The sequence below is a fragment of the Haliotis rubra genome, unplaced genomic scaffold (assembly GCF_003918875.1).
Source record: "Haliotis rubra isolate DU_JTF1 unplaced genomic scaffold, ASM391887v1 Scf283, whole genome shotgun sequence".
Classification (NCBI taxonomy): Eukaryota; Metazoa; Mollusca; class Gastropoda; order Lepetellida; family Haliotidae; genus Haliotis; species Haliotis rubra.
In genome coordinates this window covers 266,099-328,051 of record NW_025766925.1, presented here as the reverse complement: position 1 = coordinate 328,051, position 61,953 = coordinate 266,099, and the positions used below count along the sequence as shown (strand labels likewise).

Below are 61,953 nucleotides of genomic sequence, written 5' to 3'. Positions count from 1 at the left end.
GCTTGCCCAACCTTTTTAGCAACAATCATGTGTAAGGCCTGGCCTTTTTATATAATGGTAGCTACGCCCCTTTCTTCAGCAACTCATCTTTGTAACAGGGTCGGGTGGTCAGGCTCGCTGACTAGCTTGATACATGTCGTGACTTGTCGTATCTGATGTACTCATGATGTCAATCACTGGGTTGTGTGGTTCAAACGTGATCATTTACAGACTGCCTTCATGCAGTTGGAGAGTTTCCGAGTGTGGCGTTTAGGAAACAGATACCCCCCTCAGCAACGCATTACCTATAATGACAATTTATCATCTTTTTCTAAAACAAGAATATCATACACATCTAAACATTGATTAAAAAAGATTCATTGAAATATGTAGCAGCATTCTGTTTGTGTCTTCGTGGAGGGTTGTGTGAATATATGTTTAATGTATTAATCAGGAGAACACCGGGAAATGTGAAGAATTTCAAGAAACAGTTTGTAGAACGCCATGTGGTGAACAATGCTGGCGTGTTTTTGTCGTGAGATCTGTCGCTGAAGTCGATTTAGATAAAAATCATCCAAGTTTGCCATCGGCCACAGTGCCTGGGATAGAGTTATCACAAGAAAACAATGACACGATTGTTTTAACAATCAGAACTGAAATACCGATCCGTGGAGGGCACCCTGGATGTGACGATGGCCCGTCTATTCGCTGACTTCACTTGCCGCCATGGAAGTCAGTTTTTGTCAGGTCATGGAGAAGTGCATGCAGGTGCTTCCGTGCACACACATTATGTGCACGTGAGGAAGGTGCTGTAAGACAGCGGTTTACCTAATCTGTTTTGGGGCATTAGATGTTGAATTCCCGGGTATCGAAAACCATTGATGCGCTGTGATGTTCGTTTTTCGGAACATTGTGCTTACATTTTCATGATGTTTGCCTCGTTGAACAGTTGTAACAAATACACATGTGAACTGACTGTCTGAAAATAATATCCCAGTATTATTATTAATTTTGTTATATTTGTAAACTATTTCTTTGTATTCGACGTGATCAGAATTATGAACATTAATACATAACGCCGAACTTGACGGGTTGTGTCGATGTTGATGTGGCGATCTACAGTCAAAGGGAGATAACTTTCAAAACACGAAGTGCAAGGATTTCCCTTCGCTCAGGGCTATAATAATTGCGTGCGAGCACCATTTGATGGAAACAGTAATCCACACCCCTCTCAGTAAAACTGTTTACACGAGAAAGATTGAACCATCCCCTCATGGACAAAGCATTTTAGGCCTGAGATATTATTATCTACAACTTATGTACCGGTAGGAGAGTATGCGAGTGTAAACGTGTTATTTATCGCTGATGCATTTAGTCGCCTGTTTACGCCCGACTTAGGTTATGAGGGACCTATTCTTACCAGGTCTACCCGTAGGTGAATTGACCAGATACGTCAAACAACACATCTCCATGGAGAGAGGTTGTGGACAAAGGGGCACTTGGGACCTATCCTGGTCCGGGCTCCCGATGGTTGGATGGTTTGTTGTTTCTGTTGCCGCTCTCAGCAATATTCAGTGGTCTGTAAATAATCGAGTCTGGATCAGGCAATCCAGAGATCAACAGCATGACCATCGATCTACGCAATTGGGAACCGATGACATGTGTCAACCAAGTCAGCGAGCCTGACCACCCGATCCCGTTAGTTGCCTTTCACGACAAGCATGAGTTACTGAAGATCAATTCTAACCCGTATCTTCATCGGTATCCGGAGTCCCGAGGAAATAGAATCATGATCCGCGGCCTGACTGCAGATCTTATAAACTTCCCACAGGTTTCAACACATGAGTGGTTAACCTGTCAATTGGCGATACCATATTTTAGAATTGCGTATAAATCTATTCGTAACAGTAATTTGAAGCGCTCCTAAAATCACTTAATGTGCTCACTTCAGACTGATTAACTAATCCAGCCAAACATGACCGAAGGAGGATAATCTTCACTGCTTTTTTGCCTGTCACGACAAATGGTGTCCTTATCGGCGAATAACCGGGACTGGTGTTTCTCTTGTGTTGATTAACAGACAGCGAGGGGGACGAAGGTTGTGTCGGTTTGACTGTGTATCTAATGCTGAGGAACATATTTGTTATACTAGCGTTTTACTTTCACATACTTCAATACATACTGAAGATGTAGGATGATCGCGTTCAACAAAACGTACATTCAGGAGGCATTCAGATGTAATATTCGAGCGCACAATTTGTGGCTTCGGGACCCGGATGTATAAGGGACCGCAATGTTTTGTACGTGTGATAGGATCCGCTGATTGTGGGTTCGAATCCGACGTTAACCCTGCCCAGGCAGCTTTGTCGTCATTATAACCTGTGTTGATTCAGTTTAAGTGGAAACGTGCGTCACATTGGGACTATAGCTTAGCGTGGTCATGAACAACAACAACAACAACAACAACAACAACAACAACCCCCCAAAAAAAAACACACACAAAAAAACAACCCCCAATGCTTGAGAATATTTCGCTCATATGACGACGTGCATGCGTGTGTATGTGTATGTGCGGCTGCTTGTACTAGCCCAGACTTAAGCTGGTTTTATAGTGCTAGCCCACTGAGATACCATGCCGCAGTGAAGCATGAATACACCACTCAGACACAGTATACTGACTCCGAGCCCACCAGTCCTTGTTGTACCCATTAATGCCGAGCGCCAGGCAGGGACCAACAAGTACCATTTTTTAACGGGGATCGAACCGCGACCTTCCGCTATCCGGGCGGACTCTCTAACCACTACACCACGGAGGCGGTCTGTAATCGACCAGTAATTAGCTCTGTCGGGCAGAAGTTTCTAAGACATCCAAGAAAGTAGGGCGGAGGAAGAATGCATTTGCAAATACACACATATGCAATGGAACTGTATTTACAATCAAATCGTGGAAACACTATGTTTGGCATGGTGCCTAGTTAATGTGTCGCCAAAACATGACGCTGGTGGACAGTAAAGGTCTCTGAAGTGCCATGTATATAGTGTCTCAGCTTCCGTCGGATCTACTTGTAAGGAAACAGCTACACAGATACAGATCTGGATCTATCACTGTCACCCTCAGGTCAGAATGACCATATGCTTGAGTGCACCAACAAACTGCTCCTAAATGTTCTGACACCAACACTCAGGTTCATCATTCCGAGGTTCAAATATTGACGGCAAACGTACATTTCAACAATACATTGCAGTATCGTTACATATATCTGAGCCAGGATTACATTGAAGTATTGTTACAGATATATGAGCCAGAATTTCATTGCAGTATTACTATGGCCATGTGTGATGAGTGAGTGAGTGAAATTTGTTTTAAGCCTTACTCAGCAATATCCTTGCTGTATGGCGGCGGTTTGTAAGTCATCGAGTTAGGATCCAGACAATCCAGTGATCAACATCATGCGTATCGATCTACGCAATTGGGATACGATGACATGTGTCAACCAAGGGTGACCACCCGATGTCGTTGGTCGCCTCTTACGACAAGCATGGGTTACTGAAGATCAATTCTAACCCGGATCTTCCAGATGGGATGAGATGGAGTGACGATTTATGATAGGTGACATCACAGAAGTTGTGAAAGAGCTAATAAAACGGTGCTTTCATGGTTCCAGTCAGGAGGAGCTCAGGATAGGATAGTTATGGATATGAAAAGACTGATCTCAGCTATTGCCTTGTGTTTCATTCACTATTAGAATCTACTGCCTTGTGTTTCATTCACTATTAGAGTCTACTGTTTCGTTCACTATTAGAATCTACTGCCTTGTGTTTCATTCACTATTAGAATCTACTGCCTTGTGTTTCATTCACTATTAGAATCTACTGCCGTCTGTTTCATTCACTATTAGAGTCTACTGTCATGTGTGTTCATTCACTATTAGAATCTACTGTTTCATTCACTATTTGAATCTACTGTTTCATTCACTATTAGAATCTACTGCCTTGTGTTTCATTCACTATTAGAATCTACTGCCTTGTGTTTCATTCACTATTAGAGTCTACTGTTTCATTCACTATTAGAATCTACTGCCTTGTGTTTCATTCACTATTAGAATCTACTGCCTTGTGTTTCATTCACTATTAGAATCTACTGCCTTGTGTTTCATTCACTATTAGAATCTACTGCTTTGTGTTTCATTCACTATTAGAATCTACTGCCTTGTGTTTCATTCACTATTAGAGTCTACTGTTTCATTCACTATTAGAATCTACTGTTTCTTGTATTAGTTTCCTTGTGTTTCATTCACTATTAGAATCTACTGCCTTGTGTTTCATTCACTATTAGAATCTACTGCCTTGTGTTTCATTCACTATTAGAGTCTACTGTTTCATTCACTATTAGAATCTACTGCCTTGTGTTTCATTCACTATTAGAATCTACTGCCTTGTGTTTCATTCACTATTAGAGTCTACTGTTTTTCAATCTATTAGAATCTACTGCCTTGTGTTTCATTCACTATTAGAATCTCTGCCTGTTTTCATTCACTATTAGAATCTACTGCCTAGTGTTTCATACTATTAGAATCTACTGTTGTGTTTCATTCACTATTAGAATCTACTGCCTTGTGTTTCATTCACTATTAGAATCTACTGCCTTGTGTTTCATTCACTATTAGAATCTACTGCCTTGTGTTTCATTCACTATTAGAGTCTACTGTTTCGTTCACTATTAGAATCTACTGCCTTGTGTTTCATTCACTATTAGAATCTACTGCCTTGTGTTTCATTCACTATTAGAGTCTACTGTTTCATTCACTATTAGAATCTACTGCCTTGTGTTTCATTCACTATTAGAATCTACTGCCTTGTGTTTCATTCACTATTAGAATCTACTGCCTTGTTTCATTCACTATTAGAGTCTACTGTTTCATTCACTATTAGAATCTACTGCCTTGTGTTTCATTCACTATTAGAATCTACTGCCTTGTGTTTCATTCACTATTAGAATCTACTGCCTTGTTTTCATTCACTATTAGAATCTACTGCCTTTCTGTTTCATTCACTATTAGAATCTACTGCCTTGTGTTTCATTCACTATTAGAATCTACTGCCTTGTTTCATTCACTATTAGAATCTACTGCCTTGTGTTTCATTCACTATTAGAGTCTGCTGTGTTTCATTCACTATTAGAATCTACATTCACTATTAGAATCTACTGCCTTGTGTTTCATTCACTATTAGAATCTACTGCCTTGTGTTTCATTCACTATTAGAATCTACTGTTTCATTCACTATTAGAATCTACTGCCTTGTGTTTCATTCACTATTAGAATCTACTGCCTTTGTGTTTCATTCACTATTAGAATCTACTGTTTCATTCACTATTAGAATCTACTGCCTTGTGTTTCATTCACTATTAGAATCTACTGCCTTGTGTTTCATTCACTATTAGAATCTACTGCCTTGTGTTTCATTCACTATTAGAATCTACTGCCTTGTGTTTCATTCACTATTAGAATCTACTGTTTCATTCACTATTAGAATCTACTGCCTTGTGTTTCATTCACTATTAGAATCTACTGCCTTGTGTTTCATTCACTATTAGAGTCTACTGTTTCATTCACTATTAGAATCTACTGCCTTGTGTTTCATTCACTATTAGAATCTACTGCCTTGTGTTTCATTCACTATTAGAATCTACTGCCTTGTGTTTCATTCACTATTAGAGTCTACTGCCTTGTGTTTCATTCACTATTAGAATCTACTGCCTTGTGTTTCATTCACTATTAGAGTCTACTGTTTCATTCACTATTAGAATCTACTGCCTTGTGTTTCATTCACTATTAGAATCTACTGCCTTGTGTTTCATTCACTATTAGAATCTACTGCCTTGTGTTTCATTCACTATTAGAGTCTACTGTTTCATTCACAATTAGAATCTACTGCTTTGTGTTTCATTCACTATTTGAATCTACTACCTTGTGTTTCATTCACTATTAGAGTCTACTGTTTCATTCACTATTAGAATCTACTACCTTGTGTTTCATTCACTATTAGAATCTACTGCCTTGTGTTTCATTCATTATTAGAGTCTACTGTTTCATTTACTGTTAGAATCTACTGCCTTGTGTTTCATTCACTATTAGAGCCTACTGTCATGTGTTTCATTCACTATTAGAATCTACTGTTTCATTCACTATTAGAATCTACTGCCTTGTGTTTCATTCACTATTAGAATCTACTGCCTTGTGTTTCATTCACTATTAGAATCTACTGCCTTGTGTTTCATTCACTATTAGAATCTACTGCCTTGTGTTTCATTCACTATTAGAATCTATTGCCTTATGTTTCAATCACTATTAGAATCTACTGCCGTCTGTTTCATTCACTATTAGAGTCTACTGTTTCATTCACTATTAGAATCTACTGCCTTGTGTTTCATTCACTATTAGAATCTACTGCCTTGTGTTTCATTCACTATTAGAGTCTACTGTTTCATTCACTATTAGAATCTACTGCCTTGTGTTTCATTCACTATTAGAATCTACTGCCTTGTGTTTCATTCACTATTAGAGTCTACTGTTTCATTCACTATTAGAATCTACTGCCTTGTGTTTCATTCACTATTAGAATCTACTGCCTTGTGTTTCATTCACTATTAGAATCTACTGCCTTGTGTTTCATTCACTATTAGAATCTACTGCCTTGTGTTTCATTCACTATTAGAATCTACTATTTCATTCACTATTAGAATCTACTGCCTTGTGTTTCATTCACTATTAGAATCTACTGCCTTGTGTTTCATTCACTATTAGAATCTACTGCCTTGTGTTTCATTCACTGTTAGAATCTACTGCCGTGTTTTTCATTCACTATTAGAGTCTACTGCCGTTTGTTTCATTCATTATTAGAATCTACTGTGTTTCATTCACTATTAGAGCCTACTGTCATGTGTTTCATTCACTATTAGAGTCTATTGTCATGTGTTTCATTCACTATTAGAGTCTATTGTCATGTGTTTCATTCACTATTAGGGTCTATTGTCATGTGTTTAACTGACTGACACTCTACTGTCATGTGTTTCATTCACTACTAGGGTCATGCGTGGAACTAATTGCTGCACATTACTGCCATGTGTTGGACTGTTGCATTTTACTGCAATGTGTTGAACTGTTGCACATTACTGTCATGTGTTGAACTAACTGTTGAACATTACTGTCATGTGTTGGACTAATTGTTGCACATTACTGTCATGTATTGGACTGACTGGTATATTTTGATGCCTTTCGTTCAATTTTCTCTACTATTAAGTGTTGCAGTAATATAGTTCAGTGTTATGCGTTGCACTTTCTGTTACACTGTTATGTGTTGGATACTGATGAGGTCGTTGCACATGGGTCATAATCTGCGTGCCTACCTCTGACGCACAGCCTGTCTGAGAATATCGGTGTCAATCTGTGCGTGCTTATTCCCACGATTCAGAAACCGGTCGAGTGTAGTAGCTAAGTCGACACAACAGGAATGTGGAAGTTACGGTGGCTGAGCGGGTTAGGCGGCTGACTTTGTGTGCTAGCGATAAGGTGCCTGACTCTGAGGTTGTGGGTTCCAATCCCGGATAGGACCCAACCCAACAAAAGTACAAGAATTTGTACTTTACTAAGAAAGTGTAATCCCAAATATAACATATGTTAACAGGAATGTCTGTCAACAACATTTTTCCTGACCTTCCTCAAAGATAAAAGACTACGTCTCCATGTTCTTGTGAATACATATTACAGCTTGTTGAATTTGTGGGTTCACATCATGGGGATTCTGTGTTAGAACTAGACCCCAGTAACCTATGTTTGTGGTCCGAGAGGACTTCAAGTGGATCGGGTCAGTAGGCCATGCAATTATTATAAGGATTTTGTGTTTCAGCGGTGTACAAGTAAGTTGAATGAAATTCTTTGCCTTCTTGGAATTTCGTATTGTTTTACGACGCACTCAACACCTTTCAACCCCAGTCAAGTCAACTTGTACACAATTAGGAACAAACAAACCTCACAACTTCACCCCCCTCTCTCTCCCTCTTTGTATGAATAGATGCATGTATGATAGATCAAACATAACCATACCCAAAACCTCCATAACTGCAATAATCAATAAAACAGGGTCCACGTCACCCTAACGCAATACACATACACAATAACACTGTATAGTAACACTGCGTTTGTGTCATGAATATTCACTGACTTACATTTCTACCATATAACGTCCTGCATAACCAAACATTTCTCAACTTAATACCCATGCTTCATAATCCGAACAAAAAAGGAACCTTTTCTTGAATAATTCAGTTGCTACGATTGGCAATAACAACCCCATACGTATGTCAACGTTTGTAATTACGACATTAAGTGTCACTCAGTTTCGATTCGAAAATGTAAATACCTCCTAACCATTACCAGCCTTTAAATAGACATTAAATATGATATTACAAAAGTGGAGAAAATATTGTCAAGTCCGGACGTGATTGCTTGACTTAATAATTACGAGTGACCCATCCACATATCTGCAGGATTCTTATCAATTCCCCTTTCACTTCACCGAGCAATAGTTGTGTATATACACTTACACTAATACATATTTATCATTTCCTAAGTAGGAGATATTAAGGAGATATTAATTATAAGTCCTACGTAGGAGATCGTGAGTTTTTTCACCTTGTCCCTATTACGCTTCCGTAGTCAGGGGCTTAGAACTTTCATGACATCGTTATGACCTTCAGTCTGATGCTTCTAGGAGTGCCTTTAGGTATTACATTAGCGCCTGAGATATTCAGAGGCAAATGTCAGAAGTGCTGTCGAACCATCAGGGTACAGAAGAAATTATTTTCTTATTCATGGAAAGGATCAGGAGGTCCATGGTGAGCATCTCAAATGAGGATCCTAGAACCTCTCAGAAAATAGGGACTAAAGTTGACTAAAAAGCATGAAAGTGTTGCAGGAAGAAACTCCCTATTTCAGAAACAAAACTTCTGAAAAATAGTAGGAGTCCTGACCCTGCCAAGGTGGCAGGCATATTCATTCTTTGAACGACAACATGCGTGGTGAACAATCCAGGCACTTTCTCACCAGATATAGTAACGGCGATGAAGCCACTGAGAGACAGGTTTACTTCGTTTGCCCAGAATGAATCAGCCATCACAGGTACACCCGATTTTGTTTTCTTTGATACCTTTATTGCCAACGACAGTTGCCCCAGCAGCTATTGAATCGGCGCTTCACTACGCCTGAGGCGCGAGATGCTGCTCTCATTTAATTATGAGTATGATATCTTGTAGTTTCGTCCCACTGGGTTTGCCATTTTTGGGGCCGTGGAAACTTTGATTTAACTATTTTTCACTAGTTTGGTGAGGGACTAGCCTGTATCTTAGCAATGTCTTTGAAACTGCAGAGCCAGTGTGTCTGCCCTTATGTTTCAGTGAACGTCTTTGTAAAATGGGATCCAACAAAACTCCGCCTGTTACCCTGGACATATAGTTTAATGTATTCTTGCAGATTCTTGGTCTAGAATCTGAGTTTCTAGAGCTGATGGCTAGTAGTATACTTGTTGTGTTTGATAGGATGACTGACTTTGCTTCCCGTAGTTCCAGTTTGAGTGCATGATGAATTACCTCCAGTTAAACCGTGAAATGACTGACAGTTTGTGGCTTGTGGCCATGGATACTGATTCCGTAACCATTGTTGTTGATAGGGCTTTTTGATCCATCAGGAAAAATACGGAACCAGCTGGTCGTGGTAGTTTGCATTTAAGTGATTGTGGTCGGGTTGCGTGCCCTTGTTTGCACGGTTGGTTGCATAGTAGTAGTTCCTGATGCTGAAGCTGAAATTTGAGGGAGGATGTGACACTTTGTCATCACATTAGTAACTTCGCATGTGTTCACGTCCTTATACATCATAGATGATTTTGGTGAGAGAAGGTTTTGCCGAGCGTTTTTAAATGTAATTACAGATTTTGCATTTTCGCAACATACGTGAAACTAAATAAGAAAAAGGAAATTATAATCTAACAAACGTAAATCATTAAAATAGTAGGAAGGAGTGAGGGTGCAAGATTCCCCGTCAAAAGGCCCATACCGTTTCTTGATAGGACGAGGTTGTAATGTGAAACACACAAATGCTCACAGTAATATAATTACTGAGATAACATATTTATAACTACGTTCAAACATTACGATACGATGCTAAGATAACATAGTCAATACTACGACAATCAACCTAACTACTTGGTTTGAGAATACACCAGTGCCGCGGAAGACGTTCCCATGGTCAGTATTTGAAGACACTTTTTCTTGGACCGAAAAGTCAATATTTATCAAACTATCCTGAATTTCCAGTGAACATTGATGCCCTGTTCAGCAGCTAACCGTGCGCTGTCGAACCATACATTGATGTTTTCACAATGGAAGAATAAAATGCACTTGTCAGCTTCAGCTTTATAAACATTGCCATGTTTACATTTCCTGTTTATCCCATAAACGAATGTACAAAGAAACATACGTGCCTGTTGTCGCCAACATGCTGGATTAAAAGTGCTGTGTTCAATAGAAATGCCAAGGAAGACATCCGTGGGAAAGATTCCAATTCTCGCATTATTTATCTTAAATGGATTGAACACAATAGACAATACGTTCCTTAGTAGTGTTTATCTGATTTATTAACACACACTGTTGTATTAGCTGCAGCATACCGAAGAAAGATATGGAGGCGATTATAGATCAGGTTAGAGTTTTTCCACAAAACGGCATTATGGCCATTTTGTTCGCTTTTAAAGACCTTGGCCATCACTTCAATCAAATAAGTCTAAAAATATTGTGGGAACTGTGTCATACTTTACTTGAAAGATGCCTGCTTGTTGCTTGGAGACCAAACAAAGGCGTTGCTGTATAGGAAGGCCTTCTCGATATATTATGAAAGCATAATATCAGGCATGTCTGATGTACATGAAATACATGGAATGAGTTAGGATAATACTCTGGATAAAATCGGAACTTCTCGACTTCCTGTGTACATTCACAAACTGGATCGTCGAAACTTTTGCTGCATAATTAGGACAAATGTTTACATTCTCCTTGCTCTTAACGGGGTTCTTCCTAGACACTCCGTTCCTGTGTGAGGTCAGCCTCAAACCAGAATGTGCAGTAGCCTGTGTGAACAACGCAAATTGCTCCTCATTCTTCTATGACGCCAACACTCAGGAGTGTTATCTGGAGAAGAATGTGTACGTTTCAGGTCACAAGCTCCAGAATCGGAGCGGTGTGCAATACTACACAGTGATCAGCAGTAGGTTGAAATTGTTTTCTTATTTTAATGTTAAGGAGTAATTATAGTACTGTGCTAAATGTGGTTAAACACAATGGGTGATTTGTAATCATCGCCATGGTCAAAATCCTTTTGTAAACCACATCTACGTGTAAGTTGCACGTTAACTTCCTTAAAAAATGCAATTTACTATATCTTTGATGAAATATTGCTTTTGATTGAATTAAGACTGACAGCCTCAACGACCTTTTACACTTATGTAAGTCTTGATAATATATGTTTTTGTTGACCTTATGTAATATTCTACAACGTGTATGGTACTGAAATCACCTTAATACTGTTAGTTAGGTATGCAGGGTCCTTTGCTAATTGCCAGAATAAAGCACATGTAGAGAGAGTGAGTATGGTTTTACGCCACTGTTATCAATATTCCAGCAATATCACGGCGGGGGACACCAGAGATGGGCTTCACACATTGTACTCATGTGGGGACTCGAACCCGGGTCCTCGGTGTGACGAGCGAACGCTTTAACCACAAGGCTACCCCACCGCCCCACACATTTAGAGGGTCACAAGTGTATTTTCAATTATATACATTCCTTCACTGTCAACTATCTTGTTACAGGGGCGTGTCCGTCGCCATACATCTACTGCCGCACTACCAACCAGTGTCTCAGGATGTATGCGTCCACATCCGTGTTGTTCCCGGAAGCCGAGGCTCGCTGTAGGGTGGACTCAGGACATCTCGTCTACATCAAGTCCGAGGACGAAAACAGACAAGTAGCCATTATTGCCGACAGTAAGTGAAGGCCTTTGAAGGCCTTTAAATGTATATTGATGTTATGGTATAAGATCCGCTTTGGAAAATTACTGCCTCAGATATGTAATGTCCCGTGTTACAAAACAACCCCCTCCCCCAAGCAGGAGAATCAGGTATGCTATATATACTGGACAAAATAGTTAGGGATTTATGTAAATTTTGAAATTATGAATAATGATGTATTTATTCACTGACACATTGATGAAATATCAATCTTAAATGTACCAATATCCCTAACTTACTTTGTCCAGTATAGAACGGTGTTTTAAATAGCTTAAGGACTTGTATTTACTCCGGTTTCTGGGGCCAACGTAGTACCAACAATCATACTGTTACACATGACATTCCGAAATTTCTGCAATTTATTGCGGAATGCTTTTCACATCTCAGTCTGCGGAGAAAGATATTCAAACGTTTGAAAACTCTGAAAGGCATATCGCATCCACGTCATTACAGTATGACCTCCATAACACATAACATTGATTTAGGGACCTCACATGCAATATTCGTTGCTTAGGGTAGTACCGTCTGTTATTACCCTTAAGATACATTTGTCCAATTCTGATTGGTCCAAAGATATCAACCCATGTAGGCAGTTTTGCCAGGGTGTACCCGACCGTACACCCCGTCAAATCTGTCACGTGACACACTACACGGGTTTGTACGAATGGCCTTGACCTAAGACGGAATGTGGCTGCCAAACGGCTGATCGCTTCGAAATTTTAGAGTTGGCGTATACAATTATGAGTATAAACATAGTAATAAAGTTCTTGCCATAATTTCTTATTAGTTTGTGTCAATAAATACATCCCCAAAATAAAATGTTTCTGTAACTCACTTGTCATTTAACAAAACCTCAAATTCGATTTTTTTTGTCGTAAACTAAGCCATCCCGAGTGATCTCCCTTTATGACCGTTCAGGGAAAAATCATGGCGAAACGTTTTGCTTTTTTACGATTGAATGTTGCTGTTTAAAGCTAAGCTAAATATAAAGATCTCAAGAGTAATAAATTCGTCACACGGTATTTTGAAAGGGTGTACGGGAAATACGGAATTTACAAGGGTCTTATAGTCCCGAATTTCAACACTTACCTTAGTAAAATCCCCGAACCAAGGCTTTGTTTGTTGTGTTTAACGCCGCACACAGCCATATTCCAGCTTTATGATGATACGTATCCGTAAAAAGTCGTTTCTGGACCAAACAACCCAGTGATTGGCAACACGAAGATCGATCTATACAAGCTGATACGATGACACGCATCAACTATGTCGGCGAGCCTGGCCACCCGATCCCGTTAGTTTCCTCTTACGACAGACATGAGTTACCAAAGACCAATTCTAATCCGGATCTTCAATCCTGAGTGTAAGGCGTGGGCAAGGCAACGCCAGGGCCGTGTTCCTTGACGAATGACAGTTTTGTCTCCGTTGTTGGCGACGAAGTGACGGCATGTTTGTCAGGGGGTCCTTTCACGAAGCAAGATTTACTTAGGTAAACCTTAACTGCCATTCTTTAGCATTGCACTTAGGCTACCTTAGTGACTTACGATCACTTTAGTGCTTTATGAAAAGAGGCCCAGGACAATACCTTTTGGCCAGGATCAGTTTAGAGGCGCAATTGCCATGCTGTTGGATGATATGTACACTCAGCATGTGCAGAGCTTCAGTTCGCTGTTCAGGCGGAATAGCAACCAATACCAATGGTAACCACAGACAAGTTCATCAGTAGCATGTCATCAATGGGTGTATGTATCACCCATCATGGTGGGGCAGCAACCAGATATTTATTTATGTTCTCAGACCATAGACCCTCTCTTCTAATATCGTTATATGCATGGGTGTTTAAACTATCGACAGGTAATTAACCGACGTACAAACGGAGCACTCACGTAACGAAAATATTTTGAAAATGATTTTAATTGTGACTTACATATCACATACATTGTGTACGTATTTCCATAACAGCACAGGTGTTCTTTTGCAGTGTTCAGCGTGAGATATATCATGAAAGCCATGTCAAAATGTCAACGGAGAAAGTGTGGATTGTAACTATACATATATATGTTGATTTTTACTGGTATTTCAAAACCAGGAACAGAGAAGTGAGTGAATGAGTTATGATTTAAGTCACATAGGCAATATTTCAGCCATATCGTGACTAAAAACAAGTGAAAATTAAATAATAAATGAAGGTAAATTATAAAACCCTGTCAACGAAGCAACAACAGATAATGGATCCCCAATGCATCTCCTTAACACACGGTGGAGCAGCAGGGAAATATAAAATTAAGAATTTAAGATATTTCTTTTAAAAACATACGAATACTGCTGATAAAGTTTTGTCCTTCATTATGCCCTTCACAATGCCGTTCAGAATGTGGTTAAAGGTTATAGTAGGGGTTACACTTTCTCAATAAAGTATTTTAGAACTTTATTCGGTCGAGTCCCGGTCTTTACACTGAGAGTGTAATCCCACATACAGCATATGTGTCAGTTCCTGTCATGTATTCATTTTGCGATTCTTCTTATATTATCATGTAATACACACAAATATATATCCGTCTTGTTATTTACAGATCAGCCAGTATGGCTGGGCCTCCAACGCAACGCTAATGGCCCTGGTTGGCACTGGTCAAACGGGAACCCTCTTGGGACGTACACAAACTGGGGTCCGGGAAAACCTGATGATGGAAGTCAGATCTATCTGTTTATGTCAAAGACCGGCTTCTGGGACGACCTTCGTCCCACACAACGTCAGATTGCTGTCTGTGAAATAGATGTTGAGTAGGAATTTTAAGGAGAACTATACAACTGGGTGCCGTGATATAGAAAATCGGACTTCAGATGAAATGTGTATTGTGGATCAAGCGCGCGCGCGCTCTCTCTCTCTTTCTCTCTCTCTCTCACACTCACACAGAGGGAGAGAGAAAGAGAGAAAGAGAGAGAGGCAGACACACGCACGCACTCACACACATACACACACGCACTAAGACCTTTTTGATCAAAATTATCTCTTCACGCAATGTTGAAATATGGGTCCGTGCATCGTACCTTCTGTCTGAATATCCAGAGTTCTCTCCCTTTTTACAGTCATTTCAATTCCTGTTATGTCTTCAGTTTGAGGTTCCAGTACACGTGTGTGTCGTAGAATAGGAACATTTTTATCTCTTTATTCCTTTGTTAAATGAACATTAGTCAATATGAAGTTGTTTCATAAAAATCCATGTTATATACATCATTTGTGGACAGAAGTCTGTATCCACTTTAATATGGAACTCATCTCTGTTGGATAGGACATAACCTCTAATTTGTGTCGGCCATTTCTCTTTATGGCAGGCGACTAAATGGATCGGGTGGTCAGGCTCGCTGGCTTGGTTTACACATGTCATCGGTTCCCAATTGCGCAGATCGATGCTCATGCTGTTGATCACTGGATTGTCTGGTTCAGACTCGATTATTTACAGACCGCCGCCATATAGCTGGAATATTGCTGAGTGCGACGTAAAACTAAACTCACTCACACTCACTCTTTGCTGAAATGTTGGAGTTTATCATAAAATTATGCGGTCTTTATCACTAAAATATTTTGTGAGTGATTTGGAATATAATTTCTGTCTTACACTATCGAAAGCTTTTTTAAAATCACTCCACCTGCCAGTCAGTACTTTGTTGTTTGTATCTATGCTTTTAGTGGTTATGGCATTTTTGCCCTTCAGGATTCTTGCGTTCGTTAAAAGTAACAAAATCGTTTTCACTTTTGTCTATCCAGTTTTAAATTGTAATATTATTCCTTCTATTTAGAGGCTGTTTATTCTGTGCTACCATTGTTTGGTTTTATCTTCATTGTTTACACAATGTTGTTACTGTTAGATAAGTTTCAGTTTTGATTTTAGTTCCACGTCTATGCAGAGGTAAAACTCCTTTATCACCATAATGATTCCATTTGTTTTTAATCGTACATATTTCAAGTCAAGACAGAGACATGTAGTCTGAATTATAGTGAAGCAGTGCCACATGTTGTATCCACAACGCATGGGTAATGCACGGGGTCTTGTCGCATCTAGCTACATTAACTGACTTGAATTGTACGTTGGTGGTTATTTTCATCTTGATATATATCACTAGATTCGTAAAACTGTATTGTTAAACGAAAGAGAACCCTTTTAGAGGGGTCTTGGACAATTGCCACCCAAGACATAACAACATAAGTCAGTTTCTTTACCAACTTTTATTGAATGTGACATGGTAATCCATCGTAAGTAAAAACATATGCTTTCGTATAACGAACTTTCAGCAACTTAAGACAAATCTTGTACATCAAACTTCAATCTAAAATTTGTGGCAATTGTCCTAGGTGACAATTGTCCGGGTGGCAATTGTCCCGCTCCCGTTTAGAGCAAAGCAGCAAATCCCCATTACGTTACAAATTGTTTAGATTGGCTCCCTCGGTTGGTCCTTCGGGACATCACGAACACTGCTCTATCCATACACTGCACTATACATGGATGTATCTTTTTACAGGAAGCAAAGATTCAGTTACAAACATCATTAAAGTCTGTTTTGCATTTTCAGAAGTTGACAGGCAACAGTAAAGGCAATGTTCAGCAGGTGACTTGTGACGTCCCGCACGCACACACGCGCACACACACATACAGGGTTTAGAACTACTGGCCAAATGTTGTAAAGTCACTAGTATTGTTTTCATTGGCTGATATGTGGGTCGCAGCGTCTATCTACGATATAATCTATCTTGTGAGGCTAAAGGAAGTGTTGCTTTTGTTGTTTGTCTTTGAAAATGTTCGATGTTTACATTGTTCAGTGTGTGTGACGACTTTTGATATAAATAGTTTTAATGATTAGACCATCCGGTGACATTGGTCCAATTCCTCACTTTGAATGCCTGTCAGGGATCCAACCCTTGACAAGACAATCGATCTTCTTCATTAAACCTTTACTGTTAATAAGGCTTAATTCATATATACATTGAGGACCATCTTAATCAAACGGGTGACATAACAATCCCCATAATACGATGATATAATCTGAGGCAAAAGCAGGTAGACTAGGCGCCAGCCCGAAGCTTAATATTCGGCGTGACGAGCGAGCGCTTTAACCACTTGACTGCCCTACAGCCTCTGAGCTCACTGACTGGCTCCGCCCAACTGTATTCTGAGGGATGGTTTGCGTCATTGAATCTGCCTTCACTTACAACAATCATGGCTGTTGAACTTGATTCTTTTCAAAATTACCTTGTAATCAATGTAGGAAAGCTTACCTCCGTATATTCACAGGAAGTATTTGTGACAAGTGGAATTACCACGTGTGGATCATCAAATCCTCAAGGCGTATGCTTGCAGTTTTACAGAATCAGAAAAGAAATAAATTCAAATTGGTAAAGGTATGAAGGATCAGATAATAAAGCAAATGATGTCAACAAGTGGTTTACCTTATCTTCAGGAAAATATACGATCTGTCAACAATAGTCACATGGATTCCCTTCCACTGCTTTAACCACCAGAACCAAAAATCTAATATAGCAGTGAGATCACCTCATTTGCGTCAGCCCATTCCTGGTGTTCACCGCCGTCATATTGCTGGAATATTGTTAAAAGCGGGGTGAAACCTTACTCAATCATTCTCTCATTTGTTTCACAATTAGATATATGCATGAAAGATTCTGATGGACACACATTAACTCTCCGCAAAACTGTACGACAGTGGGGATGACTTTAACCGTCCAGTCGACAACTTTCCCATTATATCAGTTAAGCAGTATTTGTGTAGATTTCCCAAGTTTTGAGGGACAATTGGCTGTGCTCTTTCCATCAACACTTCTATGAATCTTTGATGAAAGTTGTTTTTATCAAGGTTAAAACATTCAAGACCTCAGGAAAGCAATCCAAACGCTCTTTGGTAGGTTTGTGCAGGATATTTTCAAATGTGAGGCACCAGTATTTTCTCATGGGACAATTGACTTACTTTGCGAAGGTTTGCGTTAGTTGACAGCGGTTAGAAAATAATAAGGCGCATTCTCATGCAATAGTCAGATTTCGAAAGAGTATAGAATAAAAAAAGGTTTTGTGGCTTACAATTTGTAGGTGACTCAGCACATTTAAATTCAAATATGATGACGATGAAAATGAAACCACAATCACAAGGATCGACCCAGATTTGAAAGAAAACGCCAAAGCCAGAGAATAATGTCTCTCGATTATTCTCCGGAAAGCCATGCATCTGGGGTAAAAGCTCTTGCAAGCTCCATAGGCATGTCTCGTATCAACCATAGCCTATTAAGAATCGGTGAACATAGACATGGTTGGTTGCTGTTAAGAAATGGAACCAAGAAGGTTGTCTGTTTGCTCTGACAATGTTTATGAAGAACACATACACTGACTACTTGATATACAATTGAGACGGGGTATATTTTTCAGTTTGTCTGATACTATCTAAAGGAAAGAAATGCAAGCATCATACATCGGAGGTTGAACGGATGCTTACCGAAAACAACATTTATCTAGTTAATGGATAAACAAATGAAGTCAATTTTCAGTTGTCTGACATAATCTATAACTTAGGGTATGGGTATATAAGGACGTGGGTCGTTGCTACTGAGGCAGTCACCATGTTGACATTCTCCTTGCTCTTCACTGGCTACATCACAAACACTCTGGATCCGTTCCTGTCTGGGGCCACCCTCAAATCGGAATGCGCAGTAGCCTGTGTGAACAACGCAAACTGCTCCTCTTTCTTCTATGACGTCAACACTCAGGCTTGTTACCTGGAGAAGTATGTGTTCGTTGCCAGGGAGCAGCTCCAGAATCGGAGTGATGTTCAATACTTTTCTCTGCTGAACGGTAAGTATTTTACCATCGAAGATCATATTTAATATTTTTGTTGTTGTTGTTGTTGTTGTTTTTAAACGAGACATGAAAACCTTTTCCACGAGAATTTGAAGCCAGATTACGCATTTTATTAGTTGAATTGCCACTGCATTCTTGATAATTAATTTAGAGAGTTAATGCCCACTCTATTTGATTTCTCTCTGGTATCTTCACATGCGTTTGAGGTACAGCATCTGAAAGAACATTAACAGCTTGATGATCGACTTGATCAGCAATTGAAAATTACTGGGACAAATGAAAAATGTCAAATTCTCTGGTGATTCAGGATGACATGCACTTGTTTCAACCATCCAGCTCATTCTAAATTACGAGACATGAGCAAACTTATCATATCTCTTTAGAAGTCAACAGTAGCAATTTCACCAGTGGTGTTATTTCACTAAGACAGGCTGTATCAGTTATAAAGCTAAAGCTATGTAGGTTGAACGGTGATGCCAGTACGGTGTAAGTGCGTAATCTGTCCTCTCTCCCTCCATGAGTTTTTCACCTGAACAACTGGTCACTATATAAATCTAGAATATGTGATTTGCAGCAGTGTTGATGGCAGTAAAATAAACAAAATGGTAATTTCAATTTGGTAAAGTCTTTAAGACATCCAGATATCAAAATATACGACGCATTGTCGAAGAATTATTTGGTTTTCATTACACTGAATTAAAGAAATATATCAGTTTTGATTAAAGATGAAAACATACACCACAAATCTTGAAAATGTGAAAACAATATCGTCTCACACATACTTAAAAATGATTTTGTAGATGATGTAGCAATTTCCATGTCAGATTTCCTGGCTAATAGATAATTAATTTATTGAACAACACCTATATGTTTAGTTCACTATTTTTAATTTTGTAAAATAGTTTTAACTGATTAAATTAAGACCAAGTTTGAAACAATTCACAAAAATGTAACATATCATGCGAAGCCTATCACAGAGGCCTCCGAGGCTCAAAGGCAAATGACAGACCCACGATATGAATCCTTGTTAAATGTCTAGATTTTATGGAGTCCGCTTCTTTACAAGAAACATTGTGTGTCTTTTGTGTCTGAAACATTTTTTTATGATTTACTTCAAAGATGCTTAGGCTGAATGGTGCTTCCATACCATTTGGGGTTTCACCAATATATAGTCAGCCAGTACCAACCGTTGTTTTCCAGGGGCTTGTCCTGCCAGCTACATCTACTGTCGTTTCACAAACCAGTGTCTTAGGCGGTATGCATCTCCGATCATGATGTTTCCAGCCGCAAAGGCACTGTGTATGGAGAACTCGGGACATCTCGCCTTTATTAGATCTAAGGAGGCGAACAGACAAGCTGTCATTGTTGCAAGCAGTAAGTACAACCCACGTCACGTCAACACGACAACCATTTTTTGTTTAGTGCACCTCAGGAATCGTTACCAAACTGCCACATCAGCAGCTGATAACCATATTAGGGACCGTTCATAATTCATGGCGTGTGTGTGTATGTGTGTGTGTGTGTGTGTGTGTGTGTGTGTGTGTGTGTGTGTGTGTGTGTGTGTGTGTGAGTGAGTGAGTGAGTGAGTGAGTGAGTGAGTGAGTGAGTGATGATGATTTTAAGGGGGTGGGCACCCATTTTGTTCTGGGGAGCTAGGGAGGGTCAGCAATTTGTACACACATACTGGGGGGCGGAGCAATTTTGTGCATACAAATATGTTAAAATTATGCTTAGAAATTATGGGAAGTGGAGGGGGGTAATTGACTTTGTACATGACATGCAGGGGAGTCACTTATTTTGTACATAAATATTAGTGGGGGGTCATTTACATTGTACATGCTTCTCCATAAAAATCATCACCACCACCCCCACCCCCACCCAGAAGCCATGGTTATGCCTTCATGCATTGTCATGCTATTTTTAATCAGTGTGCCATCGGCACAGCCCCTACCCCCCACACCCACTTCCCCACCTCCTCAGTCTCTCTTCGACCCCTGTGGTACAGACTTGATGCACCCTTTATGCTGTCAAGTGCGTGTTCTAACATCACAAATTGACAGAACAACTGTTTTTTATCTACAGATGAAATCTTATGGATTGGCATTGAGCGTAATGTCACCGATGGTCACTGGAGCTGGACAAATGGACATTCCCTTGGACCCTACATCAACTGGAATTCCTTAAAGATTGGTGTTGATAAGATTTATGGCAAGATGTTTCGTAATGGCAAATGGAGTGCATTTTCCGCGAAAAGGGAATTAAGAGCTCTGTGTGAGATAGATGTTTGAGGCTTAGGTGTTAGGATATGTATAGAAATCCCATTGTAGTATATACATATTGAATATAATGTAGGAACTACATACCGTATGGGAAGACGAAGCGTGACAATCTGCTTTTACAAACATCGTCTTGACCTCGTCTATATAGACGACATTGTTCAGAGGCTACCTTAGATATTTTACTATTGTATCTGTATTTGTCATGAACAAACATTAATGTCGCAAAGAAACAACTCTACCAGACTGAGTTATAATTTGATGTGAAGAGTACTCGCTAGATCTAAACCCGCAAAACAGACATGCGCATGCTCTGTTATTCCGTAACAAATAAGAGCTGGTAAACGGCAAGGCAGAACATTCAGTCTTACGAAGTTCAAATGCTTATCCAAATTTGTATTCTATGTTATTTGAACGACTAAAGAAAGAAAGAAACACAAACTCACCATAGAAAACATACAGTGCATTTGCTGCTGCATGAACCCAAGCTGGATTTATATCCTCATTCAGCCGCTAGCGATGGTAGGAAAATTTAATCATAATCTAAAACGTCACAATATGGCTGAAATATGGCCGATATGACGGTAAATATTAACTCACTCAGTCACCATAATTTAAAATGTAAACAATACTACGTTATAAAATATGGTAAGTTTAAATTGACTTTGAATGTTGCGGGATTTACGTACCCTGTCAGGAGGATATTAATTTTACAATACTTTAACCCCCTTTCACAATGCAGCCACTAACGATCTCAGTTATTTATTTATATTCCCAATCATAAAAATATACATGTATCTACAATACATATTAATCAAAGTGTTTCAATTAGTTTTATTTCTTAAAGAAACCCACAACAATCAAATGATAATTTACATCACGAAAAAGATCCTTTACTGTTTTGGCACTGAAATAGTTATCCCTAGTGATGGAAAATTCCAGTCGGATTTTAACTTATTTATTTTAAAATCGTAATTATAAACAAATTGTGCGTCACAGTATCTAAAATTACAGTCAATATTTCCAATGAATGGGGAAATTCATCACTCATCAATAGTTGAGACTCAAGATAAATACACTCACTATATTATATATATATTTGTGTAGCAATGTCCGCACCCTGATCGTGATGAGATGGTGCCATGCAAGTTAGTATTGGTTGTACATTCATCTTATATATATATATATATGCACAAGATGAATGATGAATTTCTCCACTAACTTGGAGGAACCAATTGAAAACGTTATGCAGATGAATTGCACAAGGTTCATACATCAAAATTCTGAATAGCATTGGCAAATATCATGCATGTGAGCAGCTGCGTTTTGGTGTAAAGTTTTCTTAAGATTTCGCCAGAGTTTATTGAACTCACGATAATAATATTTTCACCGTTACGAATTTGTTTTACAATGCATCAGTTCATGTGTAAACAGTACCTATAAACAGTATGGAATATTTTGCAAAATCTAGTTTAGAACAGTTGACTGATTAAGTGGCCACATTTACACTAAGGAGTCTAAACTTTTGATGGGCACTTACGATTATTATTATTATTGGATATTTGTATCGCGCACATATCCACGCACTAGTGCATGCTCAAGGCGCTGGTAATCTTATTATCAATCTCAACTCCATGGGGATCATGCAACTCTTGCTGCCACAAGGCGCACCGAGTTATTGCGGCTTTCAAATCCTTACGAGGTACCCATTCACAGCTGGGTGGACCGCGACACATAGTCACTGTACTTTGTCCAAGTTTACTGCACTAGGTGTTTGTACGAATTCCTGTGGCCACCATCTGGTCATATACCAATGGATTCGTGGGTTCTTTTAAGTGCACAGGGTTGTGTACTGTACACTAGGGGTTGTGACAACACTGAAAGATTCTGCACACAAAGTTGACTCCAAGGTGTTTACACCTTACACACAGTTGAATGATGCATTGTAACACAAATTCGTAACGTTGAAAATATTATTATATTCCAGTCAGAAGAAAAAACGACAAGGGGCCGGTTCTAAACTATTTTCAAAATCGTCTTAAGTTTAAGAAATACCAGATAATTTTCTTGAAATATTAGTATATACGCATACGTAACTAATCGCATTATTCCAAAATTTCAAAGTAACTGGGTAGGTTAGATAATAGAAATCGTCTTTTTTACAATTTGTACGTAATGATACTAATATGAATAAATCTCTCTTCAAATTCGTACAGTATCAGAAAGCAACAGAAGAGAGTAATATTTGGTAAATCAATCCTCAATCATCTAGATCCTCAATAGAATTCCGTTGAGAAATTTGCCACTTGTAAGCTTAATGAGATAAATTATCTAGCGAACTTCATGTTGTAACACTGTTTGATTTGAAGAAAAAGAATTAGAAATAGAACGCATATACATGTTTATATCTCACTTGCAGACATTGAAAACGCGCCTTACGTCTCGTGTAGGAAGTTAATTTCAAAACTTTTCTTTCTTTCTTTTTTATTGTTAATCAGACAATTGTCTTCGCCATATCTACGTCACTTTGTGTTCCTAGTCTGTGTACAATTGTACGATAGGATAACATTCGGTCTATTTGGAGCGTTGGACAGAAACAAGCTAATTGCAGATTTGGAGGAAAACCAAGATCTATGGAGGGTCATCTTCTTTATTGCAATCAGTGAGACGTTTTGGTGTAGGCATTAACACCGTTACTTGCTTGATAATGGTGTTAGTACCTACACCGAAACGTCGAACTCATTGCAATAAAGAAGTTGACTATCTATAGAACATGGTTTCCTTCATATATACAACTTCTAAAATGACTCAAAGAAGTTAATTGCAGATTTGCTGTGGATAAATAAGGAGAAAGTAATCAATCTGCAAGACATCAACAGAAAAATGGGCATTTGAGTTCGAGTAGGGTAATGCCAAAAATGCACTCGAATACCTTTCGACATGGCAAGTAATCCTCATTTATTCATTTCATTTGTTCATGAGATGTCGGTTGCACTGCTCGTGGGGCTGTCCAATTAAAAGGAGATGCATCAGTCATTGATCATCCTGGTTGTTGTTATTCCCAAATTTTTTATTCAGATAGAATTATCTCAGCATTGGGCGAAAACATTCCTCTACTATTGTTAGCCTGTGATTTTCACGTGTATTACATTTCAAGAGTACACTGATTACGCCACAGATTGTTCTTCATAAAAATAACAAAAACCATCATCGGATCTAGTCTTTGCAGGAACTTGATTTTGACGTCAAAGTGACGGCACAGACAGCATTATTGCTGATCCCAGTTGTTTGAATGTTATCAGTTGCGACTTCAAACATTATTTGAAGTATTTCACGTGCTTAGCTTAGTTTTTTACTTCTATTAATAGATTGTTGTCAAACCCTCTTCAAAACAGGGCAAGTATTGAATGGTAGTGTAATGATTTTTATGCAATGTTTCAATTGATGAACAGAGAGAAATTTCTGGATTTCATCTTCTTTTTATTCTTTGATACAACATCTTGGGTCCTGTTAACATAGTTTTATTAGTTGTACATGATGATGGGTCTGGAACAGGTCCCGAAACGTTATATATAAAAATGAAAAGAAGATGAAATCCAGAAAATTCTTTATGTTCATCAAATTGCATCTTATAAAATGCCAATCAAGCATCTAATGTTACAGTTGTACTTCATTGTTTCTGTGAAGGTTTCGAAGAAGTTTATTCACGTTGTGTTTTCCTTACATTAAGTAATAATTGTACTCACTAAGAATGTGTTATCCCTGGAGTCCAGTACATAACAAACAAATCCAGCATGAGTGAGTGAGTGAGTTTAGTTTTACGCCGTACTCAGCAATATTCCAGCTATATGGAGGCGGTATGTAAATAATCGAGTCTGGACCAGACAATCCAGTGATCAACATCATGAACATCTGCGCAATTGGGAACCAATGACATGAATCAACCAAGTCAGCGAGCCTGACCACCCGACCCATTTGTAGCCTCTTACGACAAGCATAGTCGCCTTTTGTGGCAAGCATGGGTTCCTGAAGACCTATTCTACCCCGGATCTTCACGGGTCAATCCATCATGACAGAGCACAGTATGGAACGTATTTCGTCTTTATAAGCACATGCCTCTATCATCTCACAGAGACCAGCAGTTGTGTAAACTACCTAATTTCGTCCTGGATATCCTGCCTAGGTCTGTTTGAAAACTTTTGCTGCTAATAAATGCAGAATCCCTATCTTTATTGGTGTATGCACATACGCATACATATACTCTTATTGTAGTTTCAACTTCAACTCTACTGAGTACTGCCAAATGTAATTTGCAGTAACTTGTATCGATTCGTAAACTATTGGGTCATGGCTTAAACTTTGGTGTTATACATTTCACAACTTTTGAGGCACAATCGAGCTTGCTCTTTGTATCAGGATTTAAAAGAGCGTCATGCCACAAATACTTGACCACTTGAACAATCAAGACGGGATCTAATTTTTAGTTTGCCTGATGCAAACATCATACATCGGAAGTTGAACGGGCACTCAGCGAAAGCAACATTTGTCCAGGTAATGGATAAACAAATTAAATCAATTCCCAGCTGTCTGACATAATCTTTAACTTGTGGTATCGGTATATAAGGACGTTGGTCGTTGCTACTGAGGCAGTCACCATGTTCACATTCTCCTTGCTCTTCACTGGCTACATCACAAACACTCTGGATCCGTTCCTGTCTGGGGCAACCCTCAAATCAGAATGTGCAGTAGCTTGTGTGAACAACGAAAATTGCTCCTCATTCTTCTATGACGTCAACACTCAGGCTTGTTACCTGGAGAAGTATGTGTTCGTTGCCAGAGACCAGCTCCAGAATCGGAGTGATGTTCAATACTTTTCTCTGCTGAACGGTAAGTATTTTACCATCGAAGATCAGATTCTGCCATTGTTTTCTGTTGAAACGAGACATATGAAAACCTTTTTCACGAGCATTGTAGCCAAATTATGAATTTCATGAACAACACCTTTATTTTTAGATCACCACGTAAATCATTTTGTACGACAGTTTTAACTACTTGAATTAAAACCAAGTTTAAAACAATTTACAAAAATGTAACATTGTGCGAAGTCTATCACAAAGGCCTCCAAGGCTCACAGGTCAATGACTGACCCACGATGTAAAACCCCGTTAAATGACCAGATTTTGTGGACTCCATCCCTTAACAAGAAACATTGTGTGTCCTTTTGTGTCTAAATAAATTGCATAAAAGAGGCTCAGTAAAACTATTGAAACACAAGTGCTTCCACGCCAATATATAGTCAGCCAGTGCCAACCGTTGTTTTCCAGGGGCTTGTCCTGCCAGCTACGTCTACTGTCACAAACCAGTGTCTCAGGCGCTACGCATCTTCGATCATGAAGTTTCCAGCCGCAAAGGCACTGTGTATGGAGAACTCGGGACATCTTACCTTTATTAGATCTAAGGAGGAGAACAGACAAACTGTCCTTGTTGCAAGGAGTAAGTACAACTCATGACACGACTATCTTTAGGTTCATGATAATTGCTAATTCATGTTATTCACGGTACATAATTTAATTACACAATGATTGTTTAGCTATCAGGTATATAATACGTTTGGTTTACCACAAATAACGCTTTTACAAGGCCACGACTTGCTGAAAACCAAAACAACGAACCGTTCGTTTGCTGCAAACAGGAATGTTGCAAAACCAGGTTGCCAATTCAATCCTCTGAAACATATTATCACTTGGGAGACAGCAGAGCAGCATTAATTTATTGTGGGCCGTTCGTCCACGTGTAACGTCACGTCAACACGACAACCAATTTCGCTTAGTGCATTTCAGAAATCGTTACCAAACTGACTCATCAGCAGCTGATAACGCCAAGCGTTAAGACCAATTAGTGGAAGACCCGTAAGCAAGCGGTTGTGGGCCTCTGGTCCCGATATCCAACAATATTCCTAAATGTGCTTGAACGTCAACATTGAGAGCTTGGTGTAGACATGCTTTACAAAAAGTCGTCACCAGTTTTCATGGTGTATGCGTAATAGTGTCTTGTGGCATCACTCATGGGTGAACACAACTCACCTTTGTTAGTAGCCGTTTGAATGACAGACGCTACCGTAAATACATCGTTTGAGACCATGTTCTACTTTTTTTAAAACACTACAGGAGTTTGCCTAGCCACATTGTGCAAGCGATGTAACTGTCATAACATTGCTGCATTGCCATGGCCAATTCTTCTTACTGAGAACCACTCCACAAGAGAAGCTGACTATGATGAGAAGGAACTTCAAAATATTATTGCATTGGCTATTGACCATGGTTGAAATGTAGTACTAGAACTGAAAGGCAGTGAAAGAAAATATGGCAGCAGTGTCATCAGGAGTTGATCTTCTAGAAGCCCTGCGCTTATCATCATGTTTTATCCACCCGGCATGTAACGCAGGGGAATATAGTCGACGCTACGTCCGTCCGTCCGTCCGTCCGTCCGTAATCATTTTATTTCGGATCACAACTCAAAAACCGCTCAATATTTTTCAACAAAACTGGTAGGAATATCAAACAGAACCTTGGCGCCTTGTGCTTTTTACAGATTGTTGTCATTTACAGATTTTTGTCATTTTTAGTTTTCTTGACTTACATGGAAACATTCTGGACTTAGTCTCAAAAGGGAGGGGCACAACTTGAAAACCGTTTAATATCTTTCAACAGAACTTATCAGCTATATGAAACAGACCCCAAAGTGGTGCCTTTTGTTATTTGCGGATTTTTTTGTCAATTTTATATTTGTGGACATAACAACTGTTTTCTTATCTCCAGACGAAACCTTATGGATCGGCCTCGAGCGTGACACCGGTGGTGAATGGCACTGGACAAATGGACATTCTCTTGGTTCCTACGTCAACTGGAATTCCACTGGGATTGGAGATGATAGGATTTATGGCAAGATATTTGGTCCTGGCGGATGGAGTGCCTATCGCGCGAGAGGGAAATTAAGAGCTCTGTGTGAGATAGATGTTTGAGGCTAATGATGATGCTCTTAGCTGTCAGTATACTTATAGAATCCCAATGTAGTATATACTTATTGAATATAATGTCGGAACTACATACCGTATGGGAAGACGAAGCGTGACAAATCGGTTTCTAAATTGTCTGTCTATCTATCTATCTATCTATCTATCTGTCTATAGTATGTGTATGTGCATGTGATCATAAGTCTCGTACCGTTTACCTGCACTACAGCCAGATGATTCAAGAGGAGACAACTCATAAGCATCCCTCATTAAGTTCTTTTGGGTTAACGGTACCCTCCTCAACTTCTTAGCATTGTTCAGAGGCTAGCTTAGACATTTTAATATTGTATCTGTATTTGTCATGAATAAACATCAATGTTGCAAAGAAACAAATATTCCAGTTATAATTTTATATGAAGATTACACACTAGATCTAGACCACAAAACAGACATGCTTGTGTTATTCTATAAAACTATTCTCTAAAACAGATAAGAGCTGGTAAGCAGCAACACAAAACATTCAGTCTCACGAGATTCAATGCTGTTCACATCCAATTCGTTTTCTATGTTGTTTGAAAGACTTAAGAAAGAAAGAAATGCTAGCAAAACACACCATCGAGTTCCTAAGCCGGTGTTACATGAGCATTCTAAGGAACCAAACAAAGACTCCAAAGTATTTTACGCGATAATGTGATTAAACTATCATTGTCTCTGAGTTATATTTAACTTATGTTACTGCAACATATATACAATAGACCGATCCAGTCCCGGCCGATAAGCCCCGCCCACTTCGTTTTTGACGTTAGGGGGGACAACCACTGACTAATCACAATGGCGTCACCGCCGGCGAAACGTACGTGATTGAGAACATTGTTGATAAATTATGCTTGTGATACTTTGGTATCCCTCGTTTGTGAATGATATTTAAAGAGGCAAGTTTAGGTATGTGATTTTTAATATATTTTAGTTGGCAGATTGCAATTGGCGAGTGAAAATGAGTTACATGCCCGATGAAAAATCGTCTCGACCAGCTGCTGAGAGTAGGAAGCGTATTTTCGTTCGAATCAATTAATCTATCTGGCAATTCACCTCCGTCAAAGATATCAGCAGGGGAAGGGTAACTGAATTTTGTTGTTTGGATTTTTCCCCAAAACAATTCCCATCATAAGTTTATAAAAACCGTGAACACATCCACATGTTCATGTTGCAGATCGTTTCGGTATCTATAAAATAGATTGTCAACGTTGCGCGTGGTGCCTTTACTTAGTTATCCGCTGGTGTTGTTCAAACTTAGTTAAATAATCTGAAAACATGGGTTTCTTTGTTTTAATGAATTAAATGAATGGTAAATAAAAAGCAGAAAATATTTCCCGTTTACCTTCGTTTCTTATTTGTCTGTATATAATTGATGTAAACAAATCAGTCACAGCGCATAACTTATTTGATCTTATTTGGAAATCTGGAAAATATGATTGGGCTTGTAAACAGTATGTTTCCATGGATGTACTCCGGACCGACCCAGAAGCAAATATTCAACAGCTGATCTGCAGCAATTCTCAGTAAAGTTTCCCTCTTCAAAATCTGTACACCATCCTAAAATGACAATGAATATAAGGAAATCCATTTTTTAAAACCATCCTTTCCACTTTATTTTTCTATACAATGTACGTAGTTTGTTGTGGAATCCTAACTTACATACAAACTTCCACAATACTTGACTTAATGAACTGCCAGCGTTTATGTACAGGTATGTCACAGCACCAGAACACAAAGAAGATCCAAGATACAGTCTGCATCTGTCCAGTGACCCATCTTCCAGAAATAGGAAACCTGTGATGCAAAATCTTTGAACAGATCATCCACTAGCTGTTATCCGAACAATTAACTACATTGAAATAGAATGTTACACAAAATTAAAAAATATTTTTTTTTGCTTCAGAGATATTTAACTGCTAACTACTAGTGCAAATAAGGTGCAAAGAATATATCCTAAGTTCAAAGCTTTTTGTCAATACAAATATTGACATTATTGCTTCTTAAACAATGACAATCTCTGTTTTATTAGGTCTGAGACTATATCGATAGAGGACATTTCTAAATTTTGATCTATTTCCTTTTCTGAGGTACTTACTAGTGTCATACAAATTATAGTAAGGTTGATTCAAAATTTGGTAAAAGTCATAGAGGTAAGGAAAACACCTCCTACAACCAGTGTGCAATTTAATGAAGCTCATTTTCCAAATAACCATCAACAAACCTTGAACAATTTGTCCAAAACCAACATCTTAATAAACACTAGCTTTGGCTCAGTCTTCAAATATTAGTAGCCTCCTAAAAAACTGATGATTTATAAGAAACATTACATCAAATCTGGGTTAAATATATGTTTCAATATTTATCCCATTACATGAAAAGTCAACTGAGATTTCTGTAAGTTATTTCTGTTCCAGGACTGGATAATGCCTGACCAGGATGTGACCAAAACATAGGGTTGCTTTATCAAATTCTCTGGATGTTGAAATAACTTTGATGAGTTATGATACTAGCAATCACTTTCAGAATTATCTTATTAGTAAGTATATTATTTTTAAAAAACCATCTAAAAGCAGGAGCCAACAAACTAAGTTAGTACCAAGTGATTGTCCTGTCATGATTTGTATAGTGTTTGTTTGCCTAGTTCTGCCTTAAAATCACATGAATCTGATATGTCAATTAATTAAATAATTATTTATAATTGATTAGATTAGTATGTATTGATTACCCTTACACATTTACTAAAAAGAGCAAGATTCTTAAAACATACCTTGCTATCATTTCCAGTGAATTAATCAAAATGACAATTGCAATATTGCTCCTAAAATGTACCAATATATGTGAATAATTTTATGTTGTAACAAAACTTCAAATGTCCTCATAATTAAGATATACACTTTATTTCAATCCGCCCAATACTCCAGAAAGTCCCTATTCTTCTCACATAGTTTTCGTATTCGCTCCACATGGAAGAACGTAACTCAATTCAAAGTCCCATCCATCTCTTTATACAAATTCTGAAATATTTGAAGCATAGTTCTATAGGCACTCATATGAATTAATTTTGATATTTGGATATTGCATGATAGGCAACAATATTACTCCTCGAATATTTTGCACTATTAACAAGGTACTGTGCAGTAGGCCTTCAGATTGCGCTTTTGAAACTTAAAACATCCTAAAATGTGTGACAAATTTAGGAATATCTAAGATCTATGTGTATCCGCCACATTGTTCTTTAATGTAACAAGTTTTGCTATTTCGGTCGACCCTAGAACCGAAATCAGATCGCTGGCAGATTTGTTTACATTGTGTCACGGTTTTCTCGCCTGTCTCACTTCAGCTGTATGGCCTACCAACTCAATGCCCAGTAGTGACTAAAGACGTTAAGTAAAAACAATTTTGTAGTTTCAAGAATTGTCCGTGTTTATAACACTTGCAAAGTCTTAAACTGCTATTTGTTGTCATCAATTGGTAATGATTTTGCACATGTGCATAAGTGTGGAAATTCGTGCAAATTCTTATCTGCGGGCATGACGTAGGTTTCGTGAACGATGGTGCAGACAATTATCTGATCGCGAGACCTATCGCGCTCCTTGATCCGCCTCAATTTGTTTTGTCTTGACGGTGATGTTTTTGTTAAAAGTACACATCAAATCACAGCAATATGTAATAGATATAGCGTGTTTAAATGGCATAATTCGAAGCACATTGCTTCGGAGGCATTGTTTGACCCCGGAAATAAGTCTGACAAATCCACACAGCGCACCCGGCCTTCTGATTGGCCAAAAGTGACGCATGCGTTAGTTTTGATTGACGAACTGGATCGGTCTATTATATCTCTAACATCTACTTCATAGAGACTCATTGTCCACTGTTAGTGTAGATTCTGGGGGTCGGTGGAGTAGCCTAATGGTTAAAGCGTTGGCTCGTCACGCCGAAGACCCGGGTTCGAATCCCCACATGGGCACAATGCGTTAAGCCCATTTCTGGTGTCCCCCGCCGTGATGTTGCTGGAATATTGCTAAAAGCAGCGTAAAACCAAACTCAGTAGATTCTGGGGCTTCCGCACAGAAACACGTTTGCTAATGAGTAAGGTTGAGAAACACTGGTTCACTCTTACATATACATACACTGGCATTTAAGCAGCAATAAAAACTAAACAAATGACCAGTGTAAAAAGACAGGAAGCTAAATACCAACCCCAGTTCCGCGCCAGATGTCACCCGCCCCAAACAGTCTATGCTCGCATGCAGTGAGTGAGTTAATAGTCACATCGGCAATATTTCAGCCATATCGTGACTTAATCAAATTATAGATGTATAATAACTGAAAGTAAATATTTAAATCCTATCAACGAAGGATAGTAAAACAACTAGATGATCACAGATATAAATTTAAAACTAGTCATTAAATCTAAAATATTTTAACTATAAATTTAATGAAAATACAATATAAAAACAGGCCATAGATTGACAACAACTGAAGGTAGATCAACATACTAGGGGCCATGGCTCGCATTCAGAAAATGTCATCATGGTTAGAACGTCAGGCGTAGATATTGAAAAACATGGTCAGTTTCAGTTACTGAGTGGGTGCACATTTACAAAATATAAGGTACTGGCAGAAAATCACTCAATCACAGCCTCACATGATTTCACAGTTTGGCTGATGGGTGGCGCCATTTTGGTTTGTCTAAAGCTTGGAGTGAGTAGAATTAAGTGAGGGTAATTATATGTAAACGCTTTACGCTATTGTTAGACATATTTGTTTCATTTATAGATCTTCCTTAACGAAACTCATTACTGTGAATGTCTTTGATGTCACCTTCCATGCGATTGGGGAAGTAAGGAAGAAGCTTCGTGCGCTTTTCCGTCAGTTGGAAATCTGGAAATCTGGAAATCTGGAAACAATCTTATTCGACATGCAAAACGTAACGTCTACCTGGAAATAGTACGTTAGTCGTTTCAAATATCACTTTGATTGTACAAAATAAAAATGTCTATACATTTAAGGTTGGAGGGCACATTTCGTGATTGTCTGAATGGCTGCGTCTGCACTGGTGGCAGCGATGATTTCTGACATATTACCATCATGCGTAACTAACTGCACAAATGCAAAATGTCAAAGCAGCTGGGAGGATAGATAATAGAAATCGTATTTTTAACTATTTGCACGTCGTCATAATAATATAAATAAATCTCTCCTCAAAAGCGTTCAGTATCAGAAAAGAACAGAAGAAATTAATATTTGATAGATCAAGTCTGCTACTTTGATTTGAAGATAAAAAGCTAAGAAGTAGAACGCATATAATTATTTCACTTGCAGACATTAAAAACGCGCTTTACGTCTCGTGTAGGAAATTTATTTCCAGATTTTCTTTCGTTTTTATTGTTAATCAGACAATTGTCTTCGCTGCGTCACTTTGTGTTCCTAGTCTATGTACAATTATTTGATATAATAACATTCGGCTTATTTGGTGCGTTGGACTTTGTACAACAACAGAAACAAGCTAATTGCAGATTTGTTGTGGATACATAAGGTGAAAGTAATCAATATGCATGACATCAATACAGAAAAGGGTATTTCAGTGCGAGTATGGTAATGCCAAAAGTGTACTGAACACTTTTCGACATGGCACGCACACTACACAGATAAAACTGTACATAAATGTATGGCCATCCTCATGACACTTTGTCCACAGGAAGTTACACGCGAATTTGAGATGGAAGACACTTTTTGGTCGATCCACGCATATTGTTCCAGCGATTAATGATTGACGTGGCAAATTTGTATAGGAAACTGGGACTATTTTCCTCAGTTGAGCGAGTGCACTGTGATATATTGGTAAACAATATAATGAGAAGAATAAAATGCATTAATGAAATCCCGCTCGATAACCTGTGATGAGTTGGCTTTGAAATACAAATATCAGTAAGGATAACACATTTCGTAATACACTATAAACAAGATTACAAAAAAGATATACCTATTGATCATAACATTCTAGATGAACATTATTCATACTATAGAAAGACCAGACTGGCCTCCACTTTATGCTTCAAGTGAATGCAGTGACTGTGATCTGTATTGGGTGAGAACGCTAAAGGCCAGTTCAGTAGTTGCTTGGCAGATTTTATTTGATTCATTTACATACGCAGATATGCAGATACAGTATACATAAGGAAGACATGACAGTGATGATAGATCTGGTCCGTTTCTCATGTTACGTGTTGATTCCCATTCTCTCCCCACAGAGGTTACTTATCATATCTTCCTACGTAACCTCTGTTCTAATACGGCCCTTTCATGGTGTGAGCGTTCAAGACTGGTGATTGGAGGCAAGCAGATTTAGTTGTGCAATCAGCGACGTTGTTTCAAAAGTGATCATTCGCAAGGCCTCGGTAATTTCCGTATGCTTCGAGAAAACTAAACCTCTTCCCCTGCGCGATGCGCAAGCGTTTCTTCTAGACAGAACTCAGTCATGTTATGGCGGATCAGTGGCGTCTCCATCGCCCTCGTTGACAACGGACAAGCTAGCCATTAAACGTCTTGTGTGTAACATCAACACAAGTCCCCGGCAGATGGGGGATATTTGTGGCCCCACATTTGCTTGTGTTAGTCAAGTTGAATCTAAGTCGATGTGACACTTGTTCTGATTGGATAGAAAGAAGGGAGATAATTCGTTTTGCGATCTTTTGCCGCTAGGTGATTTTTACGGGAACCGGTAAATATGGCCGTATTAGAACAGAGGTTACGTAGGAAGATATGACAGGAGTAACCTCTGTGGGAAGAGAATGGTTGATTCCTAAATGAAACGAAATTACCAGGACTCAGCCAGTATAGCAAGATATTTAACAGTGGATAACTCTATGTCATGAAAAACATACGTGTGCTCCTCGAAAACCTGCCCTAACTTTTTGTGTTGTAGCCCATTTCACTAATTTGATGGGCAGGCGTCTGAAATTTGTTTGGGTTGGTTGGTTTGTTGCTTAAAACCACACGCAGGAATATTCCAGCAATATGGCTGCGATCTGTAAATAATCGAGTCAGAACCAGATGATCCAGTAATCAACATCATGAGCATCAATCTACGTAAGTCGCCTCTTACGACAATCATGGGTTAATGAAGATCAATTCTAACGCGCATCTTCACTGTTTGTCGTTTTGGGCAACAACTGTGGAAACTATAGTAACCCTCATTTATTGTTTTCAAGCAGCAACGTTGTGATTTTCAGTAGATGTTGGTGACACTGTTCATGCAGCCTGTCCGGTTAAGATGATATGCATCAGGCATTGATCATCCTGTTATTCCTGAAAGTTGATTCAGATAGAAGTATCTCAGCATTAGAAGAAAGCATCCCTCTCCTATTGTTAGCCTGTGATTTTAACGTGTATTACATTTGAAAAGTACACCGATTCCACCACAGCTTGTTCTTCATAAAAAGGCCATGACCTGATCTCGTCAAACAAATACACTGATCACTTGATCAATTGAAAAGGAGTCTGTTTTTTCCGTTTGTCCCATGCTATCTAAGGAACAGAAATGCCAATAGTATAAATCGGAAGTCAATTTCCAGCTGCCTGGTGTAAGCTGTAACTTAGAGTATCGGTATATAAGAACGTGGGTCGTTGCCACTGAGGCAGTCACCATGTTGACATTCTCCTTGCTCTTCACTGGCTACATCACAGACACTCTGGGTCCGTTCCTGTCTGGGGCCACTCTTAAAATAGAATGTGCACTAGCCTGTGTGGGTCACTGAAATTGCTCCTCATTCGTCTATGACGTCAACACTAAGGCGTGTTACCTGCAGAGCATGTGTTCGTTGCCAGAGAGCAGCTCCAGGATCGGAGTGATGTTCAATGCTAATCTCTGCTAAACAGTGAGTGTTTTACCATCTAAGATCATATTCATGTAATTCATATCTGTTGACCTTTTCTGTTGAAATGCATTCATAATCGTTAATTAATTCAGAACATTAATGTACGCTCTGTTTCACATCTATCTGGCCTCTTCAAATGCTTTTAAGGCGCAGCATCTGAATGAACATAAACAGTCGATTTATTTAGACATGAGCACGATATATCACATCTATATAGAAGTAAACAGTAGGATTTCCAGATAATATTTCACCAATGGTATTATTTCACAAAGCCACGCTGTATCAGCTGTAAAGCTGATGCTATGAAGGTTGAACTTTGATGCCAGTATGGTTTAAGTGCGTAATCTGTCTTCCCCTCTTCCCTGAGGTAAAGTTTTCACCCCAGCAACTGCTGAAGGAATATGTGATATGCAGCAGTGTCGAATTCGCATTTGTCGAGTAAAATAAACACAGAAAAATGTCACTTGCAATGTCTTTGAGAAACCCAGGCAACAAAACGTGTGACGAATGGTTGAACAATTACAAAGTCTATCACAAGGGGTCTCCCAGCCTCACAGACAAATGACAGACCCACTAAATGTCTAGATTTAGTGGACTCCGCTCCTCAACACAACGCCTGCTGCCCTCATCCAGCCATTCAATAATTGTAACATATGGTTCCGAACATTGCGTATTAAAGACTATGTGTTTTGTAAGTTAGTAAAAATTGGCTTAGTTAAACTACTTAAAACTGTTTAAAAAGTATAAGGGTTTTCACCAACATAACAGTCAGTCAGAGCCAACAGTCTTCTTCAATGGGCTTGTCCTGTTAGCTACATCTGCAGTCGTTCCACAAACCACTGTCTCAGGCGGTATGCGTTTTCCGACCAAGACTGGAGAACCCAAGTGGGCAATCAGCTACCCCTAGGCCTAAACCAAGAGGCCAAGCCAGTGAACAAGAAACCAATACGTGGTAAATATAACTCAGACAACTGGTGCACAACTGGTGCACTCCAGTTTGAAAAAAACCCATTGTTCCTATAACTGCATGTTTTTTCCCTAACTAATGAGTCAACACTAAGTCTTGTTTGCAAAGACACTGGTTTTAATCCTCATATCTATTTTCCCTCTCAGCATTTGTTAAGACAAAAGTACTTACTTTTTAGTGCAGATTTCAAAAATGTATTATTATGGTTGCCAAAACAAAATATACTGAAATTGTGTTACAAAATGTCTCTAATTCAATGTAAAATTTATTCACAGAGTATGTGGAATTCCTACTCAGGGCCATTCGCGAGATAAGAAACATGTTTCCTTCCTACAGACTTGCAGGACACAACAGCCTATTTTTCCAGGATATTCTGCCAGACACTTTCATTTATAACTAGTAAACAGGAACTGGTGAATTCACTGACATCAAGATATGAAATGAAATCATGTATATGTGTCTAGAATTTGAACTGAAACCAGTTGTGTCTGATGTCCTAGGTCTATTGTATGCATCTGTTTGAATCCTGGGACTTGTTCAGATGGTAAATGTTTCCAAACTGCAGTCACCACTGTGTCACATGATGTTATTGGAGAGCAATCTTGTTTTCTTAGACTTTTACCAGTCCATCCAGTTAATTTACACGCAAGCCTTTGCCTTTATGATGTTGGTGTACACACTGTATTCATTATTTTGTCATAAACAGTTTGTATGCAAAAAATTGTTTGCTTTAATTATTGTGTGCTGGTTTCTTGATTTGATGGCTGGTCTATCTTTGGGACTGATTACACTTTACACATTACTACTAGAACACAATGAAGAATTTTCTGTTTCACTAGCTGACAGTTAAAGAGAAAGATAAGGATTTGTCAGTTCTATTTTTTGCATCTATATTTATTTATTATATCTATTATCAGCTGTTAAGGAGGTTGCAGTTCTTTATCATTTTACATTTTATGTATATTTTGCAGATTTATTTGACTAAGTATCACAACATATAACCGATGCTTTACACGTGTATGGAAATTGAAAATGTAATAAACCTGATGTTTGATGCACCATACCAGAGACAATACACCGACTTCTCCAAAAACATACACTAACGAATTTAGGGTACTTCTCTACCATACACTAGTGAGATCGAACTTATCGACTTCCATAACGGTACGTATTTCATAGAAAAGATTATCACCATACTAAAACCTTTACGGATAAATTTAATCAGAAGACGCATTTTATGAAATAAACCTGAAAGTTACTTAATAACCTTCATAAAATCATGAACCTCGAACGTAACTATTTCAGTGTTTACCTTCCCATACCGATGTATACCGGGAGACAGGCTCAACACATTGATCGAACATTGCCGTTATCATGACTGCAAATTTTACCGTGACCGTGGAAAAATTAATTCAGTATCTAATCAGTTTTCCATGAACATGTGATAGACAAGTGATTCGCATACCAGTCTATTCAAAACATAGTCGGGATCGGGATCGTCCCACGGCTGTATGTTGTCAACTGGTGGAATCGTCGTCAATATTCATGTTGGTCTTGCCGCTAGAAATACTTTCAGGAAGCGAACAGGCTCGGTACCACTGTATTTTCCGTGTGTTGATGTAGCGACGCTCCGGTGTGACGTCAAGCGACCACGTGACCATCTGTCTCATCATCTTGCGTAATCGCGAAATGCTTTCGAGGGAGGTGCGTTTTAGATTCCTAATACAAGCTGTATAGTGAAATATTGCCATTTTTAACTCTATTTTGTGAATATTATATATACCCAGGGGTTCATTAAGAGCGAAAATAAACAATGTGAAGTGACCTTTTTAAAAATCATTTAAAGTGTGAGCAGCCTGTAGCTCCATCCTGGAATTAGAAAATCTAACATGATACACACAAACTTGAGATACATAGCTAAACTTCCTAAGCTGTATAAAATTGAAAATGCATGTTTGTATATGTCAGGGAGAGGGTTCAGAACAGAACAGCTCTGCAGGCGTTCAGGGGAATGTTTCCTTTAGACAAAGTTGTCATCAGTTTGGGGTTGATGTGTACTAGTGTCTGGTGGCACAACTCACCATTGTTAAGAGCTGTTTGAATGACAGATGCTACCGGGACTACATCGATCATGTTCTACTATGTGTTAAAACGCAGCAGGATATGTCCAACCCACATGGCGCACTCAACGTAACAGTATAATATTACTGTACATTTATGGCCAACACTGTCTCTGGACCGCTCCCTAAGAGAAAATGACTGTGATGATAAGAAACAGCAATTGCAATTATACAACTGTGCATTGTTTGAAGGGTAATAACATGATTTGTGAAGTTTTCCTTTATGACTGTTTAACTGTTGACAGGATAACATGGAAATCTGTATGATTTGACACTAGGCATCGTGACACGCCCTTGAAAAGATGCGGTTTTCAAAAGTCAGTTTACAAATTCAGTCTCGTGTGTGTCCTCCATTGGCGTTGATGTAGGCTTGACAACGACGACGCATAGGCGACAGTTAGCGATTGAAGAAAGCCTGAGGAATGTTTGAACCAACGCTTGTCCGAACTGAGCTAACGCCAATGGCTGATTCCGGGCTTGACGTAAACGTCTCTGCATTTCATCCCAAGCGTGCTTGATATGAGAAACAGCTGGCCAGGGGAGTACCGAATGGGGAGTCTGCTGTCTCAGGACATCTGCCACAACACGAGCGCGACACGTGGACGGGCATTATCTTGCCTTGAATGAACGGCTGCACATAATGCACAATGGTCTCATCCCTGTATCGCAGACCTGTCAGAATGCAATTGACAATGGCAAGTTGTGTCCGACCATGAGATGTGATGCTCACCCACACCATTTCATGTCTTAAGCAACGCTTGTCCCAAAGCTAATTAAGTTAAAAGCAAGTTTTAGCCGCGATATGGCTGAAATAATATCAATGTGACTTTAAATTTTAACTCACTCACTCACTCACTCACTCATGGTGTATATTTATGTTTGTTCTTTCACTCACTCACTCATGGTGTATATTTATGTTTGTTCTTAAAGTCTACAATAGTCTCTCATAACCCTAAACGGGTGGCTAACTTTTATTCTGTATTACAGCCTCTATAAATCGTGTATTTTACAAGTGAGGTGAGACTCAAAAACATAATATGTCTGCCTATCTGTCTGTCTGTCTGTCCCAATTCAGCTGACGTATATGTCGCTTCATTTGATCCCAAGCGTGCTCGATAGGGGACAGGCCCGGGGAAATACCTGGCCAGGGGACTACCGGAATGTTCTGCTGTGTCAGGAAATCACAACACAAGCGACAAGTTGGAGGGCATTAGCTTGTGAAGTTACGTATCTGTCCTTGAATGAACGGCTACACATGAGAACTAATGATCTCATCCCTATTTCACAGACCTGTCAGATTGCATTGACAATGACAAGTTGTGTCCGACCATGATATGTTATACCCCCCATAGCACAACGCCTTCTCCACCAAACTGTCGACGTTGAACAACGCACGCGTCAGCACACTGTTCACCTCGCCGTCTGTACTCCCTTGTCCAGACATCTGATCTGTTCAGAGGAAATCTCGACTCGTCAGTAAACAAAACACCATCCCACTCTTGTCTCCTGTACCGTAGATTCTGTCTGCAATTGTTCGGAAATCTACTGTAAAAAGAGATGATAGTTGAATTTGGAGGAAAGACATCTAGGCAACAAGTAGGCAACCTATGGGAACCAATTGTGCCCAACATCCTGGTGATCTGTTGCTTTATGCATACCAATGATATCTGAATTTCTGCTCGGACTGGCAAAATATAATCAATGATCAGTCGATAGTCGCTAAAAGGCAAATTTCCATCAACAGATTTAACCACCTAAACCCAAAACATAATAGTCCAGTGAAATCCTTTATCTCTTTCATATTTAGATTTATGGAAATTATGCATAAAGATTCAGAGCGACAAAATCACTTTACATAAGTGTATGACGAGGGATGATTTCAACTTTCTCATAGTCAGCTTTAGATGTATATCAATCAGTATTCAAGCAACTCCAGCCTGTGGTGAGTGCATTTTGGAGGCTTGAAATGTACAAATTTGGACGCTCTTTCTTAAAGTCTTTTGATGTTGCAAGATTACAACATTCAAGGCCTCAATAAAACAATCAAGAAGGCTGTATCCAAATTTGAGTATGAAATTCACACTTTGATTTGTACTATGTGTTCCGGTGGATATTTGTTAAAGAATGAGCTGAATGCTTACCTTTGGAATGAACACAAGGTATCATCATTATTCAATCATGATTCATACCCATATCCTCATGTAGTCGAGATGGAACACTGGCGATTTCTAATGAATATGGAAAGGGTTTTAAGGCTTTTATTTTGCAGCTGAATCAAAATAAGTGATAATGATAATGATGATGACGACGTCGACGATGATGATGAAACTGAAACATCGGCAAAAAGATTATCCCAGGTTTTGTACATGCAATACGTCGATAAAATATACGCAAAGGCAAAAGCTAGTGTGATAAACACATTTGAATTATTTTTATAACGCATTTTAATATTCCTTATAATACACTTAAACCCTAACCCAAATAAGGCACTGTCGTTTTTGTTTTGCACGCGTTTTTCGTGCTTTCAAGAAGTCAGTGGAAAAAAGGCATAAAACGTGCCCTTTAAAAATGTAGCTATAAGCTTCGAATCAATGTCACCCAAATCATTGTTTAGACGTCGACGGGTCCGAAAAACACATATTTGGAAGAAGCTTCTTGCATTTCTCTATGCCACGGCTAACTGAAAATTAAAGATGGCGAGCCATTGGACGGCTTGAAAACGGAACACCCCAGCGCACCGTTGCACAGCAGTTTAACTTGCAGAGGAACACCATATGCCGCTTTTGGAGACGTTATCAACAGAACATTGTCGTTGCAAACCCTGAAGTGTCCGTTCACCTGTACAGAGGCGAAATTGTTAATCCAGTGGTCATACCGTTTCTCCTGCAGAATGGTCCAGGAATGATCTTCCAGCAGGACAACGCCAGAACTCATGTCGCCAGGATGGTTCAGCAGTTCTTGTTAACGTCATTCACTGGCCCGCTAAATCCCAGGATCTGTCCCCTATTTTAACACGTCTAGGACGAAATGGAGAGGAGATTGATACGTTGGCCAAATCCCACAGTCACACTTCAGGAACTCCGCCAGGTGCTTCCACAGATATGGAATGCCATTCCACAAGACTTCATGCAACGTTTGATTGGCTCTATGAGACGCAGGTGTCAAGCAAGCTCATGATAGACATACACGTTACTGTGCGGATTTCTTTTTGACCCATAGGCGGATCCAGAGGGGGCTTGCAGGGGTGCGCAAACACACACACACACACACACACACACGTCTTGAAAGTGTATTAAATGACCATTGGAACTCTTGTGAAAATGAAGTGTTAACACGTCTAGGGGACACACACACACACACAGACACACACACACACACACACACACACCCCGGTCCCCCAATAAAGTGTAATATGTGCCATTTTGCAATCCAATTGTGGAATGATTTTTTGCATAATAAAAACGTCCCATTATGAAAATATCAGTTGTTAATTCACAAATCTAACTTCAAGTCAGTCACACTAACTTTTGCCTTTGAGGCTATATCTTGATTTTCCGCCAGAAAGTCATTAATCCAGCATAGGTCAAAATATTCTAGGCATGTTCTGTCAACCCAAGCTAAGTAGTTATTGCTGAAAAATCATATTGTTAATTGCATTTAAAAAGCGAAAACATGAAGGTTGGCATGTTGTCATGAGTAACAAGACACAAATACAGAACTCTTGACAAACACATTATCCGATTTTACATTTGATAATGCTATCTTTCAAAACAAGATGCAAAAGTCGAAATAGGCAGTTAGAAGGGTGCTTAACGAAAGCAATAACTATCTAGTTAATGGATAAACAAACAGGGTCAATACCAAGCTGTCTAGCGTAATTTTTAAATTTGGGTATCGGTATATAAGGACGCCGAGTCGTTGCTACTCAGGAAACCACCATGTTGACATTCTCCTTGCTCTTCACCGGGTACCTTTCAGACACTGTGGGTCCATTTCTGTCTGGGGCCACCCTCAAACCAGAATGTGCAGTAGCCTGTGTGAACAACGCAAATTGCTCCTCATTCTTCTATGACGTCAACACTCAGGAATGTTACCTGGAGAAGTATGTGTATGTTGCTATGGCCCAGCTCCATCATCAGAATGGTATTCAATACTATTCTCTGCTAAACAGTAAGTGATCTACTTTCTGAGATCATAGTCTTTTTGTGCATAATTGTTGGCCTTGACAACAACGTCTAAAACTCCTTGAAAGGTATTTCTCTTGAACTGAAAATACATTGATAATTTTGAAAGGATATTATACAATCTGCTTACTCTCTTTGAATAATATTTATGAAGTTCCCATAAATATTTCACCTGTGGTAGCATATAATACACTATATCGAATGTAAACCAAAAGATGTATAGGCCAGACTGTGATAACAGTGTTGTTTAAGTGCGTGATCTGTCCTCCTTACGTGCGTTAACCTCTTCACCTTCTGAACTTCTCAAATGATGAAGGAGTAAGACTGACTCTTTAGGAAAAGACCGCCACCGTGGTGTAGTGGTTAGGACGTCCGCCCAGAGAGCGGAAGGTCGCGGGTTCGATCCCCGACCGCGTCATACCAAAAGACGTTAAATCTGGTACTTGTTGGTCCCTGCCTGGCGCTCGGCATTAATGGGTACAACAAGGACTGGTCGGCTCGGAGTCAGTATACTGTGTCTGAGTGGTGTATTCATGCTTCATCATCATCATCATCATCTTTGCGGCATGGTATCTCAATGAGCTAGCACTATAAAACCAGCTTAAGTCTGGGCTAGTACAAGCAACCGCACATACACATACACACGCATGCACGTCGTCATATGAGCGAAATATTCTCAACAAGCGCGACGTTAAACCCAATTTCACCTCACCTCACCTTTAGGAAAATATACATCTTCATCCTTTCCCCTAAGAAACTGCTAAGTCTAAAAATCTAAAATATTAATGATGTATACAAGAGTTTCGAATTTAAATATGGTCATGCCAGTAAAATATACAAGCAATAATGTGACTTTCGAAATCATTGAGAGATCCAATGGTCGAACCATTACCTGATATTCACTACACTGAATTAAATAAATATATCCATTGTCACTGAAAATGAAAACATATTATGCAATTCTGGAAAATATGAAAACAATATCTCTCCAACAAAATAACGTTTGGTAGGTTATGCAGCAATTTCGAGTACAAATTTAATCCTGGTCGTTCGATTATGAATTTCGTGAACTTTCTGCAAGAGGGATGAAATCTGAAACCTGGATTAAATTCACAGAACTGTAACATATCTCGCGGCACTTATGTGAATGGAAGACCAACGATATATATCCTCATTAAATGTCTAGATTCTGAGAAAAAGAGGACTACTAAAACTAATGAAACACAAAAGTATTTCCAAACCACGAGGGGTTTCACCAACATAACAGTCAGTCAAATCCAACTGTCTTCTTCCAGCGGCTTGTCCTGCCAGCTACATCTACTGTCGATTCACAAACCAGTGTCTCAGGCTGCATTCATCACCTAAGATGAAATTTCCAGCCGCCAAGACACTGTGCATGGAGAACTCCGGACACCTCGCCTTCATTAGATCTGAGGAAGAGAACGAACAAGCTTCTATTGTTGCGAAGAGTAAGTGCAATTCATGATACCATCTGAAGCTATATGCATACGAGACTCATAGGGACACACCTAAGGCATCACACTCACCCCTCCTTCTTTTCTTCCATTACCCCCCTCCACACACACACACACACACACACACACACACACACACACACACACACACACACACACACAGAGAGAGAGAGTCCCCCCACACACACACACACTCTCTCTCTCTCTCTCCCTCTCTCCATCCACCTCCCATCCAAATGGGCCAATATAACATTAGAATTCCAAATCTCAGTCTAGTTTCCGAGAGAGTTAGCGATGATAAACACATAAATTAGCTGTCAGGACCAAATTGCCGTCCCTGCGAACATGTTTGTAAGGATTATATTTCCTCTCATCCAATGTTGTGTATTTTGTACAATACTCGAAAGCAGTGTATGCCGAAGGTAGATATGGGCATCGGTTTAAACAGCTCGATCCCACAGAATGGTTTTCCAGAACCTCTATATATATTCACTTTTATAAAGTCGTGCATAGAAAGCATTTCACAAAGTAATCCCGCGTCAAACACGAATATTGTGAACATTCCACTGAATTGTTTTTAATAGGATTGACCCGTGAAGATCCAGGGTAGAATAGGTCTGTTGTAGCAACCCATGCTTACCACAAAAGGCGACTATGCTTGTCGTAAGAGGCGACGAACGGGATCGGGTGGTCAGGCTCGCTGACTTGGTTGACACATGTCATCGGTTCCCAATTGCGCAGATCGCTGCTCATGCTGTTGATTACTGGATTGTCTGGTCCAGACTCGATTATTTACAGACCGCCACCATATAGCTGGAATATTTCTGAGTGCGGCGTAAAACTAAACTCACTCACTCACTTGAATAGGATTATTAAACCTGAAGAATTATTCCGTGGGTTCTCTAACCTGGATTGCTGTGCAAAGATATTATTTATATTAAATGAAGCCAAGGGATTCAAGAAGAGTGTTTAAGGTGCGTGTACATGTCGATAGACAAAGGACTCTGAGACAAGTTTCATCTTCTTCAGCACACATATCTCCAAAAGGCGAACTGAGTGGAAACACACATCCCGTTCTCTTTCCTTAATTGATTAGGTTTCAAAATGCGTATCTACAGAAAGCCTTCCTCTCTCTCTTTTGTTGTCTGTCTCTGTCTGTGTCACTCGATTTAGGTCGAGTTCCCATGGTGTTGCTTTATGTACTTGCCCTTGTGCTTCCCAGTACTTACATCAAAATCGAGAGAACAACTGTTTTTATATCTACAGACAATACTGTATGGGTCGGCCTTGAGCGATGTGACAACGATGATGAATGGCGCTGGATCAATGGACATTCCCTTGGATCCTACATCAACTGGAATCCAACAAAGCTTGACGATGAACAGATTTATGGCAGGATGTTTCCTCTTGGCAAATGGGGTGCCTATGGCGCCAATGGTATATTAATAGCTCTATGTGAGGTTGGTGTTGAAGCAAAGGACCATGCTCTTAGGTGTTAGGATATATGCATAAAGTAGTATAAACTTCTTGAATATAATGTTTGAACTACTTACTATATGGGAGGTGAATTTGTTTCTTTAAACAACGTCTCGATGTGAATAATGCCTTTCATCTGGCCGGATAATCCAAGGAAAAACAATTCATGAGCATTCCTCCTTGAGTTCATTTGGATGCACAATTGCTTTCTCGGCAGGGTAACATGCACCTTACACATTTAAATATCGTATCTGTATTTGTCCTGAATAAAGTCATCAATGTTGCAAAGAGACATCTACTCCAGTTATGATGTAATGGTAAAATTACTTGAGGAATATGGACAATTTGTATGGATATATAACTCCTTTATTTCAACATAGATTCTAATGTCGTTGTCAAGCAAGTGGTACACGAGAAGTCATTTGGGTGAATATATACAGGAAATGTTTATGCAATACATGAGGGATCAGGGTAAAATGAGTTGTTTATACAATGGAAGAGGCTGTTTTATCAACCTCTTATATTATATAAACATCTCATGTGTACAATAACCCAAATGACTTATCATGTACCACTTGCTTGACAACGTCGCCTATACAGAATAAAGAAGTTGTATATCCATAAAAATGTCCTCATTCTTAATTTCCTCAACTTCTAGAATGCCAATGAAAAAAGTGAAAATTACTTGCTAGGTCTAAAAAACAAGTCGGTTATTCTATAAAACATAAGAGCTGGTAAGCAGCAGAGAAGAACATTCAGTCTTACGAGGTTCAATGCTGTCCACAATAGGTTTCTATGTTGTTTGACTGAAAGGACCATAGCGTTTCGAAAAAGGTGTTGCATTAGTATTTGTCAGGATAATGTGATGTATCTGATGTAAACTGTAGCTTATCTGAATCATATTTAATAAATAACCTATGTTACTTCAACTTATATACAGTTAGATCTCGAACACAAACGAGGAATGTCTCACATCTATTTCACAGACACTCATTGCCCACTTGTAGCGTTGAATACAATCACCGCCTTCAGATAACACAAAACGAAATGTTCTCATTTAGACTTTAGTATTGTTATATCTTTTTTTTAAAATTTCTAAGCTCTCAATAGCTATTACATACACACGTATGTACATACTGTAACAGGGATAAATCCAGGGATTGTATATTGTGTACATACATTTATAATTAATCATTTTCATTTTATTCTTATTTCAGGTGATCCGACAGACGACTTCTCTATACAGTATAGATATATTATATGTTGTCAATCCAGTCGCATCTTGTCTTGGCCTTAACTGTTCAGCTCTGTGTTACAGGGCTGGTTCATTGTGTATTTAAGGGTATCTGGGTCGATCTACTTTTATGTCATTGTCTTTAGTTGTTTTAACAATAGCCCAGGCTCAGCTTCTCAGTTGATTGGTGTAAGTTCAAATATACTTCTCACCGCCATGTTACTAATCAGTTTTGCACCACACTGTCTCTACATGAGGACTGTTCTAAAGATTGAGTTTTGATCTAAGGTTAGTAATTATACTGTTTGTAATATATACACAGCTAATTAAACCCTAATATAAATAATTGTATAACATAGGCACAAATATGTTCAAGATAAATCAAATGTAAATATTTACATTGTATGCTATATGTTTATGTTTGCTTGTAGTTCTTGTTTTACAAATGCTGTATATGATGTAAGATTGATCTATTTCATCAATTCTGTATCTTGTTTGTAACTCCATAGTGGTAGTTTCAAGTATGTATATATGTTGGTATAATGGTATTATTTTCTGTGTTGTCTCATGGACAATACCTCTCATCAGTGTATCCTATTTTATGTAGGATTATTGCACGTGTTGGCTGCCCGGCTGCTGGGTGCTTGAGCACACTCCCGTGTCACCCACAGGGTAGGTTTCATTGTCTGTTTTATAGTCTGTTTCATGATATGTCACATGAAATGTCACTTGTAATAGTAAAAATAGTATATGCCATATTTCATAACCTGGATTATGTGTTAGATTATGTAAGACAGATACACTGTTTACTTAAGTCTTTGTTATTCCGATGTGTACATATGAAGACATGCATTTATGAGATGTTTATACCTATATATATATATATGAGAGCATATGTTCATCGGATGTGGTTTTTAGCATAAACATATACATTGTATAATTATGATTGTTACAGAGTGTCTACTCCTACAACTTCTTCCACGACGGAATAAAAGATATTGACCTCACAACCCGTAGCCTGTGGTTATTACCAGAGCACCACTATTTCATGGCTGTAAATCAGCAATAAAACAAACCCAAATGTTATAAATCCCTTGCAAAGACAGGAAACTAAACACCAGCCCCAGTTCGTCAACAGACGTTACCCGAATCAAACAATCTCTACACTCCGTTTGATTTCATTTGAGACCGATGAACTAACACAAACTCTAATAATTGCAACAAAATTAGATTTTGCAATTACATGAAATCGACAGACCAGCCCTGATAATTTGTCTCATAATTTTGGACACCCGAATAAAAATGTTGTTTAACAAACGATCATTATTTTCTTGTAGCTTTTCGCTATTTTTACGAGGGGGGGTGGGGGGTGGGGGGCATTTGCCAAACAGTTCCCTACACTCACTCTGTTTATAATTGTGTCAGTGTAATTATTGTTAAAAAAATGTAACAAATGTACTCACGTATTTCTGTTAAGATTCCGTAGAATTTCATGACGTTGTGTTTTCCTTACATTGAGTTATAATTGTACTTCTTCAGAATGCAGTCATGACAGTGATATGGAATGTCTGGAATATTCTAGAACGAAACAGACAAATCAGGCATGGCACAAAACAGTCTGGAAAGAACATGTGCTATGTAAAGGGCCCATAACATCGTTATGTTAAAGTGATTCACATTCGCTTTCTTAAAACTTGTGATGGACAGTTCCAAGTTTTAGGCTCCAGGTTATTCTCATGTGGACAATTAACTTGCTTTGCAAAGATTTGTGCTGACTGCCACCGGTTAGACAGGAATAACTTCACCTTTGTGAGATCACATTGTTATATAAAAGTGGTTTACAGGCACATTCTCACGCAATAGAATCGCAGAATTCAGATTTCGTAAGAATATAGAATTAAAAAAGGTTTTGCGGTGAGTCAGAGTATATAAATGAAAAAATGATGAAGATTTTGATGATGAAACTGAAATCACTAACAGATGGATCGACCCAGTTCAAGTTGATATAAAACGTCATCGCTTTAGCATAGTGTGTCTTGATTTTTCACCGGAAAGCCAATGAAGCTGGCCTAAACGGAATGTCTCATATCAACCCTAGCTCATAGGGTATCAGTGAAAATAGATATGGTTGGTTGTTATTATGAAATAGCCCGGATATTTCACATGAAGAACAAAAACACTGAACACTTGATCAATTCAGACTTGATCTGCTTTCATTTCGCCTGATGTTATCTAAATGAAAGAATTGCAAACATCTGGTCATCAATCAATCAATCAATCAATCTTTATTTCGTACTGAAGAGGCCACAGGCCTTTAGTACATATACATATATAATGGGGAATTACATAAATAAATATATTTACATTACAGTGATAAAACTTTTGTTCTATACAACATTGCAGTGTGGATGAACATGGCAAGATTTTGTAATATATTTTGATTTTTACTGCTTATAAGGGTAGAGAATTTTATGATGCTTGGATGGATATAGTAATATCTTTTAATGTATTTACAACGTATTGAATTATATGATGGACAGATGAGGAGAAAGTGATATTCATCTTCAATTTCATTTAAACGACAAAGTGTACATATTCTCTCTTCTCTTTTAACATTTTTATATCTGCCGCTTTCAATCAACAAATCGTGAGATGAACATCGGAATCTTGCTAGTGATCGCCTAAATTTCTTTATATTAACACATGATAAGTATACTTCATTGAATAAATCTTTTTTTAAATTTTGAATAGTAAAAACATTTACTCTCAAAATGCAAACATCATAAATCGGACGTTGGATAGACGCTCAACGAAAACAACATCTATCAAGTTAATGGATAAACAAATGAAGTCAATAGCAAGCTGCCTGACGTAATTTATGACTTAGGGTATCGGTATATAAGGCTGTGGATCGTTGCCACAGACGCAGTCAGCATGCTCACGTTCTCATTGCTCTTCACTGGGTACATCACAAACACTCTGGGTCCGTTCCTCTCTGGGGCCACCCTCAAATCAGAATGTGCAGTAGCCTGTGTGAACAATGCAAACTGCTCCTCATTCTTCTATGACGTCAACACTCAGGAGTGTTACTTGGCGAAGTATGTGTACGTTGCCAGGGAGCAGCTCCAGAATCGAAGTGATGTTCAGTACTTTTCTCTGCTGAACGGTAAGTGTTTTACCTTCTAAGATCACATTCATGTAATTCATATTTGTTGGCCTTTTCTGTTGAAGCAAAATCATCAAAACCCTCTTCACAAGAATTTGAAGCCAAGCTACACATTTTTTGCTTGATCTTGATAATATTGATTATTTTAGAAAATTATTGTCCACTTTACTTCATTTCTCTCTTGACTCTTGACATGCTTTTGATGTCTGAGGATCGACTTGATCCGATATTGAAAGTTATAGGAACATATGTAACATGTCAAATCCCCTGTGATTGGGGATGGCATGTGCTTGTTTCAACCAGTGTACAAGTATGGTTTAAGTACGTCGTTTGTCCTCTCTGCTTCCATAACGTTGCTTCTTCACCTCACCAACTGCTGAAGTAGTAAGACTGACACTTCAGAAAGAAAATGTTTTGGTGGATGATGTAGCAATTTTCAGTTCAGATTTAATCCTCGTTATTAGGTTAGGAATTTCATGAACAGCACTTTCAGTTTCGGTTCACCATGCCTTTTGTAAGACATCAAACAATTTACAAAACTGTAAAGTATCATGTGAAAAATATCACCAAGGCCTCCCAGTCTCACATGTAAATGACTGACCCACGATATGAATCTTTGTTAAATAGATTTTCGACGCTTCTCAACATATACCCTACTGCCCTCACCCAGCCATTCACTAAAAGTAACATTCGATTCCCAACATTGTGTGTCCTTTACGTCTGAAACGCTAGTTGTTATGTAATTTAATTAAAAAAGGCTTGAAACACCGAAAAATATTTCCAAACCACGAGGGGTTTCACCAACATAAACGTCAGTGAAAGCCAACTCTCTTCTTCCAGGGGCTTGTCCTGCCAGCTACATCTACTGTCGATTCACAAACCAGTGTCTCAGGCGTCATTCATCTCCGATCATGAGATTTCCTGACGCTAAGACACTGTGTATGGGGAACTCGGGACATCTCGCCTTCATTAGATCTAAGGAGGAAAACGAACAAGCCTCCATTGTTGCAAGGGGTAAGCACAACTCGTGATACCACCTGATGTAATATGACAGGGACACACACAGAATTACACTTATCTTTCCTTCATTCTTGTCCCCCACTTTCTTCATCCATCTCTTTCTGCCCCTCGTCGAAATTGGCAATATTAAACATTGCAGTTTTGAATCTCAGAAGAGTTTCCCCAAGTGTATCACAATATAATGCCAACATGGAAAGGAAAAAATGTCCGTATGCTACAAACATGAGTGGTTCAAAACCAAGTTGCCTGAACAATTCAACATCAATTGAAACATAATATCCTCTCAAGGTAGACTGCAGGGCAACACTAATTTATTGCCATTTATCACGTGAACAGGATAACCATTTTCGTGTAGTGCATATACGTAATCGTTACCAAACTTCCACATCAACAGCTCAGGGTTAAGACAAATTAGTGGCAGAATCGTAAACATCCGGTTGAGTGGCTCCGGCCAACCCGCCCAAGTATACCTGCACGTCAGCATTCAGAGCTTAGAGTAGACGTCATCTGAGGTTCAGAAAGAAAACATCTCTACAGAAGTGTGTTTGCTTTACCCAACGTCATCACCAGGTTTCGCTGTAATAGTGTTGGGCATCAATCATGGGTAAACACCCCTCGCCATTAATAGCAGACGCTCCCGGACTACACCGTTCGAGATCGCTTTCTACATTTTCTAAAACGCAGCAGGATATTGCCCACCCAGGAAAACAACTACATTGGCTATTGGCCAGAAGTCTTAACAGAACTGAAAAGTAATGCAGGCCGAGGGAAGACATAGGCAGTGGTGTAAACAGAAGTTAATGATCATGAACGTCAGCTCATGCCTTCATGTCATAACCTGTAAAGTGATGTTTTATCTGAGGGTCTCCTAGTTCCACCCCCTTACCCTTTAACTCCCCTATTTCTTCCCCACCCCTGTGGTGCAGAATTTATGCACCTTACAGTACGGGTCTAACACAACAAATGAAGATATCAACTGTTTTCATATCTGCAGACAAAACTGTATGGATCGGCCTTGAGCGTGACACCGATGGTGAATGGCACTGGACAAATGGACATTCCCCCGGACCTTACGTCAACTGGACACCCGAAGCACTGAAAAATGGAAGTGTTTATGTCAGGATGTTTCACAGTGGCAAATGGGGTACCTATGGCTATAATGGGAAATCAATAGCTCTATGTGAAATTGATGTTGAGGAGAATGACGATTAGGTTGTATACATCCTGATGTAGTATGCACTTATCGAATATAATGTATGTACCACTTACAATATGGAAAGATGAATATGTTTCAACAAACATTGTCTTGATATGAATGATCCTTGGGACTTCAGTTCATGAGCATTCCATGTTAAGTTCATTTGGGTGCACAATTATTTTACAAACGGAAATCATTTTCCAGCAATTTGACTGAAAATCCATTGTTATGGTAGTCTTGCATTTGCTGGAAGTCAAGGGGTCAAAATTAAAAATTACACAAATCAGTGTTCAATCAAAAAGTGCATAAAGAATCATATTATGAGACAGGAGTCAGGGGACACGTCATCAATAGAGAGAGTGACCGCCCTGGGCTACTATACATACCAACACGTCTCATTGACGTCATCAATTGGCGTATGCCGTCAGCAGGAATCCGGTTCCATAAGTCCAAGAGAGTCTGTTCAAGCTCCTGTTGGTTCGCTGGTTTTGATGCACGCTGTCTCAACCGACGATCAATATGATCCCCCAGATGCAAAATGTCATCTCTTGTTGCCGAATTAAGTGCACCACAAAAGGTCCCTGTAATACCTTCCTGTATGGCTTTTTAGGATGATAATAAGTCTTCTCTTCCCACAAATGACGGCCCATACCATGATGCCTCCTCCATCGAATAGATGAACTTCTTGATGCAAGTCGCTCTCCTCTGCGTATAAAAACTCGACCTCTGCAATCGTTTCTAAGCCGAGTGAACCGACTTTCATCTGTAAAGAACACCCCCTCCCAATGACGATCAAGGCTATTCCACGGAAGGGACGGTAGTCTCGTATACAAGCCATACCAAGTCATCGAAGGACTGTTCATCTGCGGATGACGTGTCCTAGTGCTGTCGCCACCGTTGATATCGCCGTTTAGAATCTGTACTCGAGGTGGATCTACCGGATGTAGCGGTCTTCGGCCTGTGTCGTGACTCTTGGTCTTCCGATCATGTGCGGTTTTGGGTCTGGCCTGTTTGCTAGTAGCGGTTTATCAATTTGCTGATGGTGGCCTGGTTGCAGATAAAGGTTCTTGTCAGCTTATGTTGTGAAGCCCACTTATTGCCATACCGTTTGCGTAAGTCTTTGCATATTTATGGTGGCTTTTTGGTTACTGCATGAGTGCTCTGTCCAACATCGGTATTTATGCCACAATCATGGACGTGCATTCGGACCAATGTCCCACAATTACGTTTTTAACTTTTTGAAAAATGCACGATTCGCACGAAGTTTTCGGGCAGCTGCATTGTTATCGGGACCATGTTGCGTTTTTGCGAATGTTTTCTGCTTGGGTTCAAACCTGTGCCATCGTTTTTGTTTATTAATATAATTACTTTAAAGGTGATAACTTTGCTTTGTCTGGTAGCTTATATATGATATATTTGAATGCATGATATCCTACACAACACCCTAGCATTGTTCAGAGACTACCTTAAACATTTCAATATCGTATCTGTATTTGTCCTGAATAAACATCTATGTTGCAAGGAAACAGCTACTCCAGCTATAATTTTATGTGAAGATTACTCGCTAGATCTAAACTACAAAACATACATGCTTATGCTGTGTTGTTTATAACAGATACGAGCTAGTAAGCAGCGAAAAAGAGCAATTAGTCTTACAAGGTTCAATGCTGTCCACATCGAAATTCGTTTTCTATGTTGTTTAAAAGCCCAAGCTAAAAATACCATTATAGCGTTTCTGAGCCTGTGTTACATTAGCATTTTAAGGAACCAAACGGACAAAGCATCTTTCATGATAATGCGATTAAACCTGCACTGTCCACATCCAAATACGTTTTCTATGGCGTTTAACAGAAAGCATCATAGCGTTCCGAAAAAGATGATGAATTAGAATTTGTCAGGATAATGAAACTGTAGCTGAAGCTGAATAATTTTTAATCCATAACTCATGTTACTTAAATTTATATACAGTTAGATCAATAACACAAAGTCTTACACCTACTTCACAGACAGTCATTGCCCACTGTTAGTGAGTAAGGTAGGGAAAATAGTGCTTCTGCATTCAACATCTGCTATATCACATTTGGAATCCACAAATAATCTTCATACTTTGAGCATACGTGCGGAATAAAATCATCGCCTTCAGAAAAACAAATCAAATGTTTTACCATCAACATTTAACAATAAAGGAGTTCTCAACATCTATTACATACATACTGGCCTTAAGCAGCAATATAAAAGTTCCTTACAAGGACAGGAAACTAAACACCAACCCCAGTTCCACACAAGATGTCACCCGAATCAATCTCTGCTGGCATTCAGAATATGTCATCACGGTACAATAGACAGAGATAGATATTAAAAAACAGTTTCAGTTACTGGGCGGTTGCACATTTACAAAACATAAAGTACTGACACAAAATATAAAATAAATCACAGCTGCTACATGATTCAGTCTGCTCCGAAGGTTAAGAACACTGCCTGTAATAGTCCGTTTGACTCATTTGAGACTGATGAATTGCTCACTAACACAAAATCTAATAAATGCAACAAAATCTAACTTTGCATAGTCATTTGAAATCGACAGACCAACTCTGATGATTTGTCTCATAATTTTGAAAAAAGTTCATTAACTAACGATCATTATGTTGTTGTCACTTTTCGCTATTTACTTACGAGGGAGGACCACTTTCTGGTAGAACAGCCAGGTGTGCGAGTTGTTCGTGTGAAATTGAAACTTCACTGCACATGCTTGTTGATTACCTGGCTGTTCTACCAGCAAGTGGTCCCCCCTCGTAAGAAATAGCGTAAAGTGACAACAAAATAATTATCGTTTGTTAAACAACTCTTTTATTCGGGTGTCCAAACTTATTAAATAAATAATATGAATTGCTCTATCGAATTCACGTGACTGTGCAAAATTTGGTCGTGTGACTGTCGTGTGGGTGTTGTGACTCTGTCACTTTAGTTGGAAAGGCCTAAGATACATAACCTGTGTATGTTGAAGACACCATGGCCTCGGCACGACAGATTGTCACACAGTTTTCAAATAATTATTATTGTAATTGTATGAACCGCCACTGGCGATCACATCAGTCGCGGATAACATCTGCCAAACTCGTCCTCATTCTTGAAACAAACATACCTTTCTGGTTCTAACAGATGTATTGGCTTATTGGTTATTATATATACGGTATATCAACAGTCATGACACCTATGCATTGGACTTCTACCTATTAAACAGTATTTTTGCCATGTATGCCACAGCAAAAATATGGAAAGTATTATTTTCTGCGTCATTAAAATTGTGATATGCAGTAAGTATTGATAGAAGGCTATAATTCCGTCAAAATGTGTTATTTTTCACAGAGTATATTACCTTGGTACATGACATGATTAGGAAAACCAACAGTCCCTCATCCTGGGGCATTTGTCACGACAGCTTTGTTACTAATGTTTGAAACCAGACAATGCAGTGATTGTCATCAGTGATGTTGATTTACGCATTTGGGATACAGTGACATGTCTGAACGAAGTCAGCGAGTCTGGCGACCAGGTAATTTTAGTCGCCTCCTACCACAGATATGGACAGGTGAATATCAAATCGAACCCGGATGTTTCGGGGCCACTAATTGTTGTGACCAGTCGGAAGTCCACCGACAAAATAAGAGAAAATAGCAGTTGGTTGAGTTTGGAAGCAAGACATTAAGGCAAGAAGTAGGCAACCTATGGGAACCAGTTGTGCCCAACATCCTGGTGATCTGTTTCTTTATGCATGACAATGATATCTGAATTTCTGCTCGGACTTGCAAAATAAATCAATGATCAGTCAATAGTCGTTTAAAGCAAATTTCCATCAACAGATTTAACCACCTGAACTCGAAATATGAGTCCCGTGAAACCCCTCATCTCTTTCATATTTAGATATACATACATAATCTCTTCACATAAGTGTATGAGTGAGTGATCAAAGTAACATATTGGTTAAAAATCTTAAATATGCCATCTTACAGATTACCCAAAAAATGTTACATTATAATGATTTTGAACGATAGAAAAGGAAAACGTAATTGGGTCACAGATGTAAAAAATTTACTATTTTCTACTGGTTTCGGTAATATATGGTTAGAACAGTGCATAGACTCGCATCCAAATTTTCTCATATCCATTAAACAAAGGTTGCAAGATATATATCTCCAGACTTGGCTTGACCAATTATCTGTATCAAATAAATGTTTCTATTACAGAATGTTTAAGCAATCTATGTACAATGAAACCTATCTATAATCTTTGAATGTAAGGAAATATAAAATCACGCTTACAAAATTTCGTTGCTCCTCCCATGATTTGTTAATAGAAACAGGTAGATATATGGGAATAAAAAAAAGACGATAGAATATGTAAAATGTGTGACTTGAATCTAATTGAAGATAAATATCATTTTCTTTGTGTTTGTCCAGCCTACCACAATTTAAGAAATAAGTATATTAAGAAATATAACTTTGTACATCACAATATTTATATCTCTATTAACTTACTCTAGCAAGGAACACCTGGAAAAGTTGCCAATGTTCCTATACCATTCCTTTATACACAGGAGAAATGTACTCTCTACTACCTAATAACAATATTGTCAGTATACATGTACCATATGCCTGTGGCCTCTTAAGTGCAAAATAAAGACTTGACGTCAGGGTACTGGGACAGCTCGTCTGTTGGTACTGATCGAGGATTTTCAATTTACAGCATCGCTTTTTTATGATTTTAAACCATTCTCCAACGAAACACCGAGACAATCTTAACTTAGGCATATCAGAAAAATAATTAGACTTGTCTATCTTCCATGTGTAATTAAATCATATAATTGTGCCCCGAATGATGATAACGTGAAAGAGATTTTAACTTTCTCATAATCAGTTTTCCATTTATACTCCCCATCAAAAGTTTAGACTCACTAGTGTAAATGTAGCCACTTACTTAAGTCAACTGTTCTAAACTAGATTTTGCAAAAAAAATCCATATTGTTTAAAGGTACTATTTACACATGAACTGATGTATTGTAAAACAAATTCGTAACGTTGAAAAGATTATTGTCATGGGTTAAACAAATGATGAAACTGAGTAAAAATTGGCGAATTTTTAACAAAAGTTTACACCACAACACAGCTGTTCACATGCACGATATTTGCATATGCTTTTCAGCAATTTAATGCATGATCCTCGTGCAACGCATCTGCATAAAGTGTGCAGTTGGTTCCCCAAAGTTAGTGGAGAAATTCATCTTCGATGTAACCTATATGCATAACATATAGTGAGTGCTTTAAGTGAGTGTAAACTTTTGATGGGTAGTATATATTAATCAATAGTCAAGCAGCTCCAGCATTTGGTGAGTGCATTTAAAAGCTTAATATATGCAATTGTGTCGTTATTCCATCTTGATCAATACGCCAATCGTCATAAAGTCGAAATAGTACATTCGCGATTTCTGACGAATATGGAAAGGGTTTTGAGGCTAACAGTTTGCCTGCATTGTGCCTTACACTTGACCTGCATGGCCACCTTTTCCGGAACACCATGTATCATCATTATTCAATACCAATTGATGGGCAGATCCTGGTGTATAGTTGGAATCACACAATCTCCATTTCTATTGAATATGGACAGAGTTTATATTTTGCATCTCACTCAGCCTAAATAAATGCAACGATGATGTTGATGATGATGATGATGATGATGATGAAAACATCAGCAAAACATAAACCCAGGTTTTGTAGATACTATACACAAATAAAATTTATATTGTTAAATCAATTAATCACGCATTGGTGAAAACTTTCTAAGAATTTTATGTCAACACACGCTAATTAGTTTTGGCTGAAATTCAATGTGGTTAATTGCATTAAAAAGTGAGAACATGACAAAAGTGCCGAACTCATGTCTGATTATTTGTTTTGCCTGATGGTTTCTTTCAAAACACGATGCAAACTTCGAAATAGGCAGTTAAATATATGCTTAACAAAATCGATATTAATCAACTTAATGGATAGATAAACATAGTCAATATCAAACAGTCTGACGTAATTAATCACTATATAAGAACGCAGAGTCGTTGCTACTCAGGAAACCACCATGTTGACATTCTCCTTGCTCTTCACTGGGTACATGTTAGACACTCTTGGTCCCTTCCTGTCTGGGGACACCCTCAAATCAGAATGTGCAGTAGCCTGTGTGAACAACGCAAACTGTTCCTCATTCTTCTATGACGTCAACACTCAGGAGTGTTACCTGGAGAAATATGTGTACGTTGCCAGTCACCAGCTGCAGAACCGGAGTGGCGTTCAATACTATTCTCTGCTGAACAGTAAGTGACTTACCTTCTGATATTATAATCTTTTAACTTATAATTGTTGGCCTTGAAACTGACTAATTCCTGATTCCTAATAATGTTGTTTTTCCCAGTACACTGTGTGTCCTTAGTATTTATGTATTTTTTAGTAAAAGAGGCTTACGTAAACTAATGAACAGTCAATAAGTCTCAACTGCCTTCTTCCAGGGGCTTGTCCTGCCAGCAATATCTACTGTCGATTCACAAACCAGTGTCTCAGGCTGCATTCATCTGCGAAGATGAAATTTACAGCCGCCAGGACTCTGTGTATGGAGAACTCGGGACATCTCGCCTTCATTAGATCTGAGGAGGAGAACAGACAAGCTGTCATTGTTGCGAAGGGTAAGTATATGGTATATGCATGCGAAACCAGAGCAAACTGTCGTCCCTACAAATATCTCTGTCAGAAGTATTGTTGTTCGGCAAAATATAACTAGATACAGAACCGCAAAAGAAACGTCACCTTTCAAAACCAAACTTTTGTTCTTACAAGTTGGTGTTGTTATTATGATTGTACCGTCTTGTTACCATGTTTTTCAATCCAATTTGACAGTTATTACCAACATCAAGTTTTCTAATGAAACGGTAGTAAAAAGGCAGAGGTGGTAAAATATTCCGTATGACATTCGTGAAAATGAAATATTCACGTGCACGTGCATATCGTGACAAAGTCGCAAACAATCAATCTTGGTTTTAAACAATGGCCATGCCACAACTTATACCTAGGTCACATATACCTAATTTTTCAAAGGTCGCCGGCCGGTGCGGCAGAATCGGTGGGTTTTACCGATGTTACGGCGTACGACAGATTTTCGGCCACATCTGTGCCACATCGGTACAGTAGTCACAAAGCCAAGGATGATCGGAAGATACCCTTCCAGTCACTGGAAAATGGAAGGCTAAAAACGTCAAGTGACGTCAAATATGGCAGGAATCGGCCGGTCATCTCCTGATACCCGGACGGTATCCTTTCGATGTAAACCAAATCGTTCGGTTCCGGAACTTTAGGCGCTGGTGGATGGCTGGATTAACATCGCCCGGTTCCAACTCGCTAGAGATGAATGGGCTCAGTGCCCTGTCAATCAAAGTTGGTGTTCGACACAATCCACATTTCAGTGGAGAGATGGTGCTCCCACTCCCACTGCCATCAGAGTCTCAAACTGGCCGTACTTGGGACGACACAACAGCCAAGGCCGGATCCACCAACTGTTGACGCCGCTTCAGTATTGTCACCCTCTCTTCTTCCCGATGCTAGAATTACATTCTGACGATGTCGGGCTCTGGCATTCTCCATACGGAGCCGGGCCAGTCTCAGCAGGTGTGGTGGGTCAGGCATCTGATGACCTGTGCTGCTCAACCCATTCAGACCTTTATTTATACCCCGAACCAGGCACGTCAAGATTCCCTGTGTCTGACTAATACCCGTGCGGCGCCTGTTCGATGCTTGCCCAGACTATGGTTGGTCACCTTCTGACTTAGTTTAATCGTACGGTCTACGATTCCCGGCAGACAACCTTTCTGTTATCCTCTGGTGAACATACCACACCAGCGCACTGAAAATAATCGTCAGATTTCCTGGCGGTCTGGCAGGTGCCTGCAGGGTCACCGGTGAGTTGCCGGAAGACGTGCCGGAAGACGTGCCACAGACCCGTTACATTACCGATGGGACTGTTGACCGTAAGAAGAGTTATTTTCTTTCGATTTGTCTGCGATGTGTCACCGGGTTTTTTCGATATCAAATAACATAGCCGATGCCCGTTCCAGCTCCTCGTCGGGTATTGAGAAACCTCTATCGGTGTGGCGTTTCTTTTGCGGTATAGTATACATTGGCTATCGGCTATGATTGAGTATGTTTTACCATGCTCAAAAGCAGTGCTTGACGACGGTAGTTATGCGTACCGTTTTGAATAGCTTGCTCACATTGAATAGTTTTAGAACCACTACATAAATTCCCTGATGTAAAGAAGTACATACAAAAGAAGTTCACAAAGTATTCACATACGAATATTGTGAAGGTTTTGATCATATTTCTTGTATAAAATTATTAAACCTGAAAAAAACATTCCATGGGCACTCTAACCTGGAATATGGGTCGGTGGGGTAGCGTTCGAACCCATTTCTGGTGTTCCCCGCCGTGATATTGCTGGAATATTGCTAAAAGCGGTGTAAAACTGAACTCACTCACTCACTAACCTGGAATGACCTCCAAAAGATATTTTGGGTTTCAAGAATACAACCAACAGACAAATGACTCCGAAACAAGATGTATCTCCTTCAGCGCAAACATCCCCAAATGCACATTGAGTGGAAATACACATCCCGTTCTCGTTCCTAAGTTGCTTAGGTTTTCAAACTGCATAATCTTATCTCTATCTTTTGCCCTCTGTTTCTGTCTTTCCCACTCACGTTAGCTGTCATGACATTGCCTTTGTGTACGTGCCCATGTGCTGCTGAATACTCACATGACAATCGATAGAACGACTGTTTTCCTATCTAAAGACGAAGCTGTATGGATCGGCTTGGAGCGTAATGACACCGATAGTGAATGGCGCTGGACAAATGGACAGTTTCCGGGAC

General features: G+C 39.1%; 2 protein-coding genes and 2 long non-coding RNA genes across 4 annotated transcripts in view; all 4 read left to right on the top strand.

Annotated features, from left to right (window-relative positions):
* Positions 1–10,951: 10,951 nt before the first annotated feature.
* On the top strand, positions 10,952–15,040 carry LOC124281364 (lithostathine-1-beta-like). Its single transcript, XM_046717402.1, has 3 exons — positions 10,952–11,294; positions 11,899–12,072; positions 14,667–15,040. Exons 1-3 carry the CDS (start codon positions 11,069–11,071, stop codon positions 14,876–14,878), a joined length of 612 nt encoding a protein of 203 aa, XP_046573358.1. The 5' UTR covers positions 10,952–11,068; the 3' UTR covers positions 14,879–15,040.
* A 10,634-nt stretch (positions 15,041–25,674) lies between these two features.
* On the top strand, positions 25,675–28,577 carry LOC124281366. Its single transcript, XR_006899909.1, has 3 exons — positions 25,675–26,113; positions 26,551–26,719; positions 28,045–28,577. It is a non-coding gene; the product is annotated as an uncharacterized LOC124281366 (long non-coding RNA).
* An 18,945-nt stretch (positions 28,578–47,522) lies between these two features.
* LOC124281393 lies at positions 47,523–48,620 on the top strand. Its single transcript, XR_006899920.1, has 2 exons — positions 47,523–47,898; positions 48,218–48,620. It is a non-coding gene; the product is annotated as an uncharacterized LOC124281393 (long non-coding RNA).
* A 10,500-nt stretch (positions 48,621–59,120) lies between these two features.
* Positions 59,121–61,953, top strand: part of LOC124281351 (collectin-12-like) — a 2,988-nt gene continuing 155 nt past the window's right edge. Inside the window, exons 1-3 of the mRNA XM_046717385.1 lie at positions 59,121–59,352; positions 59,545–59,718; positions 61,876–61,953. The exon at positions 61,876–61,953 is cut by the window's right edge and continues 155 nt beyond it. Coding sequence (XP_046573341.1) covers positions 59,121–59,352; positions 59,545–59,718; positions 61,876–61,953 — 484 coding nt within the window. The remainder of the gene's footprint in view (positions 59,353–59,544; positions 59,719–61,875) is intronic.

Coding starts and splice junctions, on each gene's coding strand:
- LOC124281364 (XM_046717402.1), top strand. CDS start 11,069: ATGTTTACATTCTCCTTGCTCTTAACGGGGTTCTTCCTAGACACTCCG. Junction 11,295..11,898: donor ATACTACACAGTGATCAGCA/GTAGGTTGAAAT, acceptor ATCTTGTTACAG/GGGCGTGTCCGTCGCCATAC. Junction 12,073..14,666: donor AGTAGCCATTATTGCCGACA/GTAAGTGAAGGC, acceptor TGTTATTTACAG/ATCAGCCAGTATGGCTGGGC.